Source organism: Xenopus tropicalis, chromosome 6 (assembly GCF_000004195.4).
Source record: "Xenopus tropicalis strain Nigerian chromosome 6, UCB_Xtro_10.0, whole genome shotgun sequence".
Classification (NCBI taxonomy): domain Eukaryota; kingdom Metazoa; phylum Chordata; class Amphibia; order Anura; family Pipidae; genus Xenopus; species Xenopus tropicalis.
In genome coordinates, this window is record NC_030682.2 from 119,210,733 (window position 1) to 119,271,680 (window position 60,948).

Consider the following 60,948-nt stretch of genomic DNA (forward strand, 5'->3'; position numbering starts at 1 on the left):
GGGGATGTCTTTGCGACATGTGTGAGTTGCAGTTCAGCACTAGATACATATGCGGGCTTTTTTAATACACACCCACTTTTCCTTTCCCCTGACAGTCCTTTTGTTTGTGTTCTATGCCTAATCCATATTATCTTAACATTTTTTGTTGATTCAATGTGTTTTGATAGCGTTTTTTTCACACTGTATGCTAATGTATTCACACCTATGACGTCATTGTTTGGCGCCAAATTCGTTTTTTTCAGTGCACCATTGTTTGTTTCACATTGTCTTTGAGAAAGGCTGTGGATGCAGCCGAAACGTTAGATGTTGATTTGAATAAAACCTCTATATTTTCTTAAGACCTGTGAGTGCGGACTCTCTCTACAGCTACTCCATCTATTATTTTGGGACTGACACACACACTTTTAGTTACCATTACTAAGTACCCCCACTCCAAAATCAAAACCACCCAGGTCTCGAAAGATCTGTTTTTATGATTCGAACTCTTGTATCAGAGCTAACATATCTGCGATACTTCAAATTACAAAGCCTTGGTTGGCAAAGGGGGGGGGGCAAGTACCCCACGTTGCAGTGAACAAAAAATGTATAACCTGTGTTAACATCATCACAGGCTTGGGCAAAAAAATTGCACTGCCTATATTTTGCCAGCCAGTTTGTACATGTGTATAAACACTGACACAGAAATGGAGACACTTTGTTTCAGAATCATCCCTTATTAAAGGAGAAGGAACATTACAATCACTGAGGGTGCCAAAATGTTAGGCACCCCCCAATTATTGTAATTGCTTATCTGAAACCCCCGGCTGGTGCTCCTGTTAGGAGAAAACTGCACCTCCGGGGTGTAGGCAACGAATAGATTCTCTTCCTTCTTCGAGCATTTGCAATGGAATGAATAGCTGAACTAACAACAAAAAAAAACCCGAAACAGCTTTTTGCTTAACTGTGCATGTGCGGGTCTGGGGGTCCGGGATCTTGTCAGAGGAGAAGGAAAAGGATCACTTGCATTAACTGTTGGCTGGTGCAGTTTTCTCCTAACAGGAGCATCAGCCGGGGGTATCAGGTATGTGATTACAATCACTGGGGGGTGTCTAACATTTGGCACCCCCCAGTGACTTTTACCTTTCCTTCTGCTTTAAATCTAAAATGAGCATGTGATCTATTTATGGTGTAGCTTACTTGGAGACAGCCAGATAAGATCTACTATAACAGCCATTTGCAAAAATGAGAAAACATTTTAGAGAGAGAGAGTTATAATCAGGCAGGTGGCTTACTTACTGTCAGAAGGCTAGAGGAACTCAGTGTATTCACCCAATATTTATTCCACAACAGCTCAAGAAGTTTTCGGTCCAAAGATGATTTGAAATATGTAACCTCCAAGGCATAATACCTTAAATGATACAAAAAATTCTTGTGTTACAAGAAACTGATGTTTGGTTTAATTGACAAAGTGGGCTGTGTAGCAAGAGTTTAACTTATATAGCCACACAGTGGAGAACACCCTAAAGTGGGCTAAAACTGACAATATAGTCCATAACAGGAATACATGCACAAGTGCTGCCAATCAGGCTGTTTCCAGGCTACAACATACAGCACCTCCACTAGCTGGGTTAATGCTGGATGTTGTCAACAGTATAATACATAATCAACAATGCCATGAATATCTTTATAATTATTTCCTGAATGATTAAAGTGAATGATTAAAGTGGACATATAGACTAAATATAGTCACCAAGAACAGCAAAAATGTTTTTCTGATAATATTACATTTGTATTGTACAATGCGTATCCAAATTCTAAGACTGGAATGCCCCCTTCTGAGTAGGCAAAAGGGAAACGTGCAAAATAAGGAAAAACAATTATAGGAAGAGAAAATGTAGTATAGTAGTATGTTATGACCCAATATTAACACACATATTCCACTCCAAAGTGCTTAGCGAAGAAAATGCTTGACATCATAAATACATTTAACAGACTGGGGCTACAAATTAGCAATACCTTTTATTTTTGCCAGAATATCTTCCTGCCTACTAAGGTTGCCGGTTTAAGCTTGTACATACATATAAACACTGCTACAGAAATGGAGACACTGCTTTAGAATTACCTCTTATTAGCAGTGTATTAGAAAATGCTCGAACTGTGATAGGGAAGCTACCCTGTGTAAAACACTCCTCCCGTGTTTCTACCTAGAGGGAAGGGCTTGTTACACATAGGCTGAACTACACTTCTCTGGCCAAATAAAAAGCCTATCACTCCTACTCTCGTATTTGCAGGATTCAATACAAATTAAAGGAAAGGAAACAATACAATGGCAAGAGGATGTTATTGGCAACTCTGTATACATCCATTAAACATGATGTTGTGCAGCCATTAGGCATTATTTTTAGGCCAGGGGGAAACAATTTACTCTCAGCTACATAAACCCTTTCTTGGGTTACTGGGAACGGAATACCCATGGGAGCTTAGGGAGTGTCTCCCTAAGATGGCGCTACACAGATGACGTGATTAGAGTTTGGAAGGATATACAGTAAGCAATGAGCTGTTTATAAACTTAATTATATAAACCAGATATGAACCTGGAGTTTACTTATAGTTCAAGCAAGGACCTAGAAGTTGTTTAAGAATCTTTTTCAAAAGATTGGTATGTCCAAGCAAACAGAAATCATATTCTTAAAGGTATACTTTCATGATTTTTATGGTATACTTTTTATTTCTAAATTACACTGTTTACAAATAATTCACTCAACCATTTAAAATTCTATTCTTGAACCAACAAATTTATTTTATTTTCTTAGTTGTAATATTGGTGTGTAGGCACCATCTCAGTGCATTGTGCCCGAGTCTGAGCTTTCAAAAGGAGCCAGCACTACACATTAGAACTGCTTTCAGGTAACCTATTGTTTCTCCTACTCCCATCCCAATCCAAGCTGGATTTATTACTATTGAGTGCTATTCTGATACCTACTGAGAGCTGCTATCTTGCTCCCTTCCCATTGTTCTGCTGACTGGCTGCTGGGGAGGGTGATATCACTCCAACTTGCAGCGCAGCAGCAAAGTGTGACTGAAGTTTATCAGCGCACAGGTCACATGGCTGTGTCTGGCTGGGAAATGAAGAATATGGCTAGTCCCAAGTGAAATTTCAAAATTAAATATAAATAAAAATCTGTTTGTGCATTTGAAAACGGATATCAATTCAGGATTCTCCTGAAGAAGCTCTATTAACTGATGCATTTTGAAAAAAAAAACCATGTTTTCCTATGACAGTATTCCTTGTGGTTTAGGAAAATTGTATGACAATCTATAATATGGCTAGTGCAACACGGAGCTGTTTCCTGGCCTGCGTATAAACACAGGCCTACAAACAGATGCTCTGCTGGTCTCTGCTCACCCCTCTGTCTGCATTGACAGGCACTTTTGTAGCCTAGGTGCAGACACACAGAGCAGATTTCAGTGCAAAAATGCGAGTATGCATTTTAAAATCCACTCTGTGCATCTGTACCCAGCTAACACAGTGCATATGAGTACAAAGGGAGAAGCAAGCAGAGGCCAATGGATGGAATGTTTTTAAACTGCCCCAGGTGGAGTAACATTTAGGAAGGTACCCAACACAAGACAAATGTTAGATCATAGCTACCTTCCAATAAAAAAATGACGAGCTTAACTAAAGACATTTAAATCTAGGGTCACAGGAGAGGAATTAAAAATTAACACAGTTTTTAGGTGCAATACCAATAATGTTACATACATCTAAGATACTAATGCATGTTTGGCAGCTATAAGGAGAGTGAAATAAAATCTAAGATACTGTAAAGCATACATTAATATATATACTCATGCAAAGATTCACAGCCTGTAATTGAACTGGATATACCATAAAATTGCTCTGTGCCCTGCCTATAAGCCATACTATGAAGCTTAGGACTCTTTTTTAAGAGTCTTTTTCTTAGCCTTGTAATTCCTTTTTAATATATTAGTTTCTTATGTTTCCACTACAAAATTACTTACTGCTTACAATGCACCCCAAAATCTTCTATTTTGTTCAAAGGAATCGTCTGGTACTCTGACGGACCCTCATCTGGAGGTTTATAGCCCTACAACAAGAAGGTCATCCATCAGAATTGCAAAACAAGGAGTTGATTTACTTTACTTTTTCCTGTTTATTTTTCACATCAGCTAAATGTTAAGTAAATATGTGTTTGAGTGAGTTGTAGCTCACCAGGACAAATATATGGCACAACCAAAAAAGGAAGTGTCATGATTTTGTAGCTACTTTCATATAGTGACAAGTATTGATTTTGTATCTTTTATGCCAAAATGTACTGGTGTCATTAAACCAGGGAAGGGAGTATGTTCATTTGCCATAAAGTTTTAGAAAGACATGTAAAACAAGGTGAAGGACCCTATGAATGTACTGAATTGAGTGTTTGCTACATGGACTATATATCCAGCAGTGAGGTTAGCCTGGAGTGGAACAGTGCATATTTTCATTGTTTGTGTGATCTGTCTCATATTTGGCTAAAAGCAAGTAGATGTAAGCCATAATAATCTTACCCTTGTTATATGCCAAGTAATGATTAAATTACAATTAAAAGTAATATGAAACTTAAATATCATTAACATTCACCTTTGGATATGTTCTGAATGCACCAAGATTAACTTTGCCAGCAGATATTGTTCTTGTTGGATCAATCTGAAGAAATGAAAATTGGAATAAAAAAACTTGTTGTATCAATAATCTGCAATGACGTTATAGTAATACTGTACTCACCACTACTGCAACAAAGGGTTCTTGAAACTGCTGATTAAGCATCTGGGTGCTGACATCTATGCCAGAAAGCCAACAGCCATAGCCAGGGTGACTGTGGTACCAGCCTATTGCATTTTCAAGTCTTCCAACCTGTGAAGAAAAAAAACAAGGATTGGCTGCCAAATTCTGTCATTTTATTTCAGGTAACACCAAAAAATTAAAACATCTTTTTATTTTTTTTTACTTTTAAAGTTTGTAAAGTATTTGTTGATATAGGACTTAAATATTTACAAGTTGTGAAGGCATTTGTCCGTTTATCTTTTTGAGTAAGAGCTAAACCGATTGCATTCTACAGAGTTTATCTGCTATATAGCCTGCAATTTTTTACTTTTACAGCTTGAATGGCTGCCCCCATGATCACACAGCAAGCAAATACACAGTTTTTACAAATGAAGGCAGCCGTACATTATATTTTAATTAGTTAAAAAAATGTAATTTGTTGGTATTACTGTTCCTTTAACACAATTTATAATACACTATATATATATATATATATATATATATATTATATATATATATATATATACACACAAACCAAGAGGGTTCAGCACTCCTTAGCAAGTGGCTAATTGACCCAGGTGCTACCGATTCAAGCAATTTCAATAGAGTCCACAGGTATAGCGGTGCACACTGGGAATCCTTTAAAAGTTAGCTTTTATTAAACTATATAAAACTTAATACATGGAGAAATAGGTCAACGTTTCGGCCCCCATCTTGGGCCTTTGTCAAGACCTTAAACATGTAACAACCATCAAAGCTATAAATAGATAAAAGCACAAACCCACACCCAATGGCACAAGTCATTCCAGTCATGTGTCAAAATTAAAAGAAAAGAAACCCTGTACCAAGGAGAAAACAATATCAAACACCATAAGGAGAATTATAATGAGCATACCACTGGCCATAAACTCCCATTGGGAGTTTATGGCCAGTGGTATGCTCATTATAATTATATTATCATTATATTATATATATATATCGAACCAAGGGTGGCACACCGCTTCAATCCTTGTCCCAGGTGCACGGTAAAAGAGTTTAGATATTGAAAAAAAGACCAGCAACACCGGATCTATTGCAAACAATCAATTATATATTGAAAAATACATATATAGAATATATATATATAATATATTCTATGTTTTTTTCCGTGCACCTGGGTAGAAATTGTTTGAATGCGGGGCATCTTTAAAGGCACAGATATTCCCTACTAGAGGGCTACTGTTGAATGTGTAATAAAGGATACCTTGTTCCAATTGAGAGAACTTGTATAGACAGGGAATAAACCTTGTGTTTAAGCTCGGGTGAGCAGATGTGTTACTTTGCATCCACTTTTGCTAATATTCACTGTTCAATTACTCTGTGCAAAGAGAATGATGTTTCTACTGAATGAAAAAGAAAAACCATACAAGTGCAGGCCTAGTGTCATAAGAAAACAGCTTTTCTGTCTCAAACTGTGAAAATTGAGGATTTAAATGTTCACCAGTGCTAATTCCACAATGAAATATGGTTAAATGTGAACAGTCTGCCACAATTAGAAAAAAGAAAAAGTGAATCCTAGCTGCTGTGTATACGGACAGCCTATCTGGGCAAGCATATCCTCCTCAAGGAAAACTGCAACTTTGTAATTAGAATACACATATATAATTGTTAATGTTAAATGAATGTTAAAGCTTAAATAAGTATTGTCCTACTTGTATTGCACATTATTACTGTCTTTATACACTGTATTCACTGTGTAAGCATGTTATGCAGTAGAGATGACAATTAAGGAAATGAACTGAGAGAAGAGAAAACTATCTTTTCCTTTTAAATGGTATAATTTTTAAGCCAGGATGCAAGGTACCTGCTTTGCATTTTCAATATATGCAGCCATGTATTCATAAGCAGCAGCCTGAGCATTGACTCTGGTTTCAGTTCCTTCAACTGGTAAAGCAAAACTGTCCATAATGATCATAGTCTCCCCGTCCACTTTTCCAAGCATGAGGCCCATCACCTCAAGGTTCCCTCCTGATCTGGCGTGCATGACCATCTTCAGCAGGGCTAGGGCAGACACTTTGCAGTACTTGAAGTAATGATGGCTGTAAACAAGAAGAAGTAAACTTACCCAGGGCATAATTTCATGTGAACAACAGAAAGGCAGCCTCTTTTCTTGCTAATCAATAGCAAGTCAGTTCCCTTTAATAGCCAAGCAGTGTTTGCTTTGGTTAGAACAATGCAGCTCACCATTATCTCACCAATCTGCACATCACATAGCTTTAACAAAAGTGCATTTTATAAAGGCTAACCGAATATACCTATTGAATGTGTATGAGGCAGCTATGATCTCTCTGCAGCACTTAGGACAATGAAAGACAAGGAGTTTAGACAACTGCCTTGCCACTGGTGAAAATATAAATCACCGGTGGGAAAACATAAGCGATGCTACAGCTTTCCATAGTCAGAAGTTTCTTTGCAGGGCAACTTCGCATAATTTTGGAAAGCCAAAGCAACGCATATGTTTTTCCACCGGCAATTTACATTATCGCCAGTTGGAAGGCATTTGGAGATGATCAGTTGCCCATGGTAGAGGAGATTTATAATGGGCAACTAATCTCATGTGTCAGGGCCCTGTTGCATGAAAGATCAGTAAAAGGGCAATCTAGTCAGTGTATCTTATGTCCGATACCTGTACCTTGTACTTGATCCCAACTAAGATATAATTTATCCTTATTGGAGCCAAAACAATCCTATTGGGTTTAATTACTGTTTACATATTTGTTTTAGAAGATTAAAGGTAGGAGATCCAAATTATGGAAAGACCCCTTATCAGGAAAACCCCAGGTCCCAAGTTTTCTGGATAAACATACACACATTAATTGGACTGGAGACAAGGAACCTTTCTTTCCTCTGTAATATTCAAATCCCCCCATAATTAATACAAGCTAATAAAAGAATTACAGAGGAAAAAGTTTTTGGGTCTACAGATTCCAAACCCTGTCACTGCTATACAATGCAGTATATTACCTTTGTTTTTATAATTGTGATAATTTGTACATAGATAGATAGGCTAGATAAAGAGCACTGCACGCTCAAGTTTATTGAAAAAATGTTTGGAATACCAACAGTATTCTTCAGGGACAAACCAACAGACTGAATACCCACACACATTTTAAATAACATCCCACAAAAAATGGCGCCAAAAAGTGATCATAGTAACCATAAAAAACACTGTAAACCAACAACATGGAGAACAGAAGCAGAAAGAAGCAAAGAAACAGAAAATAAAGTGAAAATAAGTTAAATTATAGCGTTACAAGTATGTATAAATGGTTAATGAAAAAATGTTACAAGATGTGTCTTAACATTAAAGTTGATAAGATATGAGACATAACAGGGACAAACTAAGCAACAACAGCAGGACTCACCAAGGTTAGGGAGAACAGTATTGAATACACTTGTATCGAATAAACTTCTAAAGGCCAGTCATATGCATCTAAAACACTCCGTAACAATGTGTTACAGCCACAAGTCAATCCTGACCGACCGTCAGCTTCTTCATGTAAAGTCACATGCCCCTGAGCGAATATGGCCTGTAGATATGCAGCTGAGCATATCTATAGAGCTTGGTGGTCAAGCAACTGGGGCTTTATCAGCAGCTTGTAATAACTAGTTTACTTATAGTAATAACTAGTATTGAAACCACCTGGCTGCCAGAGATGTCTGGGAATTGTAGTTCAAGTAGAGTACTTTCAAGTTTTTCACAATGCTAAAGGGTATATTTATCATGCTGTGTAAAAAGTGGAGTAAAACATTACCTGTGATATTGCTCATAGCAGCCAATAACATGCTTTGCTTTAGTTTTCTAATTGTTGAAATCTAACTGCTGATTGGTTGCCCTGAGCAACATCATCAGTAATGCTCTCCACTTTTTACAAAGCATGATAAATATACCCCTCAATATTGGTATATTTCACTTCAGACCATCCAATTGTTAGCGATCTACAACTTTCAAATCCCCTGGATGTCATGCATTCTGTCTCTCCTATCCCAAACAACCCCCGTCCTTCTCAATTCCCATTTCTTACTCCTTTGTCCATGGTTTGGCTGCTAGGATCTCCTGCTGCTGCTTCTTATCGTATTTATAGATCTCATCGATGCTCTGCACCTCCTGCATGTTATTGGAGAGCTCCCATGTCTTCTGGGCCACGCTGCTCCCAGCCATGGCCATGGCCTCTTCAAAGTCCGCCAGCCTTACAGCTTACACCGGCTCACAAATACACAACGTCGCCTCACACTGCGCACATCCGGAAGTCTAGCCTTGCCTCCGCCCTCCGCCAGGCGCAGTCACAGTGTGGGAAGCTGCAGGTTCCAGAATTATAACTTAGAAAACTCTCCTGGTTCTGGGATTGATTTCATTTCGGCTTCATTATTCTGTTACATTACAGAAAACAGGAAAGCATAACACACATCGGTCATATAAAAACAATACATTTTTTTGGTGGGGGTAAGACTTACAACATCACCCTCCTGTTTTCTACAAATGGTATCGTCTGCTTGAAAGTCATTAACAGTGACGTCTTTCAGTATTTTATTAACCCCATCTAGCGATAGACAGTGGTATGGGGGGCTTGGATTGAAGATGGGATTAATAAATGGGTTCAGAGCAAGAAATGGATCCCAGTGCTGTTTTATGTGGGTTTCCGTTTAAACTGTAACCAATAGGTTATTGATGCAACAATGGCTGCAGTTAGGAAGTAGCTAAACAATCATGAACTGCAGTAAAATAGCAGGTCTTAGGCAACTGGGTCAGCATATAAGTACCTACAGTGTTATGAATAGAATGCGTTACCTGTGGGTTTTTTTGGCATGTAGTGCAGCAAAAAAAGGATGAAAACTAGGCAAATTTATATCTTGTACTAAATTCTTATGCCTTAACCCTTTCACTTCCAGACGATTGGGTCAAAGCGGAACTTTCACTTTAGGGGCCTTTCCTCGGGGGGACTTTTAGTTTACCCAGAAAAACAATATATCATTTTTTCAGGACAATTTAAGCTTTCAAAATATGGTAGAATTCCAATTCTGTAACAAGATATAGGCTTCTAAATGTCTAAAAAAATTATTTTATGCACGAAAATACAACTGATTTGGAAAGCCCCATGTCTCCTGAATGTGCCAATACCAAATATACATAGTTTTATGGAGATTTCTCACTTGTATAGGTCAAAAACTACAAGCAGTACACTACCAAAATTCCAAAGCACTGGTTCAGAAAGCTGCATACTTCAGGTTTCAAGGCCAAAGATTGCAGTAACAGAGGGTTTATCCCAGAAATCATACATTTTTGGAAACAGATTCTGGGGAATCCAGAATACGCACAACTGTCTGTCTACTCCAAACTACCAAGTTTCCTAAAGTTACTGATTTTTATCAAAATTTGTAAAATTTAAAAAAAATAGCTTCAAAGCTTCCAGTCTATAGTATCTTATCTCCTGCAGGTCATAAAGTAACCAAATTAAACATCCTAAATTTGAACGCCAGGGGTCCACTGAATAGTTTGACACCCAATATGTATAGGTTTACCTAAGTAAGTGTCATGTAGGGGCCCCATTGTGAACATACCCCCATATGATCTATTATTTCTGTCATTTCAGCTCCTGCAAAATCAACATTTACATAATTTTATGTAGGATAAAGCTACAAAAAAGTACGCTCACCGCAGAAAGCCATATATTTTTGGAAAGTACACATTCCCCGAATCTAAAATGGGTACCCATGTCTTTTTATTCCAAAGTACCAAGCCACAAAGCTTTCCTAAAGTTGGCAATTTTGATGGGATTTCCAAAAATCCCCTCAAAGCTTCCACTTTGCAGCATCTCCCTCAAATCACTAGGTACCAAGATAAAAAAAACCATAAATTTGAATGGCAGGTGTCCACTGAACAGTTTAATATCCAATATGTATAGGTTTGCATAAGTATGTGGCATGAAGGGCCACAATGTGAACATACCCCCATATGATCTATCATTTCTGTCATTTCAGTTCCTGCAAAATCAACACATATCCATCATTTTATGTGGGTTAAAACTAGTAAAAAGTACGCTCACCCCAGAAAGCCATATATTTTCAGAAAGTACACATTCTCCCGAATCTAAAACGGGTACCCATGTCTTTCTACTCCAAAGTACCAAGCCGCAAAGCTTTCCTAAATTTGACGATTTTGATATTTCCAAATATCACCTCAAAGCTATTACCTTGCAGCATCCTACCTCCAACATACCATTAGGAACCAAGATAAAATATCCAAATTATGTATACCCCAGGGGCCCACTGAACAGTTTGACATCCCAATGTGCATAGGTTTACATAAGTATGAAGGGGCCCCAAAATGAAAATAACTCCATACGATCTTTTCTAAATTTGGCGATTTTGACAAAAATTCCACTTTGCACCATCTTATCTCCTACAGTTTGATGTCCAATATACATAAGTTTATTAAAGTACATGGCACTTACAGACCCCAAAATATACCTTGTCATACCTCCCAACTGTCCCGCTTTACGCGGGACAGTCCCGATTTTGCCACCCTGTCCCGCTGTCCCGGATAGCTGCAGATCTGTCCCTCTTTTAAAGGTCTCTGCTCCCGTGACGTCACACGCACGTCTCCCCTTAGCGTCGCAGCTTCTGCGCCGCTCACTTCAGTTTTAACATAAAGCCATTCACAGTGCAGAAGCTGCGGCGCTCAAGAGACGTGCGTGTGACGTCACGAGGAGGAGAAGAAGAGCCCTGGGGCACAGCCGGAGGAAGCTGGTGGTGATAGGAGCAGGGGGAGCCACAGAAAGCAGGTTGACGCTGGGGAGGACACTGGAGGAAGGTTAGGGGCAGCTGGAGGACCCTGGGAGGCAGCTGGAGGAAGGTAAGGAGCAGCTGGAGGATGCTGGGGGGAGCTGAAGGATGTTGGGGAGGATGTTGGGGGAGCTGAAGGATATTGGGGAGGATGTTGGGGGGAGCTGGAGGATGTTGGGGCAGCTGAAGGATGTTGGGGGAGCTGAAGGATGTTGGGGGAGCTGAAGGATGTTGGGGGGAGCTGAAGGATGTTGGGGAGGATGTTGGGGGGAGCTGAAGGATGTTGGGGAGGACGCTGGGAGGAGCTGAAGGAAGGTAAGGGGCAGCTGAAGGATGTTGGGAAGGACGCTGGGAGGAGCTGAAGGAAGGTAAGGGGCAGCTGAAGGATGTTGGGAAGGACGCTGGGGGGAGCTGAAGGATGTTGGGTGGATGCTGGGGGCAGCTGAAGGATGTTGGGGAGGAAGCTGGGAGGAGCTGGAGGAAGGTAAGGGGCAGCTGAAGGATGTTGGGGAGGACGCTGGGGGGAGCTGGAGGATGTTGGGTGGATGCTGGGGGCAGCTGAAGGATGCTGGGGGCAGCTGAAGGATGTTGGGGAGGATGCTGCAGTGGGGAGCAGCCCATAGTAGGGGTACACTGCGGGCGGACCAGCAATGTTTTAGGGGGTCCCTGCTCTAGCGCCAATGCAAAACATAACACCTGGCTACCAATGTCTGTCATGAGTTTTTTCATTAAATACAGGTGCCACAGTGCATAATGAAATCCTTAGGGCCACAATATGTCATAAAATGATTGGGGCCACCGTGTCTGTCTTCTGGTGCACTTTGTGTATGTTATGCTTTTCAGGTGTGGTTTTGTAAAATGGGCCTGTTTGGGGGGGGGCGTGGCCATAAAGTGGGCGTGGCCTTAAAATTGTTGGCGCGGCAGACATTTTTGTCCCTCCTTCTGCTTTTCAACTGCAAATCAATGAAATAACAAAATTAATTATCTTACAGCGTGGTTAGTGGTCAGAATACCTGATCCAATAGTCACAATGTGAAATAAATAAATCAATTGAGGTGTGCTACATGGAGGAAAAAACGGCTTATTGTAGCCCAAAGTGCACGCTGAACCCTCCACCCGGGTAAAACAGTATCAATAGTGAAAAACAGCAGCACTCTGGTTATTTTTAAAAAAAGTGACTTTTACTCAAGTGCACAAGGCAACGTTTCAGGCTCCAATCCAGCCCTTTATCAAGCCACTGGATTGAAGCCTGAAACGTTGCCTTGTGCACTTGAGTAAAAGCCACTTTTTTCAAAATAACTGGAGTGCTGCTGTTTTTCACTATAAATGTGAAATAAATATTTTTTAGGGGGAAAACAAAAGACAAAATGATAAAATAAGGAACTAAAAAAAAAAAATATATATATATATATGTGTGTGTCTGTTTGTGTATACTTGTGTGTACACCTCTAAAAAGTTTGAATTTGTGTATATGTGTATGGAAGTGTGTAAATATGTGCAAAAGAAAAAAAGCAAAGCAAAAAAAAGGCTAACTTAAGTAAAATGTGTATGTGTGTAAATGCATAAATGTATGTGTAAAAAAAGGGCATTTACCTTTTCAGTGAGCAGGAGGGTCCTTACCCTTGATGAGGGCCCCGGGATTGCAGGGAAGAAGTGCATGGGTAGGCTTAAGGGGGCTGGGGGAGGAAGCTTCTAACAGCAGGCATGAGTGCGATTGTGTCTGCTGTTAGAATTTGGGCCCTGCGACAGTTGCAGGACTGACTTGCCAGCCCCCCTGACTTGTTGCCTAGGGGGTTGGGGGTGCACCGGACTCTCTGCATCAGTGGCAAAAGCCGCCAGTGCAGAGAGAGAACGCTGAACTGCAAAGCACGTATCTGATACTGTGGCTATACTTTGGGCTATACTGTGGGTTATACTGTGGCTATACTGTGGCTATACTGTGGCTATACTGTGGGCTATACTGTGGGTTATACTGTGGGCTATACTGTGGGTTATACTGTGGGCTATACTGTGGCTATACAGTGCGTTATACTGGGGCTATAGTGTGGGTTATACTGTGGCTATACCGTGGGTTATACTGTGGGTTATACTGTGGCTATACCGTGGGCTATACTGTGGGTTATACTGTGGCTATACCATGGGTTATACTGTGGGTTATACTGTGGCTATACCGTGGGCTATACCGTGGGCTATACCGTGGGCTATACCGTGGGCTATACCGTGGGCTATACTGTGGGCTATACTGTGGGCTATACTGTGGGTTATACTGTGGACTATACAGTGGGCTATACTGTGGGTTATACTGTGGCTATAACGTGGGTTATACCGTGGGCTATACTGTGGGCTATACTGTGGGTTATACTGTGGCTATACTGTGGGCTATACTGTGGACTATACTGTGGGCTATACTGTGGGCTATACTGTGGGCTATACTGTGGGTTATACTGTGATGCTTTACAATGGCACAGTGCAGTGGCTTATGTAAAGAACTCTAGGCAGTACCAGACAGTGAGTTAACTAGGAGATACAATCAAATATTGTTATGCTCCCCTAAAATTTGATAATTTGGTATATATGCTTCTTTCCGAGAGAAGCGAAAAGCCAAGCTTAGCGGCTCGGCAGTAGCGGCTTCACAGACGGTCCTCCTCCCTGTGCGGGGAGCTGTGATGGAGAAGGCGCTAGGGGGCCGCTAACTCTGAGAGCCGGGGCGGTGCTTGTAACCACAGAGACCCACAACCAACGGCTTCCCATACACACACGGCACCGGGGCTCAGCTGGCGGGATAGAAGCAGCTGGCGGTAAGGCACTGGGCTGGGTGTGGAGTCGAATATATTCGGTAGCTTGTGTAGGTGCGTGCCCGCTGTGTGTCCGATACTGGTTATCTGGTAAATATATTGCTGGTTTCCTGACTGTGTGTTTGTCACACTGTTTTCCTCACTCTGACTGTATGTGTGTATACATGTAGTGCAGCCAGAGTGTAAAACTGTGTGTAAATGTGTTTCGTGTATAAATGTAATATAAAGTCAATGGCTTGTATGAAAAACTCACTGCATGCGTGTGTTTGTCACACTGTTTTCATCACTCTGGCTGTATGTGTGTATATATGTAGTGCAGCCAGTGTGTAAATGTGTTTTGTGTATACATGTAATATAAAGCGACTGGCTGTATGTGTATATGTGGTGTTGGGTGCCTGTGTGTCAGTATGTGGTGCTGGGTGACTTGTGTGTCAATATCTGGTGTGGGTTCTGTGTGTCAGTATGTGGTACTGGGTGCCTTGTGTGTCAATATGCGGTGTGGGTTCTGTGTGTAGTTGTGTATGTATAATTTTATTTATAAAGCGCTACTTATGTACGCAGCGCTGTGGTGCCAGATGCCTGTGTGTAGTTGTGTATGTGGTGCCAGATGCCTGTGTGTAGTTGTGTATGTGGTGCTGGGTGCCTGTGTGTGGTTGTGTATGTGGTGCCAGGTGCCTGTGTGTGGTTGTGTATGTGGTGCCTGTGTGTGGTTGTGTATGTGGTGCCTGTGTGTGGTTGTGTATGTGGTGCCTGTGTGTAGTTGTGTATGTGGTGCCGGGTGCCTGTGTGTAGTTGTGTGTGTATGTGGTGCCAGATGCCTGTGTGTGGTTGTGTATGTGGTGCCGGGTGCCTGTGTGTAGTTGTGTGTGTGTATGTGGTGCCAGATGCCTGTGTGTGGTTGTGTATGTGGTGCCGGATGCCTGTGTGTAGTTGTGTGTGTATGTGGTGCCAGATGACTGTGTGTAGTTGTGTGTGTGGTGCCGGGTGCCTCTGTGTAGTTTGTGTGGTGTTGGGCCTGGCTTTAACTATGTATGTTGTAGTCTGTACCCTGCTGTATGAATCTATATGGTTCTGCTTGCCAAGGACAATGTTTGTATACAGAGATGTGTGTGTTACATTGTGCTTTGTTCTATGTTTGTATGTGTGTATATCCAGTTTATAGAAACTTGCCTGGTACTCAGTGTGGATCTCTTAACCCATCATATTCAGCTTGATATTTAGCACTAATTCTCTAGGTTCCACTGCTGCCTCCCCAGTGAGTTTTGTGAGTCAGCATCTGCAGAGCAGCAAGTGAAGCACCTTGTCATGGTGTTTATATTGTGCATGATTTCTGCTTTAGGGTTGGCCTGGCTCTGTTATCGTTTCATTAGTCTGAATACTGGTATGCAGTTGACTCGTCTCAAGCTTATTGAATTGTGCATGTAGCTTCTATGCCACGTAAAACTCAGCTACCCCCCTTGCAGCCTAACCTGCCTTCTAGTGTGACCCCCCCTTCCCTGTCTTCATGTGACGTCTCACATGTGTGGCGTGCCTTACTGCAGCGTGGGCTTCCAAGTACATATGCACATCAGCTACTCTGTCTCTAAATAAGTGCATTGCAAAGTGCTACGTTTGCTTGAGGGCAAATGTGGAGCAACCTAAAAGCTAAGCAATGGCTGCTCAAGGGTGTCCCTGTGCCATCAGAGTAATTAAAAAGGCATGACATGTTGGTATAGTGTTTTACTATACAGAAAATGAGACTACTTTTTATGCATGTCTGCTTAGACAAAGCACTGTACCTGGGCTTTTCTACCTCTCATTTAATATTTGCTACTGACGCAGAGGGTAGAAGGGTTAGCTACTGGTCCCTTTTGCTAACGAGAATATTGTAGCAAGTTTTGTCAAACACTGGCTTGATATAGTTGCAACAAAGTGTTTTTATTGCTAAAATGGTTACAATTACAAAGTGATTTGTTATGCGGTATAGTGAAAAAATAATACGAGCAGATTACATAAAACTTTAGAGTTCATTGAAAGAAACCAAATCCATTAGGGGCTTTACTTGCCCTTTAATAGTAGTTCCATGTCTGCATTGCTGATCAGAGAATTTGTTAAATGATTTCTAAGTTACTTGTAAATTCTGTTAAGAGCAGTATTTGTCCACTTACTATCCTCTGTACTTCTTGTTCTGACTACACAACATCAGTAAGTCAGTGCTTCTCCAGCCAAGACTCCAGTTCCCATAATGCCTTGCATCTCATGTGATTATCAGACTTGAGGAGGACAACAATTACAGGTATTCAAGGCATTGTGGGAACTGGAGTCTTGGCTGAAGGAGAGATACATTTTGCTAATTATTTGCTGGCTGAACAGCTATGGGATCTGTAATATGAAAACCCATTATTCAGAAAGTACTGACATACAGCGATGCCATTGCCCAGAGTACACTTTTAAACAAACAAATCTTAATTTTTGACTGGTTTACTCTGTCTCTGGAATTACAACATTACCTTATACTTTATGTTGACTATTCAATAAAAAAGTCAGTAACAATATTCATAAATCAGTGTAGTAACAAACCAATCCTCTATGGTTTTTATTGGCCCTAGTCCAGAGGCGTTGCATTTTAAAAAATGGAAATTCGTCTCTTAAAGTTACCAGGAGCGGGCGGCTTTTTGCTGGTAGCAGCTCTAGTCCCCTATAACTGACCCCAAAAGGCAGAGCTGTGCAGCAGGGCCAGCAGCCACAATGTTTTGCCACGTCACTTATGGTCCCTGGTGCTAAATCTAAATAATTTCTAGGTTTAATATTATGCTAAGGGAAAAGGCATGTTGCCTACCAATGCACTTTTTGTATGTTGTAGAATGGCCTTTTCTAAGAAACACTTTTTTTTTTTTTTTTTTTTAAAGATTTTGAACTATTTTTTTTCTTCTGACTCTTTTCAGTTTTCAAAAGGGGATAAAAAAAACTATTGCTCTTCGAGGCTAGAATTTATTGTTATTGTTACTTTTTTATTACTTATCTTTATGTTCAGACCCTATTACTATTCACATTTCAGTCTCTTAAAGTCCCTGTACACGGACCGATAGTAGCTGCCGATATCGGTCCCGTGTATGGGCACTCCCGACGGGCCTGCCTGATATCTGGCCTGAAATCGAGCAGATCTCAATCGGGCAGGTTAGAAAATCTAGTCGGATCGGGGACGCATCGGCTCGTTGATGCGGTCCCCGGACCGACTTTGCCTATGCCCGTCATTATAATTCGATCGTTTGGCCCCAGGCGACATCACCAAGCGAGCGGATCTGCCAGTGTATGGGACCTTTATGCAAACCACTGCCTGGCTGCTTAGGTAGTTTGGACCCAAACAATCAAATAGCTGCTGAAATACATCATACTAAAGGTGAATAACCTATTTAAGTCTGGACAAACCTGTCAGGAAAAGGGTTAAAGTAGTGGCTACCGAACTACTTGTTAAAACATGGAAAATAATATCTTAGAGACATGCGCATAATGCACACCCCTCCGCCTGGGGGCTGCATCAACCGATCTAGCCATTATGTTGCACAAATTATTACACTTGTTTCCTCAAAACATGAGTTCTCTCCTCTGTATTTGCTCGCTTGAGGGCAAGGATATATTTAAAAATAATTATTTTGGCCAGTTAATTCTAACTAAAATCAAGGTGCAGTGTTGCTCATGGATTTTTTTCCCCTTTGATTGTACAAGGGGTTGAATGCATTGTTGCTTTCATGCGTCCTCTTCTATTGTAAACTTGTTGCCTGGTAACCTTAAAGAGGCATTAGGCAGTTTTCATAAGATCCCTTCCTTATCCTAGCAACGCTGGAAGTGCTTATCCGTAGAGAAAGCATTTTATTTACACTGTTGCGCTATCTCTTTGTTATGAATGTTATATGGCAGGTAACAAGATACAAATCCATATTAGAAACAGTCTACAGAAGTAAAACTATGTTTGTTTTAGTAAATATGTACAGTAAGTTACTTTTGAAGAGAAAATGTATTTAGTTCAACCCAAAAAATAATTTTTATCCTAACAAAAGAAGACATAATTCTAAGCAATATACATTCATAGCAAATTTCTAATGTATATTATTGCTATTAAAATCAGTGTTTGTCCTTTTCTAATCTCTGCCCTGGGGGTTCTGACTTTTGAAACAATGTAACACAAGCCAGCAGTTTGACAGACCTGTCTTGCTAGGGGAAAGTGGTGCTTGTAACATTGTTTAAAAAGTCATAACCAGGAGTTAAGCAAATGCTGCTTTTAAAAGCAATTGCATTTATAAATAAACTGCTAAAGATTTTTTTTTTTTTTTTTAAATCGTATTGAAAAGTTGCTTAGAATAATGTTTCCTTTTATTAGGCAAAAAATGATTTTTAGTTTGCGATGTCCTTTAATCTCGGAGGCGACCAATCTCCTCCTCTGCTTTCCTGCTATCAGAAATCGCTGGTTGGAAAATATGTGTGTCACTTTGGCTTTCCAAAGTTACCCAAAGCTTGCTGGTGAGGCAACTTCTGGTGACACATATGTTTTCCTACTGGCAATTTGTCACCGGTAGGAAAGCATTCAAGGACATTAATCGCTGGGCAACTGATCTTCTTGTGTGTCATCCCCCTAACAAGTGGGGACGAATAAAGTCCAACAAGAAAATACTTGATCCCAACTAAGATAAAACCTGGAGCATCATTCTTTTGCTTTAAAACTTTAGTGGTTTTAAATTTTTGACCCGTTTTTTTTGTGCTACGATTTTCTGTCAGAAGTTCATGGAAATAATTTTTATATTGTTATATATATAAAAAAAAAAAAATGTTATAGTTTGAGTAAATGTGCCTCTTAACGTTTAAGGTATGACGATGCAAATTATGGAGAAATCCCTTATTCGAAAAACCCCTGGTCTGAATATTCTGGATAACAGGTCCCATACCTATATAAGCAAATTATTAGACAGGAGGATTCAGACAGGATCCTTTTTTTTTTTTTAGCAGGTCAGAAACACCTGGACCCTCCTACTCTAGGGTATGTAAGGCAATATTTGGGCCCCAGAGGCTCTTCGGGTCACAGGAGAGTCATTTAGTTGAGTTGTATGGTGCCACAAGATTTCCAGAGGCAGCCCTGGATACCATTGTACAAAATACAGTGTGATTAGATTAAATGATTGAATGTGTTAGTATATTCACCATACAAGTTAAAAAGCCCTTCTGGTTGTGGCAGAATGGTTGCAGTTGGGATCAAGTACAAGGTACTGTTTTATTATTACAGAGGAAAAGGAAATCATTTTTAAAAATTAGAATTATTTGCTTATAATGGTGTCTATGGGAGATGGCCTTTCTGGATAATGGGTTTCTGGATAATATATATATATATATATATATATATATATATATATATATATATATTTTCTTTCTGTACTGTTGAGCAAGGCATTGTAAGAATAGAATAGTCCCTTTATACCATCTAATCTTTTTGCTTTTGCAGCCTCAGCTACTTGAACCACATTTAGGCCTCCAAGGGCTTAATGCACTCCTATTAGGTTTGAGTGACAGTGTAAGGGCATATATATCTGAAATAATTTTAAATTATATGCTTAATGAATTTTTGACTTGGTAGAAATCTCTAGAAGAAAGTTATGCAGTTAGGTGAAAAATGTTCTATAGGTCTAGTCACCTATATAAGCATTTGCTGGTCATGTATTTAACGCTAACCAAGGACATATGTACAGCTGTATTGCAAAGTATAAATCAATAAAAAGGGCTTTGGTATAAACAAAGTCATTGGATTATTAATGTTAAATCCATATACCTCGTTTTGCTCTAGATAGTAATTAAAAGAGCAGTAATGTTTAATGCATTTAGAGATACTGAGAAATTAAACTTACAGCTTTTTAGAGAGTAAAGGGAGCTTTTAATGAGCTGTTGTCTGTACTTTGAGGTCCTGTATAGTTTTTTTTTTTGTTAAACAGCGGTAAATAGTTTCAGCATGTTTTCCTTAGGCAGTGTTAGTCATTTATTATATATATAGTTCTCCATACACATTGTGAAATGTGTCATTCATGCTGAAGTGCAAATCTCAAGTGGTAGTTCTATGTAATTGCCTGATGAATCTTCGTTGTGTTGTTCTTGTTCAATTGTAGCTTCCAGTCCTGTTCAGGCTACAGCGTATACGCTCTTAACTAATACTTTGCAATTGGACAAAACTTTGCACTACAATTTCCATAAAATAATGATTCTTATTTTGCTAGGAATTGCCGCAAGATGGGGGAGGAACTGGATCAATTCATTGAAGAACAAAAGGCCAAACTTGCACTGGATAAAGCAGAATTGGATAAGGATCCACCTTATATGGAAATAAGGGTAAACACAACAATAACGCCTTTTAGTGCGTGTGCTTTCTGGTACAGATAGGGATTTCTTATCTGGAAAGCTAAAAAAAAATGACATTTGCAATGACCATTTGCTTTAGAAGAGAATTTATTGCACTTTATTCGTCCCTTTGCCTCTTTTTTTTGTAATAAGATAATACCTTTTAACTGACATTATCTTACCCAGTGTAAATCCATGTTGATAACATGATTAGTCTTCTCTTTAAATCTGTCTTTATTATATTGTAAACACTCAAAAAACGGGAAATACCTATTATCTTGAAAACTACAGGTCCCAAATATTCTGGATCAAAGATCCATTGTCTGTATATATTTTTGTGCTTGAGTCATTAAAGAATGTAAAAAATATTAATGATACAATTGTGAAATTCACTGGGGCGTGCCATTATTAGGCACCCCAGTGAATACAAACACTTGAAAAGGTAGTTGATGTAGGCAGCACTAGATAAAAAGTAAGCAATTGTATTCATAGACAGTGCCCACTGAAGTTCACTTTCCTTGTCCTTGTCCTCCAAATCTGAATCTACATTGGGATACCTTTTCGTGAAGAGGGCTTTATAATTGTTCTACATTAAATGTTCACCATATATGTTTTCTAAATGGGAATTTGCTAGAGTTTTGTTAGTACAGAAGGCAACAAAGAGAAGGTTGCAAATACTGTACCTGCTAAGAAGGGTAGAATACTACTAGAAATGGAATAGCATTTACAGTACTTGCATAAAGAGGTATAGATATAGATGCTGTTGATCTAATATTAATGTTATTCTTAGGTACCAGTAGTTTGGCAGACCTTTGCATCTGCAAAAAATACTGAGAATTATCTCTTCTAAACCACACATAGAGACATTTATCAGTATTGTCTATTTTGTAGCTTTGACAAGTACCTGGCTTCAAGTAGCTCTGTGTCATTGCTCTAAAGAAAAGTCCCTGGGGCCTCTTTTGTCAGCAGTGGGCAAATTTGCAGTTGGGCAGTAAAGCTGCCACACTACAATTACGATCTTTCCCGCAACCATTGATTGTAGGAAAAATCGTTCATCTACTATACTAACTTTAAGATCTGAATTGTAGGTAAAAATAAAGGAATTATTTTACCCCATCTGACGATGCAGCATTAACGTTTACAATGTTCTGGCACTTTCAAAGGCACCAGATTCAAATTTTCTGTCCTGCCCAATTGATGAGATGACTGATATCCAAGGCTTTTACAGATATTGGTCGTCTTATCTCCCACCATACAGATAATATCTGCGTGTGTATGGCCACCTTTACAAATTGCAACCAATCAATGATTAACTTTCTCAGCCAGCTGTAGGTGAAATAATGAAGACAAAATGTCAGAAACACTTTTCTCACAACACATGTTCACTAAAAAAAGTTACCAACTCTTCATATCCCCTTACTCATTGGGTTATGTGCACCACTAGTTTTGGAAGTGTATTTTGAGTGAAGTCACTAGCAGGCAATAGGGGTAGTTTAAGTATATTTCAAAATGGACTGTGCACAATCAGTGGGTGTCTGACAGGAATCTGGAACTGGCTCTGTAATTTTAATTGTTTTTATTTTGTGTCAGAGTAAAAGGTCTGAGACTTCTGAGCAACCACATATCACACTTGCTAAGGAAAATATCCCACCAAACAGACAAGGTGCTCCAAAAAAGCAATCAGGAGGCAAGTTAAACTTTGTTTTTATTATTGAATGTAATGTCCCCACTGAAGTCTGCACAGCTTTTTTTTACATCTTTACATTTATATATATCTTCAACATTCACTTTTCTTTGGTATTTTTCTAAAGCTAAGGCACTTTTTTTTCCCTCTAGACTTCTCTCTCTCTAAATAATTTGTCATTCTGTACTGTCTCATTCCTGTGTTACATTTCTGTCACTGCTAACCAAAAATGTACTGACTGCTTGGTTGATTATGATTATTTTTTTATAACAATTACATTACAAACTGGGAGCTGTAGAGCAAATAAAAAAAGTGCATACTGGCACTTAGCACTTGCATCTGGGTATCTGATGCAATCTGCACATCATACTGGATTAAAACTGTGGTGCAGAGTACAAAGTTCACTGCTGACAGGTGCAAGGTAGTCCTGTTGTTACTGCCTGCCATAGGGCTCATTTGCAGCCTCATCCTGTCTGTCATTCAGATGCTCAAGTTAACGTGACAAATTGGAGGCAGTTAAGGGGATGCCTAAATGCCTGCCTGCCCCTCAGGGTAGCTTTATATTCTTGAGAGAAGTGCAGAATGTACGTGCACTCACAGGAGCTGATAGCCAGGCAAGGTGCAGAGTGTACAAAATATGGAAGTTTATGTTTACTTTTTGCACTTTGTATAATCTATAAATAATCCCTGTTTTCTTTAAAGGCCTCTGTCTGCATTATATTGATTTTTTAGATACATCTCCCATTTGCTTTTCATATGACCTATGAATTTGTATTATTTTAAAATACATTTAGGGTTATATTTCCAATGAAAAAGGGTAAGGGAAAAAAGTGCAATGTACTACTTTTTAACGAGTAGATGTTTTTTAAAATCTAAGTAGGACTACAGCCTGAAATAATCTAGCGCACTTCATAAGATCAGTAAATATTCCTTATGAAAGGAAACTGAACACCCTTGGAAAAACATTGTCACTTTTAACTACTGAGCAGTAGCACATTGAATAATTATTCATTTTTTCACTTTTAGACTATGAATTAAGCCTCCCTCTTGGAGAAGATTACGAGAGGAAGAAACTTAGACTTAAAGAAGAATTGCGTCAGGATTACAGACGTTACCTCAGTCAGGTAGTTATAAGAGACTTTAATTATATTTATACAAAAAATATAGTAAAAGATTATTGGACTAATTTAGAGACATGGAGAAATGTGTTCATAGGTGGTTGTTTAAATGAAATGTACATGTTTCTATTGAAATTAATTTATTTTAAACTGGTTGGATACATTTACATAAGATTTGTCATAGCTTGTAGAAAATGGAAAGAGTGATATTTTTTCTCCTTTTTATTTTCTTATAACAATGCTTAATGGTTTTTCTTGATATCGCTTGACATTTCCTAAAGAATACAACTTTGTATTTTAGAAATTTATTGCAGGTAGATTTCACAGCTAATATCTGTTCAGGTGCACTGCACCTACTGATTAAGGAGAAAGTTCGTTTTGGCTGGTTGATTCTCATTACAGAGAATCTCCCTGAAGACTGAATAGTCATCTGTGAATTTATAAGCAAAGCTCATGCCAACAGTATATACAGAATGTTAGTTACCATGCCACCAGCTGTGCCACTGCCAGTGCAAATCAGTGTTGTATGCTGTAAATGTTCATAGCCTTGCTTGAATTAGTGTAATAGTTTATTTTCCTGACTTCTAGGGTAATGGTCAGACCAAACGGAAGGTAGGTAGGCAGACAGCTTTATGCTTTGTGCTGTAGTGTATGGCTATGTATTTAGCAGTGCTGTACTTGGCTTAATTGTTACGCAGTTACAGTTCTACCTGAACAAATCTAACTCAACTAATCCTTTGTAATCCGAGCTTACACTAATGCCGTCATCACTAATCATGCACGAATTTGCATTCTGTCAAACTGCTTTATGGAGCTGTCAATGTATTGCTAGATCTTGCATTAAATTTTTTTTTTTGCTTTTAATGTTATTCATGAACATGATCATTTCCTTTTTAATTATTTACCATAAATGAATGTCAGCAGCAAAACTTTTCTAATGTCTGCTTTAATGCCTGTGTTTTTGCTTGCATAATTTGCCATTCAATTTGCTTGCAAAATTTGCCATTTAATTTTTGCATGATCTGCTACGTCTACTTTATAATATGTCTAGGCAATTAAAATAAAACAAAAACTTTTTAATGTGCACTGCCTTATCAAAAACAATTAGAAATTAAGGCATTTGTTGTTTAAAAAAAAAAAAAAAGCATAGGAAACCTCTTGGTAAATTTAGGTGGCAATTACCTGGACCTGCTAGTGCACACATGGATCAGGTGATTGACGCTAGGAAATGCAGACTGTATTTTTGATCGATAGTCTCTTGCTCTGCAAGTTTAGCAAAAGTGTGTAAGGGTGATTTCTCAGGCAACAACATATAGGGGGTCTCTGCAGGAAGACATTCTTGCAGGTGTCCGTGTTGCAGGACTGTTAAAATGTCCAATAGATACCCACTGTACTGTAACATCAGAAATGTTACTATACTGTGCATCCAGATGGCCCTGTTCAGCTGCCTTGAACCCCTGGGGGGGTTAAGGTGGTGAATCAGGTGGATTCGTTAAAAATTACAAATTTATGGGAAGGAATTTTATAGATCTTTACAACACAGGTTACAAAACAGTTCTTGGACCTCTATTTCCCCCATTTCCCTCAAAGCACCAGCTCAAATTGTGTTAAAAGGAAAACTTATCTATGTGTGTTTGTTTGTAAAATGCAAAATAAAAAACTTTTTTTTTTTTTTTTTTAAAAAAAAAAAAGGAAAACTTTAGAGTCCAGGAAGAATGCAATATTTAACCTACTTTAGTATGTCAGCTTCCACCCATATAGAAATCCAGGTGTACGTCTAAACACAAAGTGAGCTTTCTGCTAATATTTGCTGTGTAAGGTTAAATAAATTACAAATATACTTTCTCTATAATATTCCCCTTTCTGTCTTGCTCTCTTCTTTTTTAACATTAACTTTGCAGTTTTAAAACACATCCTTTTTATTTAGAAGCATTTGAGAACAACAGGGGAAATTGATCCTTTTACTCAGGGAATGTCTCTTCCAATCGGAGAAAGACTTTCTGCAAAGGTATGCCAAATTATCGTGTAATAAATATTAACTTTGTGTATTCCTGCATCATTCTGTTTTTATGAGCCTTTACTTCTTTTTCATAGGCGCAGTCTAGTGAGGTTTTGCTGGCTTCCATGTTTTTGGCATATTTAAGCACAGAGATTTCCATTTTGGTGGCCATACTTTTTTTTCTTATCTACCCACTATACGTTAGAAACAGAGAAACACACGTTTTAGACATGGGTTTTAGATTTATGTATGCTATGGTTATTTCCGTCCTGCCAGCATTGCCACACGATGTAAATATTATACATAATCTCATTTAAAACCCATATGTAACCTATTTCATTTTATCACTGCACTATAGAGTTGCCTGTGGGGCATAATCGTTTATTGGTGAAGGAGAAATCATTTGAATGATGATTTACCCATCCTGATAAAAAGAATACCCCCTGCTGAGCACACCTCAAAGGACAAATTCATGACACTGGGGGGGTAAAATAGGGCAAATAAACAGTGTGTCCAAGCCTACCCTTGATGATTTCTACACCTACACCTGCTTGTCCCTGTGCACCAAAAGCAGATTAGCTGCCAAAAAATGTACACTTGCACACAATTGTGCCCCATGCCTAAGGAAATTAATTTAAGCTATGTATTTTCTGTCTAATGAAATACACAGATACAGAGTTTATTCTATTGTAGGAACGACTCCGACTTGAGCGCAACAAAGAGTACAATCAATTTCTTAGAATGAAGGACGTGGAACATGACCAGTTGATATTGGCAGCAGCACAAGACCCACGGGTAAATTTTGTTTACATGGAGAATTTCACAAGGTTTTTTCACAGTTTGCAGTTTAAAGCAGATTTATTCCTGAGGAAATATTTACTTACATATTCCTACAAACAGATTGCTAGGAGAATGCACGCATAGTGTTTTACACATAGATCTTATGTGTTATTAAATATCAAACTATATGGACTGAATGTGTGGGTGTCTTGTATGGGTAACAAAGATAGAGCGGAAAGCCAATGTAACTTGTAATTCATTATGTGCTTTTGCATTGCCTTAGCTCAGGAAATCTTTATTTCTTTATTTTACCTCTCATTTCATTTAGTAGCACTCATTGGCTCCAATCTTGTATATGTATTATAAACAGGATAAATCTTCTGCATTAATGTTAATTACCAGTCTTAGGATGTAGCTTACTGTTTATTTCTCAGACATTTTAATGTAGCATAAAACCTAACTGTATTCATCTATGTTTTTTCAAGGTAAACATGTTTTTTTTGTTTTTTTTATCATATCTCTTATTATTGTACATCAGCCTTTCCCCTGACATTACTTGTCATTCATGTTTTGTTTTCCTTTTCTTTGTGTGTGTGTTCAATAAGTGTTTTAATTTTTGTCTTGCTTCAATTGTCTCCAGATCCATATGTGATGGCTAAATTGGCAACCTCATAGTCTGTTAGTGTAGGATAACCTAGGGATGCACCTCTGTAGATATTAGTATCACAATAGCCTTGTATAGTATGCTTGTTCAAGAACTCATCCAAGCCCCTCTTAAAGGAATTAACAGAACCTGCCATTACAACATCACTAGCAAGGGCATTCCCCAACCTCACTGCCCTCACCGTGAAAAAAAACCCTACGCTGCTTCAAATGAAAGTTCCATTTCCCCAATCTAAAGTCTTCCAGTCCTTCAAGGACTTTGTGGATAAGTAGATAGAGGGCTTACTGCATTACATGTTCTTGGCCTTAGGCACCTCTCTTCATCCGGTTTTGGCCATGGCCTAGGTTAGCAGGGCTATCCAATCCTGGCTGGATTCCCTTCTTTGTGCAATTCTTTCAGGGGCTCCCTGTCACAAACTGTCCCAATGGACTTCCCAGATCAAGGAATTACATCTGCAGAGCCTTGCTGGATGCTGTCCAGGTGGTCAGCAGAACCTCTTACAGTGGCGCTCACAGGTCTCTCTGGCTGAAGCTATGGTCGGCAGACTTCTCATCTAAAAAATCCTTGACTTTTACTCCCTTTTAATACTAATCTTTGGTCCCCAACTTTACAAGATTATCAGTAAAGCTACTGGGCAGGCAAAAGTACTTTATTTTCACAGCCAAAGACACAATGTTCCTTTTGAAAGGGAAACATTTTTCATGGCTCACGGAACAAAAATGCAAGACCATCCTCCCCACCACAGTCTACTTCTGGCAGAGGCCACTTTGGAGTAGGGATGCCAATAGTACAATTAAAAGGAACCTACTTGACTTTATTGCTCCACTTGTTGGTTCTTTGGCAGCCATTAAAAAGTAAAAATAAAAACATAATTAAAAGCAACCTGAACCATACCTATATCATTAATTGGTCTAATTCATATTCATTATTCAAACCCCTGCGCATTAAAGTCCTCAGTCTCCTAATCCAACTTGCTTCACATCTCTGTAAAAATTTCACTCTATCGCCCCTCCTGGGTTTAGTTACAGACTACAATACCTGAAAAGCAAATGAGCTACGGTATGTCCTGCATCAAAAAAGTGGCTTGCAACAGGTCTTTGTCTTACATATCTCTTTATCAGATTTATGCTCCCCTACATATTTTCCCCAGAACAACATCAGCCTTGACTAAATTATCTCTTAGTGATTTGTGCTTTTTTAAAATGCTACCTCCCCTGGGAATTCAACCTCCAATGTTTACTCACTATCTTACCAATTTGTCTATACAAACTATTATACCCACTAACAAATAATAATTTATCACTGGTTTTATTATTAGTTATTATATTACTTCCCCTTTATATCTCTCAAAAGTCTTCCTATGGTATCCCCTCTTAATAAATGTATTCTCCATTTCATCCAGCCTACTCATCAGATTTTTCCTCTCGGATACTATCGTTTTAACTCTAGGGGGCTGGGATTTAGGTACTGATCTATTGATATGGGCTGGATGAAATAAAGAATATAACAACAAGGTGTTCTTATCCGTTGGTTTTACATATAGGTCTGTTTCCAATTTACCTTCATGTTTATCTACTAAAACAGCAAGGAAGTTGATTTGAACAAGATCATAGTGTAGAATCAAATTAGAATCATTAGAATCAAATGTGACCCCTACCATTACAGTATATAAAAATACAGTCAATATCGGAACCAGGATTTACAATAACACTGAATTTCAGATTTGCAAATTTCTCTTCAAAATAACTCACAAATGTTCACATGTAGGGACTACAATCGACCCCATCGCCGTACAATGGCACTGTTCATAGAATTTATCCTGAAACAAAAAATAGCAAAGTAGTAATCAACCATCTTTGAGCTCCTTCCCAACGGGCATCATTGAGACATTGTTCTACTGCCTCAGTTCCACCTCCATGTGGTATATTAGTATCTAAACTCTCAGTGTTAAGTGTTACTAAATACACCTCTTCTTTCAACTTGCTAATGTCTTTCAACTTTTGTAAAAAAAAAAAAAAATACATTGTATCTAAAAAAAAAAGACCTTTGATTCTTGACATGAGGTAAAATCACTAGGGGGTGCCAAAAAGCATTTGTAATCGCTTATCCTACACATCAGGCTGGTGCTTCTTTTAGAAGTAAACCACATCACTGGGGAGGGCACCCCCAGTGATTGTATTTTTCCCTCTCTTTAATCCCCTCTCAACTTCCAATATGGCTTGAAAACAATTAAGTATATTTAAATATATGTATTTGATATGCCTCTAAGCACAAACTAAAAACGGTAAGCAAGATGCATTATCAGATTAGAGGCTTGTGTTGCAAGGATTACTTTATTTGCATTTTTCATTCAATCAAAATAAGTTTTACAAAACAAATATTCCTGTTTTTGTGCAAGTAGTTTGACTTTGCTACAGCCTTTTTAAATCTTCTTCCCAGAATCTTACACCTGATTGGTGTGCTGGATTGGTTTTGCATGAAACATTTGTTGCTTTTTTACAAAAAACAGACGTGAATTTCTTTTATTATAGATTGACAGAGTGGCTTCTGTAAACCGAGTTAATCCAGACCCACACCCTTCACTACAGCTATCCCACAGAGATCCAGAGCTTTCAAAAAAAGATGCTTACACATCAATGGAGGCTTATGAACAACTTCTGAACAAGAGAAGATCTGAAGAGGACAGACATCGCAGGGTAAAAGTTCAAGTTCAAACACAAGAGCAACATAACAGAAGAGCAGAGGAGGAATTAGCTATGCAGAATAGAGTGTCTGGAAGAAGAGACAGAGACCTGGAGATGTTGGATAGACCTCATCATATTGCTGCTAATGTTGAGTATGAAAGAAGGCCTCTCAGATTCAGCCTGGCTCCTGCTCCTGAAGACTCTTACAGTAGATTCAAATATGAAATAGATGCGCAAGACAGAAGGCACAATCCACATAACAATCCTTCTGAAAGGTACAGTATAACGAGCAATAAAACAACAATTTTTATAGTACTTTTTTCTGCAATTAAAGTTTGGGCACAAAACATGGCCTTGCTCACCCACAGGGCCAATATGCACCCAGAACCACTGGTGTAGTAGAACAGATGTTTTATAATTTATTACACAGAGGTGATTGAAAACCCTTTCACTTATCAATAATTGGAAAACGGGTGGATATATGGTCCCTACAGGTGTTCTTTTAACTTGCCATGGTTCTTTAAGAAATGTATTATAGTATAACTAGTTTACAGAAGACATAAGGAAGTGTCTCTTGTAAGAGCGATAAATAGACTTGTATCTGTGTATGAAACACAATACAAGAGCCACAAATAGTTATGTATCTGTATATAACACACAGTACAAGAGCCATAAATAACCTAAATGCTATGAATTAAAATTGGTGTTTAGTGGTGTCAGTTGTGTCACATGACTGGCATTTTTGTATTATAAATAATATGCACTTTTTTGAAACACAAGGATAATGAAAGTTACCTTGGAGTGGTTATTAAACTGCTTGTTGACTCTACTTATATTTATTCATGGAGTTTATTAATCTTGTCTTTGCCTTCTCAGATTGCTGTCACGCCGCCACATTGAAGATAGCTATGAATACCACCCAGAGCAAGCCTCTTATTATCATGTTCAAAAAAACAACAAGTGAGTTGCCAAGTGCAAACAAATTTTAAAGCAAACTGCACCCATAGCAATAAAAAATGCACTTACTTGCCTTTTGTGTACATTTTAGATGAGCTAACACTGAGTTCCAACAAGCCTGATTAAGGCAATTGTTAGAGCACAGTGCATCTTGAATTAAATGCGCATCCATCAAATTGCCACATGTTGCTCATACATATGAGCTGCAGCACATGCTAGTGCTTTATTTAATGAATGCAATTCTACACACATTTTAGCAGTAATTTGTTTCCTTGGCTGTAGTAAATGAGACATATTTGACCAGAGCCATTTTATTGCCGCTTTTTCTTATAGTGATATGACACGAAAAACTACTCCTCAAAATATTAATGTACATTAAAATGTACCTATAGATCATGTTGATAATTTTTTTTGATAGGGCTGCTTTTGTAAGTAATTGTTACTTGAAGTTGCTAAGCCTGACTGTTTTGCTAACCTGATGCTTCTAATGCTAATGGACTGCTACACAAATATGGCAGCCCTCTCACATGGCGATGTCTATTAAAGGAAACATTAGCCAAATTAACTAAAAGTGTGTGCAATTTTAATTCCGCACAACTTTCCAATATAGTTTCAACATTTTTAGTAACTGCTTTTTTAAGCAGTATCCTTTCATTTTTCTGCACTGCTTGTCCTGAATACATTTACAGTTAAAACAAAGTATCAGTATCAACTCTTCTCTAGCCAAGGGTTTATAAAGTATTAATAGCTTAGTCTACTATTGAAAACTTGGTTCCAGCCAAAATAATGCTTAATATAAATACACAGGCTTTGTACTTTTTTCTTTTAGTATTAAAATTTTTTTTATTTGATTCCCATAGTAATACAGGTATGGGACCCGTTATCCAGAATGCTCGGGACCAAGGGTATTCAGGATAAGGGATCTCCGTACCTTAAGTCTACTAAAAAATCAATATAACATTAATTAAACCCAATAGGATTGTTGTGCATCCAATATGGATTAATTATATCTTAGTTAGGATCAGTTACAAGGTACTGTTTTATTACTACAGAGAAAAAGGAAATCAGTTTCAAAATTCTGAATTATTTTATAAAAATGGAGTCTATGGGAGACAGGCTTTCAGTAATTTGGAGCTTTCTGGATAACGGGTTTCCGGATAAGGGATCCCATACCTGTATAGTAATACTCCCACGTCTGAGTGTAGATTGTTCAAAACAGCATATTCCTTAGAGATAAACTAAGTTTAGGATGTGTTTCTGAATTCAGTGAAATCCCAAACAGATAACATCTGGGCAAATTGTTTGTTTAAACATAACTAAATCCCTAATATTTCCCTAATGATTTTCACCTTAATAATCCGGGTCAGTGAAGAAGCAATTTTTGTTTACAAATCAACAATTCAAAAATTGGTTTTGTTGCATCCATAAGCAACTAGATAGGGAATTTTCATAACATTTTGGCTAAAAGAGATGGTGCATAATCCCTATGAGAGCAAGCAGTATTGCTAGCCCTAATGCATAAGCATAAATAAGTTTGTTCTAGTATGTGTAACTGAACATTTACAGGAACATCAAGTGAATAAGTACACCAACAAAAATCTCTGCTAAACATCTCATTGTATTATGCATATAAGATCTTACAAAGAAATGAGAGAACCAGAACCCCCCATAGACTACGAAGATGATTTTAGAGAACCAAGAAGTCAAAGACCAGTCACATCCATTGCAAAGGCCAGGTAAGGATTGTCAAATTGAAACCACGTTTTTTTTTTTTTATAAGAAATACTTAAAACACTGTAGGTTAAAGTAATTGTATGTGCATAATAATAAAAATACCATATGTTGAATATCCAAATCACAAATAGTTAAAAATACTTAAGGTTAAATAGCTTAATACTGTAGTCTTATATTAGCTTTAGATGCTTATGCAAAGTAAAGTGCATATAAATTTAGTTAGGAAAAATGTTGTCCAGTCTCATCCCAAGTGAACCCCCTAGCTGTTATACATAAGTGTTCTGGTTTTGTCTGTGACTTGTTTTAATATATGTGGGAGTTTCTGCTTATGTACTGCTTTCTACTGCCTTTTGGTCAGTGCTAAACTTATTGAAAAGGTATTTAATCTAACTAATTTGTTAAAGGGGCTATTCACCTTAAATGTAACTTATGTTGTTGTAGAGCTTGATATTCTGAGACAATTTGCAATTGGTGTTTTTTCCCTCTGGTTTTTGAATTATTTAATATTTTGTTTAGCGGCTCTCCAGTTTGGGTTTTCAGCAGAGATCTGGTTGCTAAGATTCAAATTACTCTAGCAACCATTCATTGGCTTAACTGAATGCACATAGAGTGCACTATGCATAGGAGAGACATGGATTAGAATGATAAGTAATAAAAAGAAGCAATAACAATAAGATTGTAGCCTTACAGAGCAGTAAGATTTGGGTGCTGGGATCACCGATCCCCTTTTGAAAGCTGTGAAGAGGCAGAAGAAAAAGGCAAATACTTCAAAAACTGTAAGAAATTAAAAATGAAGATAAAAGTTGCTAAGAATTGGTAATTCTGTATCATACTAGAAGTTAACCCCCACCACAGTCTGGTGCTAATGTTAAGGTAGCCATACATGGGTAGATTTAAGTTGCCTATTCAGGTCCTTCAAACCAGTTTGGCTGACCTTTTAGTGTATGGCTAGCTTTACTGTGAGCAGAATATATGTTGGCATTTAGTACCTAATACAGATCATAAATCTCTAAAACGTTTCCATATAGCTCTAGGTTATTCATGAGTTTTATATGCTGCTCTCTGATGCTGCACAGAAGAAAATATTTGATTTATATTTGATCTTTTTGTTTGGTAGAGTGAAAACTGAGAACAACACAGTTCAGAACATTGAGCGTTCAAAATCAGCAAAAATTAAAGAGGAAAACTTTTCAACTGGTCTTTTTTTGGGTATGAGCAGCATTTGTTACATTTTCTGAAGCTTACAATTGCATCTTCAGTCATACATAAGAACTTGTACATGTATTATGTAAAAAGTATTGATAATCTCCCTGACACATTGTGGAAGGTAACATGAATCATACACTCCAGCTACTCTCTGCACACTGTTTGTGACTTCTGCAGTTTAACTGAACTTTATTAATACTGTTAATATGTCGCTTAAGAGCTCTCTAACACCTAGCACTCTAACTCCTATCGTCAGCCAGTCTATTAAAGGAGAACTAAACCCTAAAAATGAATGACAAGGAATGCTATAAATATTTTATATACTGAATGAACTACACAAGCCCAAAGTTTCCCTATCTCTGTAACAGTAATGATCCAATTCAGTCATAGTTTTCACAGGAGATCCCTATCTTGGATTCTGTTAGAATTGTCTCACTGTGCTCTGAGCATGTGCTCCTTTAATTAACATCAGCTATCTCCTGGTTAAACCACTTTGGTGTTTAACATTGACAGATGTAGCCTTCTGACTTATACCCTACTGTTAGGTGGTTCAGATAAAGATGAAACCCAACAGAGAAGAAAGGAACGTTACCGGCAAGAGTTGATGGAGCAGATGGCTGAGCAGCAAAGGAACAAGAGACGGTAGGTGCTGGTTTGTTCCCACCACTTTTGTTATATTTTACACAAATTCATTTTGGTCAGTTAGTATAAGGGAAGAAATAAGTATGGTTGTAGGTTTCATTCAAACCAGAGTGCCTGCTAACAATGTTTCCTCTCACACTTCAAAAACACACAGGTTAATTGGTTCAAAGTGACCATAGTGTGTGCAAAAGTGATAGGGACCTTAGAATGGTAGCTCCTCTGAAGTGAGGCAAGAACTCATGTGAGTGATATATAATTTGCTTAATGCACTTCAGAATATGTGGCAGCTGTATCAATAAAGGATATTAATAATAAAACTGTCTCCATGTTTGTGTTTTGCAGAGAAAAGGAGCTTGAACTTAAAGTTGCAGCATCAGGAGCAATAGATCCAGAGAAACAGGTAAATCGGTTCTCTGGGTAGTTTAAGTATATCTTGCATATTCTGTAATTAACTGATTATACTAAACTGAAGCAGTCTAAATGAAGTTAGGACTGCATTGGGATCTTTAACTCATAATAAATACACTATGGGGCCATTTACTAATGCTCAGATTTTTTACCCATGATTTGGATTTTTTTAGCTCTAAAAGTCGCAAAAAAAAAGTAGCACATTTTTTGAGATTTTTAGTGTGCAACTAAACCGATAAAATCTGAATCTTATCATTTGCAAGCTAAAACATGTTGAGATCATGTAGAAGTCAGTGGCAAATGTCCCTTCCCTGGAGGATCCTTCTTTTGCTTCAGACATTTTAGTAAATGTCACAGAAAAAAATAAGAAATGTTATTTTTAGTAAATTTGCCCCTATGTGTTTGTACATAAATATATTTGTTTGTATTGGTCGGTTTGGGTTTTGTATGGATTTTCTGGATTGTATATTCAACTGTAATCTTTATGTTTTGTTAATTCTTTTATATATGCTTCCTTTAGCTAAATGAAGAGGAGGTAATTTGTTTTCATCGCTAGAGTTTCTCTTTTTTTTTTCCAGAGTTATGACCCAGTTTTCAATGGCTTCTTATACTTCTTTCCTAAACTGCATGCAACTACAGTTTGCTTAGTTTAGACACTGCATGTTTCTGTGAGTTAACTTCAACTGAAGTGCACATGAGCCAGATGGGTGAGACAGTGAGAAAATGTTTCTGCATGTGCAAGGGCAACATTCCCTTTTCTAGTATGTTGCTTGAGACTGATGACAAAGCTATAAAATAGAATGAACCGATCAGCTTAAAGACTTTCTCACTGTACAGCCCATTTGCTTTTTGTTTTCACACATTGCCGGATACAAAAAAAGAATGTAAGGGACACAGGAGCATGGTGCCACTACAAGTATCAAGTCATTGTCAGTAGCATTTTAAGTTTATACATAGTTAAATGCTGGCAGGGATAGAGCAATGAAAGGTTAGCCTATGGAGGGTTATATGCAGATGTTTTGTTACCCATCTGCTAGCAGAGAATAATGAGGGAAGCAAAATGTCCTGTGTGCCGTTTCCCTTGGGATATTTGAACAGCTGGACTGACATTGTACATTGTAGACATGGGTGTCCATATTGCACTGATTTGATCCCCCAACCTGTGTATCTAACAATCATATTTTGTATACATAAGTCAAGATCCCTTGCAATTCCAAGTGGGGTTTCAGGCCACTTCCCCCATTTAAATTCTAAAATTTTAAACAGAAAATTTAAAGAGAAACATAATATTTCTGTAATCGTAGATAAATAAAAGACGTTAATTCTAAACTTGTATGAAAAGAGGTTGCACCAGCCAACATGGCAGACAAGACACTCTAAAAGTCGGCATACACGCACCGATATTATAGTATGAAACGAAGCGTACGATGCGTGTATGGTGGGAGATGAGGCCTTGGATATCAGTCACCTCATTGATCAGACAGGACTACAAATTTTGATCATTGAACACTGTAACCTTAATGCTGAATCGTCAGATAGGGGTAAATAATTCCTTTGTTTTTATCTGCATAGCTGGCGAATGAACTTTTAACGTTAGTAGAGTGGACAAACAATCTTTCCTGCGACCAATAGTCGTAATTGTAGCGTCTATGGCCACCTTATGGTGCATCGTATTGGAGTGAGCATCAGTTATGATATTACAACCAAACTAATTGGTTGGAAGTTTGCAGCAATACCTATCAATCACTAGGAAGATCTGGGCCCATCACCCAGGCAAAAGAAAATGTACTCGTATTATTTACCCTTGCTGCAGGCACACCTAACCCCAGCTGGCAGCTGGTCTAGAATGCACTCTCACTGACTTGTATCTTGTTGACCTATCTCACAGACCAAACATAAATATTCTGTAAATCTTTTCTGCACTATTTTTTTTAATAGTCTGCATTAATATGTTTAATACAGGAACATTAATATTTCTTAATTGTTCTGTTGCAGCCAGACAGATTACGCCAGTTTGGGGCAATAAATCGTCATCAAGAATTGGCGGATCGAAATGTCCCTTACCGTCCTGGTGCTGTCCTTGAACATGAGAAGACAGGAAGGAGAAGTGATCCAAAGCCTGCACTGGAGGAGAGAGTTCCTCCCGAACGACCCAGAGTAGCTTTTCAAACCCCTGTTCCAGAAGTAGCTGACAGCAGAAGTAACATTTCTGGAGTTCCAGCCCTGCCAAATGAAGAATATCACAGGGGACTTGCTAGTACATTTGGTGATATAGTTGCTCCCAGGTATCTGTTAAGACTGGCATAGTTCTCACTTAATTCTACAGTGATAATAAGGCCACTGAAATATATTTCATGTCAAATGTATAGATGTGATGTATATGTAGGTGTGTCTGAGTAACGAGATAAGGTTTGTTCATCCAAGTTTGCTTGTCGTCAGCAACTTATTATTTGCTACTATTGTACTATTTGCTTACCTCTTTATGTTATGATGTGTAGCTACCACAGTTTTTATTCACCAAAGCCATAATAATAAGGGGCTGATGATTTTAACAGGATACTAGGCCCTTAAAGGGATACTGACACCAAAAATGAAAGTGTTTTTTTTTTTTTAAATATATCATAAATGATAAAATTGTCTTTGCACAAGCTTTATTGGCCAATGCTTTTATATTACATCTCTGATCCCCAAAGTTCCTGCCATATTTGTGTAGCTGTAGTCCAGTAGCCTTAAAAGCTATAACTGACAGGTTAAGAAGGGACAGTCAGGTTGGCAGAACAGTCAGGTTTAGGAACTTTATGTAACAATTACTTATAGAAGCAGCCCTGTTGGTGAAAAATGATCAACACAACCTATAAGTAACTTTTTATGTACATTAATATTTTGAAAAGTAGTTTTTTTGTGTCAGTATCACTTTAAAGCACAGTATTCTGTGGTGTCATTTTAGCATTTTTTCTGCTACGCTGCCTGCTGCATGCTGTAGTTTTCTATATGTCTTTTTCCAGCCTCTTTGGTCATATCTGCTATCGTCTGCATTTTCAGGTGTCTTCTTCCATATACTCTTGCTTCTACTACTTTCTTGATTAGTTGTTTTTAGTTTTAGTTGTACTTTTTCTTTCTGAAGTTTTCTGTCTTTCCTTTTTACCTCACCTTTTTTCCTTATATTTCTTTCATTAATAATTTCTAAAGCCTGTCCAAAGCCATCACTAAAATAAGTCTCTTAATACCTGTATTGCCCAGCACTGTAATCATATAAAAAAAATGGTGCCTTTAAACTCTCCAGTATATATTAATGGCCTGTTCCCTTGTGAAGAGAAGTACTGGCCTAGGGTCCTAGGTTGGAGATTAGAGTTAATGGAGGGGGGTACTTAAATAGATTTACACTCCTCGGTGTATATGAGGTTCATTTTCCTTTATTTTCCAGCTTACTAAGAAAAAGTACTTTGAATGCAGAATAATGAAAAAGGATTTGATAGAGGTTTAGGGATTGTTATTCTCTGCTATAAAATAACTATTTTTTATATTATTTTTGAAGAATTGCTGCTGTTCCTCCTCCTCAAGCACCAGTGTTGACGGAAAACTATAGAACACCTTATGATGATGCCTATTACTTTTATGGGGCCAGGAATCCTTTAGATCCAAGCATTGCTTACTGTAAGTATTGTTTGTTTTCTATCAAATTCTTATGTGTGGCTAAAGGTGGTCATACACATTCAGATTTTTGTTTTTCTTCTGGCAAACGTTTGAATAGAGATCGTATGTTTAAATGCAACAATCCAAAACTAACATTCAGACTGAAATTGTAGGATAAAGTCCTAAAAATAACAAATTGGAGGATGTTCTGAACATGAAATAGTTGGCAGACACCAATTGTACGAAAGTGACTTTCATTGTAGGTCCCCCAAGGATATTATTAGATACACAATACATGAACAGATTTTATTGTTTTCGACTGAAATTTTTTAACCTGACCGTTCGCCTAAACGACCGATCGCCATGGTACGAAAATCATCAAGACGATAATTCGGAAGCCCACACATGGTCCAAAAACTGGATGAAACTACATTTTGTCCAATTTTATCGGTGCATGTATGGTTAGCTTTATTTGGTTCTTTTGCACTTTTTGGGGTAATTAATTTAACTACTGATATTATGCATTGTAATCTGGAGCCACTAGAGTGAGTGCCAGCTAAAACAATGCTGATAAACACCACTGCATCTATTATAGCTGGGAAGCTCTTGAGTTCTATACTTGCATTTCTGGCCTGTAGCCATAAAAGTGATGGATGATACTGGATGCTACACAGGTATTGGTTGTTTCTGCAGTCTGGCAAACGCTATGAGCCATCGGAGGGCATTAGCAGGGGTATTATGGGGGTTGTACTTTAGGGACAGTATTAGTAAAGGTGTTTTAAATCCTTAATGGAACTATAAAAATGAATATAGCACTTATAGGGGTAATGGCTATCCTTTTTGGGCATGTGTCTGTTTTTCTTTATAGGAACTATGCTACTCCAGTATGTTATCATTCTAGAACATATTTCTAAAATTACAGTATCTTAAAAGTTTTATACAGTTATGCAGTGCTATTTGCATTACTAAAACGTCAGTGGGGGTCATTCATAAAGTTCAAGCAGTGCATATTTTTTTCGCAAATGGTTGTTTGAAAGTTTTCCCATAAAAGCCTCGCGAGTCTTTTTCTGCGATCTCCCAAAATCATGCCGCCACGTGTGCCATCCCACCGGCGACTTACATTGCCGCCGGTGGGATGGCAGGTGAAGGCAACTCGGGGAGATTAGTCGCCCGCGAACAGGGAGATTTGTCACGGGCGACTAATCTCCCCGTGTGCCAGAGCCCTTAGTGATTTGCAAATATGTATGCGATAATATGGAAACGAATGTGATGGATGTCCGTACTTGATATTTACTGACCTGTACAACTTTTCCTTGTGTTTATGTAATTTATCTAGCACTCACATGTGGTCACAATTCTAAGTAACCTTAAATAACTCTATATTCAATAGTAGGGCTTTATCCATTATATAATGAGTCAGTGTTTAGTCTTCTTCTCATGTAACGGTCAGTTTGTTGCACTTCCATTCATAGACATTGTTTTAACAGATGCACACAGGCTTGAGCAGACAGCAATTACATTACTTTTCTTTGGCCAGTATAGGTGCTCGTTATCTTATTTAGTAAAATAATAATCACACTCAAATTAAAGTAGCAGGAACCTATACAAACAGAATTTCGTTATTTTCTTTTAATAGATCCTCCAGGTGCTGTGGGCCTCCAGCCTGTACAAGGAGTCAGCATACCTGTCACGCAAATCCTACAAAATCAATCAGAAGATCAGTTTTAGTAAGTACTGCATCGACTAAATGATGTGATGATTAGAGGGATTCATTACATCAATGCAATAGATCATCCCTTTGCTCAATTTATGAACATAGCATGCAATGCATTTTGCAGTGACTCCAAATGCATTTAAGTCAATGGGTGTTTTTCTGCAGCCACTTTTCTTGATGACATTTTTGTCTTGACGACTTTTTTATGTTGGCAAATTTTTTTTGGTGGCAAATTTTTCGTTGCAAATCCATGTCTGGCGAAAAAAATTGCTGATCATTACCATTGCATTTACATACAAGTTTTCTCTAGATTGGACCATATTACCAATAATATTGTTACAGCACATGGGTTAGTGATCCCCCTAGGTGCTGCATGTCCAGGCAAGACATACTAATGCAAATATTGCTAGACAAATACCAACACTGGCAGGGCCAAGGGAATGTTTCTTATATTCAGACAAGAAAAAACAGGAGCTGCCATGTTTCCTGTCGACAATTAACTAAAAAGCACTTACACACGTGCTTCAAGCTGCTGCTATAGCAAGCAACAGGTAACAGGCAAGTTACCAAGCTACTGAAACCTATGTGCCCTATTTGCCAGCACCTTTAACATGTAGATTGTAATGTATATGTATTCCTGAGCTTGTGATGCCTTTCCACCTTCAAAATGGACATTAACACAGCAAAATGACTTTGTATGCATTTAAATATAATGCAAAGTACTTCCTGAGTATTTTGTTCTGACCTAGTTGGATAACTGTGATATCCATATGTATCATACTTAACTTGTTGTCTTGTATATTGTTAGATTTATATATTTTGTATTATAGTGTTAATAAGCAGGGTGCAGCTGGTGGAAGGGGAACTAGTTTAGGGTTTCTACCTGAAGAAAAACCAAGACAGTCCAAAGCAGCAGCTATGTCTTACCAAGAAGAGCTGGAACGACAGGTACTAAATTTGTTTTGTTGATATTATTACTTGTTTTGTCACTTTTTTTTCTTAAATAAACTAGAAAATATGGAAATGTTACAATATATTGTGTATTTTTCAGATCCTGGAAAAGAATGAAAAACGCAGAAAAGAGAAAGAAGAACATGAGAGATATGAGGCTAAATTGGATGCAGAAATGAGAAATTACAATCCCTGGGGTAAAGGAGGTGGAGGTGCCCCTCTTAAAGATGCTAAAGGAAATCTGATAAGTAAGCAAATCACCCTCTCCTTTAAGCCTTCTCTCTCTACACAGACTCTCATTAACTAAAGGTGGCCATACAGGGACAGATTTCAGCCGCAGATTTGTGTACTTCAGACGATTTGGCAGCTTATCTGCCGTGTGTGGGCATTCCTGACCAATATTTGGCCTAAAATTGGGCAGATCTCGATCCGGCAGATTTGATGCGGTCCTCTGTCTAACTGCCCATGTAACCACCGTCTTAATTTGATTTTTTTGGCCCTAGGGCCAAATGATCGAATCAGCCTGATATCACTCACCGCAGGTGAGAATATCAGGAGTAGATCCACTCATTCGGTGACCTCGCCAGATGAGCGAATTGGACCATGTACGGCCACCTTTGGTCACACAAATAGATGGCCGCTTTCTGCTGGCATGAACAATTGCATATACAGAAGCTCAGGCCCAGGCTGGGACTCAAAATAGACCTTGGCATTTCAAGTACAAAGAGGCCCCCCACCAGCCCAATAAATAGTGACAGTTTATAGCATCTTACAGCAGCCACTCTGGCATTTGTCAGAACCCACAGATTGCCAGTCCATGGCTGTATGAATATTTTGATCTCTTAGAGCAGTAGCTGGAATCCCCTTCTCACGGGAAAGTGTTTGGAAAATGTGGTAATGTAATGACTAAATTGGCCAACTTGGCCAGCATGTGTAGTTTGTTTTATTCACAAAATGCCCCATAGAGAAATGTGGGGGAGAGGGGCGAGTGGGTCCAGCATTGCTGATATTTTAATTGGACTCTTTGCCGCTGCTTGTCAGCTAAGTCATCATTACAATACCTTATATGATAAAGTTATTACTTAATGTGCCATTCTGGGCTGTCTTTTTCAATTTTTGGTGAAATTTGTGTCTTTCACCTTGCCTTGTGCCGAGCCCTGCTTGGAGTTGATACTTAATGTAAAAAACGTGAAGCTCTTTCTCCTATTTCCTAAGCATAGAAGTCCAGGTGATACATTCAGTCTGAGAGCAAGTTTAGATAAAATAATGGTAATTGATAATGATAATTCTTATGATATACCTTACATTTATGCAAGCTAAATCACAATGTTCATAAGAACCAAAATCATAAACATCTCTTATCCTGTGCTGCAGCGGACTTAAAAAAGATGCACAAACAGAATGAAGACGGGTACCAGAACCCAGAAGCAAGGCCCATCGAAGACAAGCGAACTGTTGTTGCTGTTGAACAGAGCTTAGCTGATAATACAGGGACTGCAAGCAAAATATCTGGTAAAAATAGAATAAATTATGTTATTTAAGTTGTTTAAGGTAACATATATTTTCTGCTCTGTAGCTGTATTTAGATTCTGAACTCGCATGAAAAATGCACATCACCAGAGATTAACTTTGTAGTTGAGGAAGTTTGGCAAGTAAGCTTTTTATTTGTCCACAATTTAAAGGCTAGATTTATAAAAATGTGAGTTTAATTCATAAAAACTCATCCATGTTCTATTCATTCCTATGGGATTTTTAGAAGCATAAAATGGTGAGTTTTAACTTTCACCCATTGATAAATATGAACATGAACAATAATAGAACATGGATAAGTTTTTATGAATTAACCTCTAAACTCACATTTTGATAAATCTGCCCCTAAATGTATGTTTCTGTTCCTTCAGATGGCAGGGGGGAATATTATGACAGATTGTCAGACAGTATGCAGAGACACTCAGGTATGCAGGCTTTCTGTCATTTTGCCAAGGGGGTGTGAGAATTACTATATTTTTATTATTACAGTTTAGGGGTGATTAATTGCTGAAAAATGTTGATGTCACTGTTCCTTTAAGGCAGTGCTGTCCAACTGGCGGCCCGCGACCCCCCTCTGTGTGGCCCCCCACCTGTCTGGCTGCTTTGATGGCTTTCCTTTGAGTAAGCATTAAATAGTATCAGTACTGAGATTAACTGGCCCCCTGCATGGTTCTCACCTCAGATTCAGGCTGTAATCCCTCTGTATTGTTTAAAAATGTAATCCCCTGTGTTTTTCACACCTTTTAATTTCTGCATTGTTCACCCCCTGCAGTGTTCACACCTCAGGCTCAGACTGTAATCACTCCCATTGTTCACTTCTTCACACCTCAGACATAGGTACTGTAGGCAGAGTATGGCACATACAGCCAGCATAGGGCAGGTAGAGTATGGCACACACAGGCAGCATAGGTCGGGGAGGGTATGGCACACACAGGAAGGGTAGGGCAGGCAGAGTATGGCACACACAGTCAGGGTAGGGCAGGCAGAGTATGGCACACGCAGGCAGCATAGGGCAGGCAGAGTATGGCACACACAGGCAGCATAGGGCAGGCAGAGTATGGCACACACAGTCAGGGTAGGGCAGGCAGAGTATGGCACACACAGGCAGGGTAGGGCAGGCAGAGTATGGCACACACAGGCAGCATAGGGAAGGCAGAGTATGGCACACACAGGCAGGGTAGGACAGGCAGAGTATGGCACACACAGACAGCATAGGACACGCAGAGTGCTGCCTGTGTGTGCCATACTCTGCCTGTGTGTGCCATACTCTGCCTATCCTATGCTGCCTGTGGGAGGTGAACCTGGCAGGGGTTTGTTGTGGGAGTTTGTTAACAGTTGGAAATAGCCATTAAATGGTCCCAAAGGTGTGTAATTATGTACTGGGGGTTGCTGTGCTATCCACAGGGGAGGAGAAGGCATATGGAATTTAAGGGTATATCTTAATATGACATAATTCTTTCACATATGAATGATGGTTGATATCCCCACAGTAAGGACCAAGCATTTGTGATTTTGCTGTGCTACCACCATTGTGATAAAATAGGTGTGGTTTGAAGTGGGTGTGGTTTCAAAAAGGGGAGTGGTCAAAACTGGCTTCCATTAGCGGCCCTCCACCATGTATGCTAGAGAAATTCCGGCCCTCGGCACCGTAGAAGTTGGACAGCACTGCTTTAAGGAATAGTCTTCCAAATTATGGAAAGATCCCTTATGCTGAAAACATAAGTTCTAAGCATTCAGATAATAAATCCTTTACTTGGGATAGATCAGAATTCAGTTTAGACAGACCAATTGCAATTCAAGCAAGATTAGATAAGAAAGATGCCAGCATTAAACCAGTGAATAATATGGTAAAGGTAGGAAAGCACTTTTCATCAAAAAACCTGAGGCATGAATTTGTGCTGCTTAGTGTGAGAGGAAATAGAAAAGCTTTCTTTTTTTTTTCTACTAATTGTGTCCATTATTTACTCTGCCACTGCCAGGTTTTTCTTTTGCCAGTAACAACCCATTTGCAAGAGGCAACGTGTTTTCTGAGCCTCCCTCAGAGCAGCAGGTACATCAGCAGGAATCTTATAAGAACTTCCTACGCCTGCAGGTAAGGGGATCTCTCCCAAGGTCTTCATCATAAACCAGAGCACAGTATGTCAGTGCTTGGCTAGTGGAGTGTTCTGTCCTAATAAATGAACATTGTTATTGTTCTTAAGATCTAAGAATGATATATTATTTTACTGTGCTGTTTTTGCTCACAAAATAAAATGTTTAAGTCCAATTAAAGGAAAACGATACCTCCCAGAATGAATACCAACAAATAGTTTATATTATATTAAGTGACCTATTAAAGAATCTCGCCAAACTGGAAAATATATATATAAGTCCACACGACAGCACCACACTCCGAAAGTTGCTGCAATGTAGCTGCCCCTGTGCACGGAATACCAAATAGATACCAAATCAAACACAACCAGCACCAAGGGTCTTGTGGTTCAAACAAATATTAGTGTATTATAATTGCATGTACAACCGACGTTTCGGTCCCTTTTGGGACCTTTTTCAAGGTGCAATTACATACAACAACTGTGTTTAAATAGCCTCCTCCCATGAATCCAGGGAGTACCAGTGACATCATATGCACATTAACCCCTAGTGACCATTAACCCCCGATATCATGTAAGTATTAATAATCAATGCTTTCCTGATACAAAAAAAGTGCATTAGTTTTCCACATTAAATACATTGCATTTAAGTATCACACCATAATCCAACGTGCAACAATGTTAAAAATATCTCCACTACTGTGGACAATTTGAAAGTGCAACATTGTAAAAAAAATCCTCCATCTCTGTGAGTGATCTAAAGTGCAATTATTTTAAAACATTATAAAAAATTATAAAAAATTCTCCATCTCTGTGAGTGATCTAAAGTGCAATTTTTTTGTTTAAAAACAAATTGTAACCATACATTATCTCTCATGTCAAAAATCTGAGGCCTCCTATAATGTTAACCCATAAGTTTCCAAGTGTCAAAAAATTTTTTACTTTGTATATCAAAATACATTACATATCACTGCTAATTGTAGTGGAGATATTTTTAACATTGTTGCACGTTGGATTATGGTGTGATACTTAAATGCAATGTATTTAATGTGGAAAACTAATGCACTTTTTTTGTATCAGGAAAGCATTGATTATTAATACTTACATGATATCGGGGGTTAATGGTCACTAGGGGTTAATGTGCATATGATGTCACTGGTACTCCCTGGATTCATGGGAGGAGGCTATTTAAACACAGTTGTTGTATGTAATTGTACCTTGAAAAAGGTCCCAAAAGGGACCGAAACGTCGGTTGTACATGCAATTATAATACACTAATATTTGTTTGAACCACAAGACCCTTGGTGCTGGTTGTGTTTGATTTGGTATATATATATATATATATATATATATATATATATATATATATATATATAAATATGTGTGTGTAAATATTGCCCTTTTACATCCTTTCCCTTCATCCAGTTAGTTATGGGCTGTGTGAGATCATTTGACAGGAAATAATGCAGCTCTAACTGTAACAGGAAGTAGTGTGGAAGCAAAAGGCAGAACTCTGTCCATTGATTGGCTGATGTGGCCTAGCATGTATGTGTGCCTTGGCTTGTTTGTGTGCACCGTGAATAATATGATCCCAGGAGGCAGCCCTTAAAATGGCAGTTTTCTATTTAGGATTACCCAGTGGCACATACTACTAAAAAAGTATATTTTTATAAAAATGGCTTATTCAGATGAAGCAGGGTTTTACATTTGAGGTTGTTTCTGCAATATATTTTTTATAGAGACCTACTTCGTGGGTTTAGTTTTTTAAAGTTATTAACTCCTTTAAAAATAACACAATATTATTGTGGTTACCCATGGAAATAGTTTGCTAATAAGCTAGTATGATAACAACATACAGAATTATGGTCATGTCATTGTGGTCATTGTTTGACCTTAAGGCCAAGCAATCAGATTTAGTCACACCTGAAGTCCTAATCAAGTATAGAATAAAAGTTTAAAGATGATGACTTCAAGCACGATGCGGGGTTTAAGCCCCAGCAAGGAAAAAACTCATGTTTTCTGCAGAAGCCCTGAAATGTATTTTTATTAACAGAATGTACTTATATTTTTCTGGGCTGTGATGTGGAGATCCTGAAGCAGTGTAGGCAAACCTTTGCACAAAACAAATACTCTCTTAGTACTGAAATGATGATTATGGCACATGGAACAATCTAACCAATACTACAAGTAAAATATATTTTATTCATAGCTTGGCAAGTACGCCATTTTGGTGATCAAAACATCTGCTGCTTTCATCAGTCCACATCCCATTGACATCAGTGGTATGTGACTAAAGTATTTTTTGAAAATGAGCGTGTCTGATCTTAAAGTGCTATAGCACTGTAAGTTGAGAAATTGTTTTACTTGTAGTGATCATTAAAATGCTCCGCAGGGCCAATGTCTTAAAGCAAAAATAGCTGGATTAAAAACCTAAGAAGTCATCTTAAATCTTAAAGTTTCTGATCCTTAAACACTCACATACAGACCCATACTGACCTATCTATACACTCACATACTGACCTATCTATACACTCACATACATAAACCCATACTGACCTATCTATACACTCACATACATAAACCCATACTGACCTATCTATACACTCACATACATAAACCCATACTGACCTATCTATACACTCACATACAGACCTATACTGACCTATCTATACACTCACATACAGACCCATATTGACCTATCTATCCACTCACATACAGACCCATACTAACCTATCTATACACTCACATACAGACCCATACTGACCCATCTATCCACTCACATACAGACCCATACTGACCCATCTATACACTCACATACATAAACCCATACTGACCTATCTATACACTCACATACATAAACCCATACTGACCTATCTATACACTCACATACAGACCCATACTGACCTATCTATCCACTCACATACAGACCCACACTGACCTATCTATACACTCACATACAGACCCATACTGACCTATCTATACACTCACATACAGACCTATACTGACCTATCTATACACTCACATACAGACCCATATTGACCTATCTATCCACTCACATACAGACCTATCTATACACTCACATACAGACATACATCTATCCACTCACATACAGACCCATACTGACATACTGACCCATCTATACACTCACATACATAAACCCATACTGACCTATCTATACACTCACATACATAAACCCATACTGACCTATCTATACACTCACATACAGACCTATACTGACCTATCTATACACTCACATACAGACCCATATTGACCTATCTATCCACTCACATACAGACCCATACTAACCTATCTATACACTCACATACAGACCCATACTGACCCATCTATCCACTCACATACAGACATACTGACCCATCTATACACTCACATACATAAACATACTGACCTATCTATACACTCACATACATAAACCCATACTGACCTATCTATACACTCACATACATAAACCCATACTGACCTATCTATACACTCACATACATAAACCCATACTGACCTATCTATACACTCACATACATAAACCCATACTGACCTATCTATACACTCACATACATAAACCCATACTGACCTATCTATACACTCACATACAGACCTATACTGACCTATCTATACACTCACATACACAAACCCATACTTACCCATCTGTACACTCACATACATAAACTATACATACCAACATCAATACTAACTGTAGATATTAGTATCACAATAGCCTTGGATATTCTGATTGTTCAAGAACTCATCCAAGCCCCTCTTAAAGGCATAAACAGAATCTGCCATCACAAAAGAACTAGGAAGGGCATTCCCCAACCTCACTACCCTCACCGTGAAAAACCACCTACGGTGCTTCAAATAAAAGCTCTGTTTCTCTAAAGGGGGGGGGGGGGCCTCAGGTGTGCTGATCGTTTACTGATGAAGCTGTAAACTCCACAAGGCAGGAACTCATATATTTGATTCAAAAATATACACTTACATCATACAGATTTCTTGTTCCCCTATATGTTTTTTTAAGCTATGGAAATATGTGTATACCTTTATGGTGCTAAAGAAATAAAGGCACAGGAGTGTAAATAAGATCTCTGAATAACATTGTACAGGATTTTGCTGATAATAAAAAATAATAAAAGTCTTTGCTTAACAGATAGAGGAAAAGAGACAAAAGGAGGAGGAAGAGCGAGAACGATTAAGACTTGAGGAAGAAAGAGAAGAAAGGAAGTTGGCTGAGCAGAGGGCTCTGATTCAACGTGAATATGAAGAGGAACAAAATAAGAAAAAGCTAAAGGAGGAAGAGGTGGGCTGAACTGATTCTCTTGGCATCTATTGGATTAAATGCTGTCACCGAAATTACAGTAAGAATGGATTGCATTTTTACTAAATTTCTTTTTAGAACCGACAAAAGAATGAAGAACTGATTCGTCTAGCAGAAGACAGACGAAAAGAAGCAGAGAGGAAACGTAAAGAGGAGGAAGAGAGGGAGGAGGAGGAGGAACGGCGGCGTTATGAACTAGAAAGAGCAGCTAAAGTGTCAGAGGAACACAACAGGGTATAAATAGAATGACAAATGAACACCCCCAATCAAGTACTCTTAGATCACGGACCCAAGGTTTAATAGTTTGGATATGTGTTGCCCATATTTTATTCAGGTAGCCTTGGAGAAGTAGCCACTTACTGCAGAGTCCGCTTCAGTGTTTTAGAGTAGATGGTGCTTTCCAATAAATAATCACTTATTGATGTTACTTCTGATATCAGCACAAGCTCTTAGTAATTTGCTGTACCACCCAGAATGACCGTGCTGCCCATGCTCAATCACCCATATACTGATTATAGAGCTTAGTGTTTCCCAGTGATTATCAAGTTTCTCTGGCAAATTGATACCTGCAGCTTTTTCCTACAAGAGTCTCTGCTAACACTCTTTTATCTGGCTGCAGCCACAGAGGATCCTACAGGCAATTTTGGAAACTTTCCTAGATGACCCTGGCATGCTATCCATTTTTATTTCTTTCTTTTGTTTTTCTTTCACCAAAGAAAATGGGACATCACATTGAGTAAAGTTGTATGTTTCAGAAAATAAGAAGTGGTGGAATCAGTATGAGCATGAGAATGTGCTTTACCTAGAAGCTAGTGCAAGTGGTAAATTATAGTATTTATATATATATATATATGTATGTATGTGTGTGTGTATATATATATATATATATAACAAGAACAAACGGAGCACACCCTATTGAAATTCAAATGCCCAGGGTGCTAGCTAAAAAATATAAAGCAAGAAAATGAGCTGCACTCACCAGGACTTGGCAAAAATATAATAAGTTTATTTAAGAAAAGAGATCCAACGTTTCGAGCACTAACTGTGCTCTTCCGCACAGTTAGTGCTCGAAACGTTGGATCTCTTTTCTTAAATAAACTTATTATATTTTTGCCAAGTCCTGGTGAGTGCAGCTCATTTTCTTGCTATATATATATATATATATATATATATACAGTCAGCTGCAGTATATATATATACAGTGGTGTGAAAAACTATTTGCCCCCTTCCTGATTTCTTATTCTTTTGCATGTTTGTCACACAAAATGTTTCTGATCATCAAACACATTTAACTATTAGTCAAAGATAACACAAGTAAACACAAAATGCAGTTTTTAAATGAGGGTTTTTATTATTTAGGGAGAAAAAAATCCAAACCTACATGGCCCTGTGTGAAAAAGTAATTGCCCCCTGAACCTAATAACTGGTTGGGCCACCCTTAGCAGCAATAACTGCAATCAAGCGTTTGCGATAACTTGCAACGAGTCTTTTACAGCGCTCTGGAGGAATTTTGGCCCACTCATCTTTGCAGAATTGTTGTAATTCAGCTTTATTTGAGGGTTTTCTAGCATGAACCGCCTTTTTAAGGTCATGCCACAACATCTCAATAGGATTCAGGTCAGGACTTGACTAGGCCACTCCAAAGTCTTCATTTTGTTTTTCTTCAGCCATTCAGAGGTGGATTTGCTGGTGTGTTTTGGGTCATTGTCCTGCTGCAGCACCCAAGATCGCTTCAGCTTGAGTTGACGAACAGATGGCTGGACATTCTCCTTCAGGATTTTTTGGTAGACAGTAGAATTCATGGTTCCATCTATCACAGCAAGCCTTCCAGGTCCTGAAGCAGCAAAACAACCCCAGACCATCACACTACCACCACCATATTTTACTGTTGGTATGATGTTCTTTTTCTGAAATGCTGTGTTACTTTTTCGCCAGATGTAACGGGACATGCACCTTCCAAAAAGTGCAACTTTTGTCTCGTCGGTCCACAAGGTATTTTCCCAAAAGTCTTGGCAATCATTGAGATGTTTTTTAGCAAAATTGAGACGAGCCTTAATGTTCTTTTTGCTTAAAAGTGGTTTGCGCCTTGGAAATCTGCCATGCAGGCCGTTTTTGCCCAGTCTCTTTCTTATGGTGGAGTCGTGAACACTGACCTTAATTGAGGCAAGTGAGGCCTGCAGTTCTTTAGATGTTGTCCTGGGGTCTTTTGCGGCCTCTCGGATGAGTTGTCTCTGCGCTCTTGGGGTAATTTTGGTCGGCCGGCCACTCCTGGGAAGGTTCACCACTGTTCCATGTTTTTGCCATTTGTGGATAATGGCTCTCACTGTGGTTCGCTGGAGTCCCAAAGCTTTAGAAATGGCTTTATAACCTTTACCAGACTGATAGATCTCAATTACTTTTGTTCTCATTTGTTCCTCAATTTCTTTGGATCTTGGCATGATGTCTAGCTTTTGAGGTGCTTTTGGTCTACTTCTCTGTGTCAGGTAGCTCCTATTTAAGTGATTTCTTGATTGAAACAGGTGTGGCAGTAATCAGGCCTGGGGGTGACTACAGAAATTGATATTGAAATTGAAAATTGAAATTGATAAACCACAGTTAAGTTATTTTTTAACAAGGGGGGCAATCACTTTTTCACACAGGGCCATGTAGATTTGGAGTTTTTTTTCCTCCCTTAATAACGTAAACCTTCATTTAAAAACTGCATTTTGTGTTCAATTATGTTATCTTTGACTAATAGTTAACGGTTTTTGATGAGCAGAAACATTTAAGTGTGACAAACATGCAAAAGAATAAGAAATCAGGAAGGGGGCAAATAGTTTTTCACACCACTGTATATATGCTACGCCTGGTCTAAACTGAAACCAGAATGCTGATGATACCTGTGTACTACCTGTGTACTTCCTTTTCTCCCGAAGCAGTCCTGAAACCTCAACACAATTCAGTGTTCTCTTGGTCTCTTGTTCTATTTACCAGTTTCTTGCTATCTTCCTCTCTGAATTCAGCCTTTCTGTTTATGCCCTGTTCCTTGTATTTCAGCCGCCAAGGCAACCATCTCCATTAATACCAACCATGCAGAACAAAGACTCACAGGTGCAAAGGCCACCTACTACTGATGGCTATGTATCAAGCCGAACCCATGTAAGTGTCTTTCTCTTTTATCATGTTTTAGTCAATGTTGTTTGACTGGGTTATGGAGAGATAGCATAAATAAATTCAACATTATATTTTTGTGTTTTGATGAAGAAAAAGGAGACACTAGGCTTGAACTAGGAAGGTGTATTGATAATTCATATAAAAGTTATATATAAAAAGAGGTACATGCAAAGGTAGTGAAGCAGTCAAGCAAGTTCCATATTTAAGCAGCTGTTTTAAATGGCAATGTATTCCCTTTTTATTATAAGAAACGCGATGAGCCCCAATCAAGAAATGTATCTCCACCAGTTCCTGCTAGAAGAAACCAGCTGAGGCTCTATGGTAAGTAGTGCTCTATATTATGAGTCAGAACAGGTTATTTTTGGCTGTTTGGTGTGTAATTTTCATTTTACAGTGGGTTGGAACACCCCCGAGACATGACACGAAGGTGAATGATAAGAGAATTGATGAATGGAAGTGTGTAGTGCTGATTTGAGGGACATTAGCAGTGGTAAGGAGAAGGGATGTTAGTGGAAATGAGGTGCAACAAATGAGCCATGATAAGTAAAGCATGCGAGTGGCACTTAGCATAGTTGAAGATTAAAGTTATAATGAATTCTTATGAGATGAAGAATACTTTTCTGAGACAAGTGTATTTCATTCTAGAATAATTTGCCTCTGGCTGTATGTAGTCTTTATATAGCAAATCTTTGAATGTAGTGTTATTGCTACATAGGGTAAAATTAGTCATGCAAGTAATATCTTTTTGTATTTTGCAAAGCAGATGAGAAAAAGAATGTAATAAGCGAGCTGTCAGAGTTGAAGAGGCAGCTTCGAAGTGAGCAGAAACGTCTAGAGGGTCAGTTGCACGATGCTGATAGAGATGATGTCTCATCTGCCTCTATGACTGGGTAAGCACCTTTCACCGTGATAGTCCATTTATAAAAATTCAAGTAGCAAATAGCGTTAACTCATCCCTGCAGTGTGTGCAGTTACAGTTATGGGATTGTTTGTTTATCTCCAGTGCTTGTGGCCTGGGGTTAAGGGATCTGTTATGTGGAGTTCCATGCCTTTTGGCTACTAGAAAACACTTTAAAATGTTGTTCATGAACATGGATTCATGCTTGCTTAGTTACAATCAAGTACGTGGTACTGTTTTATTACAGACAAAACATAGAATACTATGAAAAATGCCACTGGGTTTTAAAGCACAGCCAAAGCAGTATATGATCAGATCCTAACTACAGACCAACAGGGCCAACATTAGGAAGCACAGGGCTGCATTATACTAAACTAGTAGAGCCCTCCCCGGGGGTTATTCAATTTTTTGGTCAACTTGGCCCCTCGGTGGAAGGACCTTACAACAGGGAGAATGGTATCCCAATGTGAAAAAATAACCTTGCGTGTATGACCACATTCTTATCCACCCCAGCCATGCTAAGCTGAAACCCTGTCCATGATCCTACCAAACTCTACCCACTCTCCACAAGCCTTTACTACAAACTGGAAATAACACTTTTACATCTTTTGGGGCTGCTTCTGCCTTAGGGTTCTTGACTGCAGTACTCCTTGTACACCCCAGATAACAGTCCTGCAGATCTGTTTTGCCCTTATTGGGGCCCACTAGTACAGTGCAGGGTCTTTTGAAAAGCATGGAAAACAAATGGTATTGCAAAGGTTTTGCCAAATTAATTGTAAGTTCCCATGAATAGAGAAGTTGGGTCCCATTGTATCGCCTACACATATTAATTTTATATTTAGGAGGCGGAGGGAAAAACATTCCATGGATGCCTTTGACCTTGCCAGGCAGAGATTACAAGCTAATGTGAGGAGACCCTCGTTAAAGGGAACTGATGTCATCAATATGCAGAATATAAGAGAATTCAATGACTTAAAGTACAGAGGTAAGCACTAACACAGTGTTGGTTTTCTATGAGGGCCTGCAGGGAGCGCATTTATATTAATACATGAAAATATGTGCAATTAGTCTTCATTTTTTATTGTTTGTAGTTTCTTTAGTTATTTCATTTTCAGTTCAGGAGCTCTCCAGTTTGGAGTTTCCAGCAGTTATTTGGTTGCTAACGTCCAAGTTACCTTAGAAACCAGGTATGGTTTGGATGAGAGACTGGTATATGAATAGGAGAGGGCCTGAATAGAAAAGAAAGTTGCAAGAAGTAACAATAAAACCGTAGCCTCACAGAACAGTTTTTGGCTGCCGGGGTCAGTAACCACACTCCCTACAACCCCCATTTAAAAACTGCAGAGAGTTGCAAGAAGAAGGTAAATAAATCAAAACTATAGTAAATAAATAAAGAAAACCAACTGAAAAGTTGCTTAGAATAGGTGATTCTATAACATACTAAAAGTTAGCTTGAAGGTGAACTACCCCTTTAAACTTTTTGTGTAGTGTTTACTCTGTGTAAATATAATTTGTGTGAATATTTTGGAAAATAAACACTTAATTTTGTTCACCAAGGACTCTTTCTTGGTGATATGCCCTCACAATATGGTTCTTGAAGAATGCCTCAATGATTTTACGGTCACTTTCATATGTAACAGATACAGAAACGCGAGAAGGCGTGCGTCATATGTATCCTGATCCCCCAAAAGATGACCAGACCTTAGAGATTCAGCAACAAGCCTTGCTTAGAGAGCAACAAAGGAACCTGAACCGGATGAAGAGGAGAACAATAATGCCAGGTGCTTAGTCACGTCTATTACTGTTCCAAGGTTTTCTATGACATGAGTGGCTGTTTCAGTGTGTGTCATACTGGTAATGATAGTTTTGTGCCCTTTGCCCACCTTTAGTCATGTATACTAGAGGTATGAAAGGATAATTACTATCAGGCCAGGACAGGGTTTATGTAGTAACAGGAGGTAAGAAAAAGTATTCCTGTCTTCACTTTATTTTAATACCAAGTGCTTGCATCATGGTCACCCTTAGCAACAAATCAACAGTTAACTTCTTTTATTATAGTGCACTTAGAACAACAAAAGTGATGTCTTAATCAAATACTATAAATCTTTATAATTAAAGGATGTATTTATTTTGTATTTATTTTTCTTCAGCCCGATCATTTGGCTAGGACACTTACAGGCTTTGTAAAACCATTTTGTTACTGGAGCATCTTACCTTGTCCTGCCACAGAACTGGCAGTCTGGTACATACATTATGCACATGATGTTGATGTTACCAGAATAAATGCATTGATTTGTGCCCCGTCTGTCCAAAGAACTTACCCTGCAGTAGGTGAGGTTGTTGATAGAGAGGGAATATTGCCAGTAGGTTCAAAAGTTCAAGCATTTGCAGCATTTTGCCTACACAAATCACATAGCTCTGTCTGTCTTTTCCCAACCACATGGTCTAGATATTATACTTACAATTTTATTCTATGCTTTATATTCTTTACGTTTAGTCACTGGAAATCAGTTGGATTTTTTTGGTTTATATTTTTTTCATTTATAGATTTTGAAACAGCTCCTGCTCCTGCTTACAGTCTGCGCCACAATGGGATGGTAAGGAATTTGTCTTTTCTTAATCATTTTCTGGCAAAAAGATTAGCATGAATGTTCTTGAATGAATATCAAACTAAAATATGAGGAGCTTTGACTGCACTGCCCCTATCTCCCCTAGCAACAGGTAGAGAGGTCTGGAAGCCAGAATGGAAGATGAATGGGAGAGTGTCACTGTAGGAAGATACAAAAAAGATTGCAGTCTAGAAAATGGCAGAATAAGAAAGCAATTAATTAAAAAAACTATTAAATTGAATACAATCCCCCAAAAAATCATTTAAACTTTAAATAAGCCTAATAGGAATGTTTTGCCTCCAAAAAGGATTCATTAAAGTTTAAAATTAAATTAGAATCAGGTACAAGCTACTGTTGTATTATTACAGAGAAAAAGGAAATTAATTTTAAATCATTTTTAAAATTATTTGATTAAAATGGGGTTTATGGAAGATAGCCTTCCCGTAATTCTAAACTTTCTGGATAATGGGTTTCCGAATCCCATACCTGTAATGAAGAAGAGGTAAACTTCCCCTTGAATGCCCTGTTCATCACATGGCAGTATTTTGGACAAATCCTTGTTTAACTATAAGTAATATCTCACTTAATTAAAATAGATTTCAGCCCTGAGGCATCAGGAACATAACCGTGCTCCCGTGCCAGTTTGTATTGCAGGGACCTACAGTAGAAATCTCTGTCTCTTTGTCTTTTGTTTTTGTGTATTTTATTTGATTTTGTATTTTACAAAGTTGCTTCCTATTTTGTTTTTCATACTCTGCAGTTTAGGGATCCTTCTCAAGACCTCATGAAAACCTCCCTTTTGGAATCTGAGAGTGCCTTTATAGGTAAAAGCACACTGCCTATTAGTTACGGTTTTACAATGGTCCTAAAGTCAATGGTTTAGTGGTGTTCCCTGTTGCCATATATATATATCAGCTGTACAACTGTAAGTGCGGATTTTATCCACTTTTGCATTTGGCCCAGTGTTCTCTACACACTGACTTGCTTGACTGCTTTTCCTTGGTATTAGATCATCCAGGGCACTCGGCATTGCATTAAATGGAACACATACACTCTGGCCTGTGATACAGAGTAATCATCAGTGTATGATGGCTAATATCATGCAAACTAATAGGAAACATCATTTAAATTGCAAAAGTGTTCAGCACTTCTAGTTTAACATTAATTTGTCCAGAGGGTGTATGTCCCCTTTAAATAATGCTGATTTATTTTCTAGATTATATTCTCAAAATGCTGTTGTCACACATACATGGATGTTTCCCAGATTATATTCACTCATGGCACCTTTATCCCAGTCTTATAGATGAAGTGATAGGAAGTCATCCTTGTAAAAACGTCATCTGAGGTCAGAACCAATGCGCTTTGTAATGTTGTATCCATAATCTATTTGGTTTGGGTTCCCATAATGGGATTAATGGAATGGGATTAGGAAGGCTGGTTGTATATAAATGGTTACATTCAATTGTACATAGAGATACGGTTGTTGGTGGGAATCTGTTCCTTTAAAGCTAAAGTCGCTTCCGTTACAACATTACCCAAGGTTTTGATGCCCAGTGAAAGTTAGAAGTTGAGGTAAGAATTTTCCTGAAATGGCAGATTGTTAGTTCCCCTTCATGGCACCATCGCAAAAATTAAAATTCAATTTAAGATTCATATAAGACCATGGAAATATAAAGTTTTCTAAATCGGTTAAAAATTATTTTCCATTTCTGAAATAAGTTATTCTTCCCAATCCGTTGGGAATCTGTCTCTGTACATGCAGCTTGGTGTTGGAGTTGGTTATTATGAAAGACAGCGAGCTCTAATCAATTTTCTGGTAAAAGAGACACACAGCATGTGACCTAACTCTTTAATTCCCAATCCTGCGCCAGGCAATCTTACTGTGGGCTATTGAAACTCAGGAATATATCTGTGTAATCACCAAGCCCCTGATTGTAGCACAAGACTCTGCCACACTATTAATATTTCACCTTATGGCACCAGTTATCTCCCTGTGCCTCCAGTTGGCAGGTACTTCTCCCTGTGCTTCAGCACCTTAGTACCACAAGAGTTAAACCACCAGGAAGTCTACAAAAACTGCAGTTCCCGTAAAACAAATAAATGAATAAATAAATGAATTTATTAGAAAAATATAAATATGTTATATATAATATAATAAAATATATGGAACGCCCAAGGTATAAGGACAGGCTGTGACATTGCTTTGTGACCATTGTTCTTTTCTAGGAGAAAATGGAGAACCATTCGCTTTTTTCATGGATCCATCTGCAGATTCCCATCAAGTACCATCAGCAAGAGAAAGGAGGAGGCATAAGAACAAACCATTGGATTTAGATGTATGGATGCCCTTCTTTTCCTTCTATATGTAACCTATATCTATGTGTGTATGGAGGGTGCCTGTTACCCAGAAAGTATGAGCCAGTCACTATCCTGCTTCTTACTAAGGCTGCAGGCCCCTGGACTGACTGATTTGTGCTGCCACAGTGCCACACATAGGGGCACCGGTTATGTTGCCCATAGCAACCAATCAGTTCTTTGCTTTTGTTATCTAACCTGCAGGTGACCGTCAAATCTAATTGCTGATTGGTTGCTATGGGCAACATCAAGTGAGTGTTGGTAGCCATGCATAGGTGCTGCATGTGGGAGCACCTAGAGGCTACACAGATGAGTCTGCTGTAGTTTTAAGCAAAGGTGTAACTTGCAATAGCCAATAGCAACTGTTTTCAGATGGGCAAACTTGTTGATTGTCTTTTTCCATCTTATATTATTCACATCTGATGCCTGCTCACTTACAGAATGATATTCCTATGGTGCCCCCCATTCCTTTGCATCAGCCCGACCGGCTCTCACTGCACTCCGGCTCCAGCGTTAATGTGGATGAACTGAGGGCCCGAAATGAGGAGCGACTGAGGCGACTGAGTAACTTCCGGAAGAGCTCACCGAGCAGAGGTAACAATCGGCCCTTCTGAGACAGAGTGGCACCCGGTATCATACCCGCGTCTGTGCAAATCTGCACATTTATTCCAAATACTTGCATGGCACTTAGGGTAAAATAAGAACATTCTACATGGGCTGGACCAAGAATGTGATATATAGTGCTCCTAAGTATTTGTACCCCTGTACTTTTTTCAGTTATTCGGTTCTGTACATTAAAGGGTATGTTCACCTTTGAGTTAAGTTTTTGTATGATGGGGAGAGATATTCTAAGACAATTTGCAATTGGTTTTCATTTTTTATTTTTTTGTAATTTCTTTACTTTTTGTTCAGCAAATCTCCAGTTTGGAATTTCATCTGTTATCTGGTAGCTAGGGTTCAATTTCCTTAGCAACCAGGGAGTAGATTGAATGAGAGACTGGCATATGAATAGGAGAGGGCCTAAATAGGATAAGTTAGAAAAAGTAACAATTACAATAAAATTGTAACCTCACAGAGCAATAGGTTTTGTCTGCCGGGGTCAGTGACCCCTATTTGATAGTTGAAGAGTAAGGAAAAATAAGGCAAATAATTAAACTGTAGAAATTAAATAATGAAGACCAATTGAAAAGTTGCTTAGTATTGGCCATTCTATAACATAATAAAAGTTAACTTAAAGGTGAACCACCCCTTTAATCAACTAATTACATGCATCCCTGTATAGCATAGTTATACTGCTAATTCTAGTTGTTGAGGCCCAGTACTTACCTGCCCATGGAATTCTGCCCTATTGATTCACTGTGAGTGAGATGTAGCGCTGAGTCTGGGCCATGGCGCTGCTCAAATCGCTGTTTCCTCTCTTTCAGACAATGAGGCCTTAGGAGACGACGAGGACATTCTGAGATATTATCCTGCAAAGTCAAGTGCCAGACCTCATTCCGTGGACACCGTGGCCACCGAGCCCTGGCTGCGCCCCGGGACATCAGAGACACTTAAGAGATTTATGGCCGGCCAGGACAAAGCGTTCAATGACGGCGCCTTTAACTTGAACTTGCAGGGCCTTTCCACTGCGCACGGGTAACTGAGCCAACGGCGCCTCCAGCAGCGCAGACAATGTCACGCACTGACGCACTTTCCCCGCTTTCCTCATTAAAAAGGGTTTGTAATAGAAAGAAGTGTATAAGCACAGAGATGTATTTTTGAGAGTTTTTCTTAGAGAAATAGAATTATAAACTACTGATTTGAGCTTGTTGTGGTTTTCCAGAGATGAATGTGTTGTGCTGAGCCATTTGTACTGATTATTATTATTATTGGCGTACTGTATCGCCGCTGTAGGATGGTACTAGTCACTCCACGCTTTGCCATAGAATAGACTCCAGGGGCAAAGCATAATGGGAAAATCCACGTCATGTTTACAGTGTTGCCCAAGGACAGCATTAATGATTAAATGTTCCTATACAGCAATGCCTTATTTAGTTCCTAATGAGCAAACAACGGGTTCTTTATCATTTAGATTCACATTCCAGAAAATGTCGTTGAATTTAATAAAGAAGACGCGCTCCTAGACACAACTCCTGTTATTTATCCTCAGTTCTGACTCAGTACACAAAGTTCCTAACCTGAGACATTGAATTAGTTCCCCTAGTTTTACTTACACTTCCCAGCATTCTCCTGTCGGATCCCTCTGGCTGAATGCTGGAAAGGCTATAGGTACTACTCCAGAGCTGCAGGGCACCATACAGGGCATCCCTACTCAAAAGCAGCCAAATTGGGTATGGCCTTCTGGCTGACCTATCAGTACTGCTGTATGTGGCTACGTGTCTCCAAACTGTATCAACTGGGAATAGCCGTGTGTGTGGGATCTTTAGTTCAGGGTGTCGGGGTACGGGACTAATGACCAGTGAAATCTGCCCAACCTTATAGTGAGAATGTGTGAGACTGCCCCTGGCACTAGCACACACTCTCCCCTCTCTTTAGATTAGAATTCTTCCTTAATGATCTGACAGTTTGTATTTTTATTTATGTGTTTTATTATGTGTTTGTTTAATTTTATTATAATATCTGACGTTTTATTATTTAATAGCAAATATTCCAGGAGCTTGTCAATAAAATGTATATTTTGTTACCATGAAGTGTATGAATGCAGCCATATGTTGGCAGTCTAACACATCCCCGGGGGGTGGGGGGGCCTCTATCTTCCTTTGTGACACACAATTCACCTGGGAGTTTTTTCCCCATTGTTCCCCCCCCCCCCCCATGTAACACAAATCTTACTACTACAATGGCATCCACAGATCCATGGAATAAACCCAGTTACAGAATTTTTTTTAATTAACATGAATAATAACGGCCTACACTAGCAGCTATTGCTTATAAATGATCCAAGTCAAGGGCAGTTTTTCAGAATGTACTGGGGGTCAATCAGTAGAGCAGGGATTCTAAAATTTTGTGTCAGGGCCAAAACACAAGTCACAAGGTT

General features: G+C 38.6%; 2 protein-coding genes across 9 annotated transcripts in view; one reads left to right on the forward strand and one right to left on the reverse strand.

The window, feature by feature from the left end:
* Positions 1 to 9,020, reverse strand: part of cops5 (COP9 signalosome subunit 5) — a 13,866-nt gene extending 4,846 nt beyond the window's left edge. The window contains exons 1-6 of the mRNA NM_203778.1: positions 8,869 to 9,020; positions 6,648 to 6,882; positions 4,766 to 4,894; positions 4,622 to 4,687; positions 4,003 to 4,088; positions 1,276 to 1,387 (exon numbers count right to left, since the gene is read on the reverse strand). Of these exons, the coding sequence (NP_989109.1) occupies positions 1,276 to 1,387; positions 4,003 to 4,088; positions 4,622 to 4,687; positions 4,766 to 4,894; positions 6,648 to 6,882; positions 8,869 to 9,011 (771 nt within the window). The 5' untranslated portion in view covers positions 9,012 to 9,020. The remainder of the gene's footprint in view (positions 1 to 1,275; positions 1,388 to 4,002; positions 4,089 to 4,621; positions 4,688 to 4,765; positions 4,895 to 6,647; positions 6,883 to 8,868) is intronic.
* A 5,228-nt stretch (positions 9,021 to 14,248) lies between these two features.
* On the forward strand, positions 14,249 to 60,601 carry cspp1 (centrosome and spindle pole associated protein 1). Of its 8 annotated transcripts, none has more exons than XM_031903744.1 (33): positions 14,249 to 14,424; positions 20,655 to 20,766; positions 22,366 to 22,462; positions 23,486 to 23,583; positions 24,166 to 24,189; positions 25,505 to 25,585; positions 26,270 to 26,371; positions 29,552 to 29,979; positions 30,581 to 30,664; positions 32,296 to 32,397; positions 33,513 to 33,604; positions 34,147 to 34,243; positions 34,586 to 34,643; positions 36,647 to 36,936; positions 38,187 to 38,305; positions 39,921 to 40,011; positions 40,829 to 40,946; positions 41,050 to 41,197; positions 42,324 to 42,461; positions 42,851 to 42,904; positions 44,459 to 44,571; positions 48,729 to 48,878; positions 48,975 to 49,130; positions 51,933 to 52,034; positions 52,298 to 52,370; positions 52,813 to 52,939; positions 53,790 to 53,932; positions 54,588 to 54,728; positions 55,495 to 55,544; positions 56,317 to 56,380; positions 57,783 to 57,892; positions 58,352 to 58,505; positions 59,336 to 60,601. In XM_031903744.1, exons 2-33 carry the CDS (start codon positions 20,668 to 20,670, stop codon positions 59,548 to 59,550), a joined length of 3,918 nt encoding a protein of 1,305 aa, XP_031759604.1. In that variant the 5' UTR covers positions 14,249 to 14,424; positions 20,655 to 20,667; the 3' UTR covers positions 59,551 to 60,601. The 8 variants fall into 8 exon arrangements, with proteins under 8 accessions (XP_031759604.1, XP_031759607.1, XP_031759609.1 ...); XM_031903747.1 differs by having other exon boundaries at positions 25,508 to 25,585; XM_031903745.1 differs by lacking the exon at positions 14,249 to 14,424 and adding an exon at positions 14,429 to 14,511.
* The last annotated feature ends 347 nt before the right edge of the window (positions 60,602 to 60,948 follow it).

Coding starts and splice junctions, on each gene's coding strand:
- cspp1 (XM_031903744.1), top strand. CDS start 20,668: ATGGGGGAGGAACTGGATCAATTCATTGAAGAACAAAAGGCCAAACTT. Junction 24,190..25,504: donor ATGGTCAGACCAAACGGAAG/GTAGGTAGGCAG, acceptor CTTTTTATTTAG/AAGCATTTGAGAACAACAGG. Junction 38,306..39,920: donor AGATCCAAGCATTGCTTACT/GTAAGTATTGTT, acceptor TTCTTTTAATAG/ATCCTCCAGGTGCTGTGGGC.